Source organism: Phascolarctos cinereus, unplaced genomic scaffold (assembly GCF_003287225.1).
Source record: "Phascolarctos cinereus isolate Bilbo 61053 unplaced genomic scaffold, phaCin_HiC Scaffold_2;HRSCAF=192, whole genome shotgun sequence".
Taxonomy (NCBI): Eukaryota; Metazoa; Chordata; class Mammalia; order Diprotodontia; family Phascolarctidae; genus Phascolarctos; species Phascolarctos cinereus.
The window spans coordinates 384666833-384730742 of NW_027555625.1; the positions used below are offsets into that span (position 1 = coordinate 384666833).

Sequence of the window (63910 nt, forward strand, 5' to 3'; positions counted from 1 at the left end):
TGGCAGTACCCCTCCCTACAAATTATAACTTCATTCCTCAAGTCTTCAGGAGTCCCCTATTAATTGCAAATATCCCTAGGAAGAAGTAGGAGTCAGGAAATCCGTACTGTCGTCCCAGGTCTGACACTAATTCGATACGTGGCACCGGGCAAGTCACTTTCTTTTTCAGGGCCTCAGTTTATTTATCTGTGTAACGAAAAGGTTGGATTGTGTGCTTTCTAAGGTCTTTTGCACAGCTCCGACAGTTTGTGATTCAACTATTGTCAGGGGTCAGGGCAGGAATGGGGCTCTGTCTGTGGCTTGGATTAAAGGTTCATTCTGAGACGGGAGTCAGGGCTCAGTCTAGGACCAGGGCTTAGGGTCTCTCTATGGCTAGGGTTAGGGCTTGATGTGCTCCTGTGGGGCAGAGTGGTTCCCCACCTGAAGCTAACTAATAAGGCCCTCTGGGAAGACATCATTTTCACTCCTTCTCACTCCTGTCCAATCAGCTACAAGTCTTGCTGTTCCTGCCTATGCAGCCCTTACACCCTCTCCCTTCTCTTCACATGGCCACCGAGGTCCTTGTCAGCTCAACTGGACGATCAGAACCCGTTCAAGTTTCTTCCCTCTCCAATCCACCCTCCACACAGTGGCCAAAGGGATTTTCCTAAAGCATAGGTTTGACCACATCACTCTCCTGCTCAGTAAACTTCAGTGGTTCCCTTTTACATCTAGGATCAAATGAAAATTCCTCCAGCATCTAAAACCCTTCAGCATTCTGTCCCAATATACATTTATAGGCTTATTATACATGACCATCTCATTGCCTTTGTAGTGGCTGCTTCTCTCCTGCCAGGAATATACTCCTTCTTTACCTCTGCCTCTTAGATCCCTAATTTTCTTCAAAGCTCAGTTTAAGCATCACCTTCTATATAAGGCCCTTCCTTATTCCCTCAGCTACAAGTACTTTCTTCCCAAAAATTACCTTGTATTTATGTATTTATCTTGTATATACTTAAACAAGGTGACCTAAAAGTCTCAGTACCAAGAACACCTTGTTTATGTATGCGTTGTCTCCTCTGACAGAATGTCAGCCTCTTGAGGGCAGGGATGGTTTCTTTTTTTGTCTCTGCATCCCTAGCACTTAGCATAATGCCTGGCACATTGCTGTTCGTCCTTTGTTCTTGAAGAGGACCATGAAGTCAGGGAGGTGCACATAGTAGGTGCTTAATAAATATTGTCAGTTGAATCTGGTAGGCATGTGATTTGAATGGAATATTGCAGTGAGGACTCTCTGTCCAGTAAAATGAGTACTTAATATGTTTGTACTTAATGTCTTTTACTCTAGAACACAGACTATCAGACTTGGAAGGGCTCTTAGTATGTATAACATACATCCCAGGCTGGCCAGTCCTAGAAGGGACCTCAGGTGTTATCCATCTTCCTTACTAATGTGGGAATAGCTGTCTACGTCATTCCTTACAGTTCATATAGCTTGTTCGGTCACCTGTAGGAATTGGGGTGGAGGGGAGGGAGTTCATTACCTCTCAGGTGAATCCATTCCACTGTTAGATGGTTTTGTCAGGAAGTTCTCTAAAGCATAATAATCTGGGCCCTAGTCTTGCTCGACAAGGAGCAGAGCTGTCACTAATAAGGTGTGTGACCTTGGGCTGGTCACTCAACCTTTATGGGGGCCTCAGTTTCCTTGTCTATACAAGGAGGGAATTGAATTCACTGATCTCTGAGGTCCCTCCTTGCCCTGATCTTGAGTCTCTCCATGAGTCTGAGGTGTGTCTTCCTTAGGATGTCCACACTCACGTGCCTGCCTAAAACAAATGCACTGTGCTTTTAAAGCTACTCACTGAGACCCAGGCTCCAGGACTGTGGGAAGGAGGAGGGGAAACAAGAAGGGGCACATGGGACCAGAGAGGGTCTGAGCATTCTCAAATTACCCAGCCCTTCCCATGATGCAGCATCTTTATCCCTGCCAGCACTCACAAAGACCTCATTGTTCATGGGGCCACTCTGTCCATTGCTTTTAAAGGGGCAGGCGGCCAGCACCAAACTGAAGCAGGTAAGGTTTGACTCTGGTGCCTTTCTCTATAATAGCAGCTCACATTTCCATAGTGCTTGATGGTTAAAAAACATTTTACTTCCATTATCTTTTCTGATCCCTCAAAAGAACCCTTGGAAGCAGGCAGGGCAGGGATTGACGTCCTTAGGTTAAAGAGGAAGAAGCCGAAGCCAGAGACACAAAGTTCTCTGTGTAAAGTCACACAACTAGGAAGAAGTGGAATTCAAGTATCCCAAGTGTGATGCTTTTCCTACTACTACAGGAGAATGCCTCCCTGCCTCACCTCCCCCACACCTCTCAACAGCCTCTCCCTTGAGGGCTCAGGAGGTCTCCACCACCCAGAGGACCCCACTGGGGATGAGTCTCTTGTGCCTCGCTTCCATCAAGAGTTCACCCTCCTGTGCCCCACTCCCCCAGCCTGCCTTGCTCACCACTAAATCACTAATGAGGTCAGTGTGTAATCCCTTTGGGTGACACACTCGAACTTCCACAGGGACTTTCTAGAATGACTGCTATAGCAGGAATTCAGAGTGGCAGGGAGGGCCCCACCACTGCACATGAAGTCAGGGGGACCTTGCTGTCTTCTCCCTTGTTGACTTCTTTTAAATTTGGTATCTCCCCTAATTAGAATGTGAAATTCTTGAGACCAGGGACTGCTTTGCTTTCTCCTGTTTGTATTCCCAGTGTTTGGCACATAGGAACAGTCTAACGATTTTTCATTCATTCATTTAAGCCATTTTGCATAAGCCCGCAGATTCAGCCACATGAAGTATAAACCCAATCAAAGCTGGCCTCCCCAATATAGTTGGTCTTTAGCCAAAGATGAGTTTCTGGTCCCTGATACATTACTATCAGTGTGATCTTCCCTTCTCTTGGCCTCAGTTTCCCCATTTGTAAAATGGGAATAATACTCATCCTGCCTTACTCAAGCTGTTGTGAAGAACAAATGAATGCAGTAGAAAGGGCACTGGTCTGCATGTGAGGAGACACAGGATCAGGTTTTGGCTCTTTTACTGACGAGCCATGTGAACCGGGCAAAACCCACTCCGTGGACCTTATTTTCTTCCCCTGCCATAGAGGGAGGCCCCTCTCGGGCCCCTTCCAGCTCTGACAATCTATGATTCTAAGCTCTAAACACAGGGCTATGGATGCCTTTAGAACACTTCCCTCTCTACCAGACCTCCCTCATCTTGGCCTGGGTTGAACACACTCTGGGGTGGATTGGCTTTGCCTCCTCAATTATTGCAGCTGCTGTTTTTCATCCTATGACAGACACCAATTTTTTTTTCCTGAAACTCCTCACATCTGGAAATTTTTTTTTTAACTGAAGGGGAGTTGCGGAGGGAGAGAAACTTAAAACCTAGTCCTGACAACGTGGCAGCTCTTACGTGTTCCCTGATGTGGCCTGGAAGCCAAACATCTTTCCAGAGCATAGCAGCTGGGAGTTGGGTGATTACGGCCGCCACCACCACCACCATCAACGTGGCAGCCTCCACTGGTGACTCAGCAGGCACAGCATGGAAGGAAATTAGCAGCATTTGGAGGGGTCCTCTCTTTGGGGCTGGGGCCTGGTAGATGAACTACCTCTCTGAGTGGCCCTCAAAATGAAACAGACCAGCTTTTCCTTTCTCCCATCACCCTCTTTGTCTCCTTCCCCACCTCATTCTCCTGCTGGGAAAAGAAAACAGGCCTGTCTGAAACAGGACTGGCCCCTTGGAAGACTGAGAAAGGAAGAAAGATTCCCTTTGGTGCCCTCAAACTCCCATGTCAGGCTATCTCCTCTCTTTGTCATCTCTTTCTTTCTGAAACAGAGGCCTACAGTTTCCCATTCACAAAATGTAGAAAGTCAGAACTAAAAGGGACCTCTGAGCATGGAATGTCAGTACCACAAAAAACCTCAGAACACAGAAGGTTAAACCCACAAGGGGTCTTAGCCCAAAGATGCTAGTGAAAGGGTTTCAGAGATCACTGAGTTGGTCTCATTTAAATGAAGAGGAAGCATGGGCTCAGAGAGAAGTGACGTGCCCATAGTCAGTCACTATGAAATTGCAGTGGTCCAGGTGAGGGAGGAAGAGTGTTCTTTTCTTTGAAGTGGCCCATGAAAGGAGCCATCAGTTCATGAGGTGGGTGACAGATGTTGCTGGTAGGGAAGCCCTCAAATGGCGCAGGGGAAGAGGCTGGACAACTATCTGCATTTCTATACCCTGGGAAGCCCAGTAAACCACTGGACCAGGTCATGTGGTGGCATGAGCTATCAGTGAACCTGCCAGCCAGTGAACTTGATCCTTCAGTCTATTAGCACTGTGTGATGATTTGCAGCCAAAGTCCTGGGTTTGAGCTCCTCCTTTGACGACTCTCTTACTAGCTGCCTGACCATAGACAAGTGACTTCATCTAGATAAGCCAGACTCCCCATCTGCAGGTTGTTGTGAGGAAAATGCTGTATATTGGGGAAATAACAGCTATAGAACAGTTATTATTATTATCATTATTAGCAACTGAAGCCGTACTGCAGATTATGACAGCTAGTGGAAATGAAGGCCCAGTGGATAAAACACAGGATAGGACCAGAACTGGGGCCTGAAAGGGGAAGATGAGGGAGAAGGGTGCCAAAAATGAGCTTCACTGCTTTCACAGTCTTAGAGATCCCAGCCCTGCAGCTGGAATTCATCTGCTTTAGGAACCTCTCTGACCCACTGTTTCCCTGACCCACAGGGCAGTAAATCTCCATTTTCTAACTGCCCAGCTGGTGCAGGAGGGACCTGCTGTGATTACATACTCTTTTCTGGCCTCGGCGACATGCAGCAGACCAGTTAAGAACTTGTAGGCCTCCTCTTCCCTTCTTTTCTCTGATCTCCTTCCCTCTCTTCTGTTGCAGTCTCTCCTCTCTCCATTCTCCCTCTTCTCCCCTTGTAGCCTCCTCTTTCCCCCCACTCCCACCCTGACCCCCTCCTTTCCTTCTCTTTTTATTCTTCCTTGATCAACTCTGACCTTTTTTTTTTTTTAGATTGGGTCTCCTCATCTTGCCCAGGCTGGAAGTGCAGTGGTCACTCATCCCCCCTCTCACTATTGATTGGTCAGGGAGAGTTAACCTGCTCCCTTTTATGACTGGGTTGGCTGGCCCCTCCTTAGGTAGCCTGGTGACCCCCTACTCTTGGGGGAGTCACTATATTGATGCTGGACTTAGTGTGGATATCCAATAGCCTGCTGCAGAACTCCCTAGTTTAAGTGTTGCACCAGCCCCAGCCTCACTAGTAATAGGGACCACAAGCCTGGGCCACCACACCCTTTCACATTTCTTGGAGCAGCTGTTCAAAACCTCATCAATCATCCTACCCCACCCCCTTCTCCCTCCCTCTCAACAGAGAGCCTCACCTACTTTACCGAGAATATTTAGGCTATGACCTCCCCTTTCTCTCTTTCTCTATACCTCAAAACTCTTCTACAATGTTCTCTCCCCTCCACCCCCTTCCCTCTCCCTCTGCTCTAGTTTCCAGAAAGAATTGGCCTTTCTCCTAGTCAAGGCAACTCCTTTACTTGCGTCCTTGATCTCATTCTCTCAGAGATTTTAACTCTTTAATCATTTTCTTCTCTTCTCTCTCTCCCATACACACCACACACACACACACACACACACACACACACACACACTCTCTCTCTCTCTCTCTCTCTCTCTCTCTCTCTCTCTCTCTCTCTCTCTTATCCCTCTCTCATCTGTCTTTTTCTTATCTCTCATCCCTCTCTCATGTTTATCTCTCAGCTATTTCTGTTATTTCTCATCCCTCTCTCTTTTCTCTCTCATCTGTCTCTCTCTTATTTATTTTTCTGTTATCTTATCCTTCTCTCTCCCATGTCTGTTCATCTTTCTGTCTGGCATTTCTCCTACAAATATGCCCAGGTATCCCTGCTTCCTTAAATCTTCACTTGGTCCTGTCATGCCCAGAAATTACTGTATGATTCCAATACCTTCTCTTTTCCACAGCAAAACTCCTAGAAAAATATTGGCTACATTTGCTGACTCTATTTCTTCACCTTTCACTCAAATATTAATTCCTTACAATAACATGGCTTCCAACTCTACCATTCAAATGAAACTGCTTTCTCCAAGGTTACGAATAAATGCAGTGGCCTTTCTCGGCCTTCATCCTACTTGACCTCAGTGTAGCTTTTGACACTACTAACCACCTCCTTCTTTGGGGCACTCTCCTTAGCTTCTCTGACAATGCTCTCTCATGAATCTCATATCAGTTTGACCGCTCCTCGGTCATTTGTGCTGGAATATCATTGATGCCCTGCCTCCTAAATGTGGGAGTCCTTTGAGGCTGTGTCAGGGGTCTTGCTCTCTTTTCTTCTCTTATTCTTCTTTCTCAACTCTCTTCCTTGGTGATATCATCAACTCCTATGGGTTCAACCATCCGCTTGCAGATGAGTCCCAAATTACATATCTAATTTGAGTTTCTTTCCTAAATTCTAGTCCCCAGCTCTATCACCAGCTATTTGGTTGGACCTCTCAATTTAGATGTCCCACTGACACTGAATACTTGGCATGCCCAAGAGAAGATTCACAGGACCATTGGTTTAAGAGCTGAAAGGGACTTTGGAGGTCACTAGCCCAACCTCATCATTTCATAGATAAGAAACCTGCAACCCAGAGAGGCTATCACACAAGTAGTAAGTAAAAGAGCTGGGATGAGAAACTAGATCTTCTGACTATCAATTAGTCAAGCAATAAGCATTTGTCACTCATCATCTCCCTCCCCAAACAACCCCTTCTCCAAATGTCCTTGTTTCCACTGAGGACACCAGCATCCTTCCAGTTACCCAGGTATACGAAGAGTCATCCTCGACTGGCTCTTCCTTCTCTCTCACCTCTGACCTCAAATCAGTTGCTAAGTCTTGTGAACTTGACCCTTACAACATCTCTTACATTCATTCCCTTTTCTCCACTCACACATCTGCCACCCTAATTCAGACCCTCATCATCTCTCACCTGGACTACAGTAACAATCCCTTGACTGGTCCCTTCTGCGATCCACCTTCCGCACAGCTGCCAAAGTCAACTACCTATACCATGTCACTCCCTCATCAAAAATCTTCAGTGACTCCCTACTGCCTCTAGTCTGTAATATTAACTCCCCAGCCTGGCATTTAAAGCCCTACATAAGTAGACTCTCACCTACCTTTCCAGATGTATTTCCCATCATCCCCCTTCATCCTCTCAATGTTCCAGCCCAACTGAACAATTAGGTGTTGCCCAAACTCCACGTTCCATCTCCTGTCTCCAGGCCCTCCCAGAGTCTTTCCCTCATGCCTGAATTCATTACCTCTTCACATCTGCCTCACATTCTTCATCTTCTTTCAAGGCTCATCTGGGGTGCTACATGTACGGAAAGCCTTCCCCACTTGCTAGGACTCCTTCCCTCCTGAAGTCACCTCGCTATCTACTTGTTGCAGTAAAATGTAAGCTGCTTAACATCAGTGACTGTTTCGTTTTGTCCTGTCCCCTGCATCTAGCACAGTACATTCCACACAGTAGGTGCTTAATAAATGTTTGGCAAATTGAATTGAATTTTCTCTTTCTCCCTTTGCCCTTCCAGAAGGAACAAAGTGTTGGAGGAAGGCCTGTGACGGCAAGAGTGAGGAGGGCTGTGCTGTCTGAAGGGCTGGAAAGAGTGGGAGTGTCAGGGGAAGTTCTGTGTGAGGGTGGGCTAAGGAGGTCTATAAGCACACTGGTATGTCCTGGTGGAGCCAAGGGGAGCAAGGCTGCTGGATGTGCAAAAGCTGGGGGTGGATCTGTGAGCTGGTTGGTGAAGACAGACCAAGGAGGGGGCTGGCTTGATAGAAGACTGGCTCTGGGGTCAGAGGTACAAGGTTCTAATCCCACCTCTCTTAGCTATAGTCTAGGGCAAGTCACTCAAATTCCCCGGACTTCAGGTTACTCATCTGTAAAATGAGGCAGTTAGAGAAGAAGAGGTCCCTTCTGGCTTTGGACCTATAACCTACAAAGGGAGAAGGGGAAACAAATCCGTAGAAGGAATCTAAGTGATAGGGCTAAATGAGCCGTATGGGAACCTGGGGTTGTTTGAGGATCCGATGGATTAGGATTAAGGATGGTGGGTCTGCAAGAAACATAGAGGGGCTTGTTAACCATAGCCTATGGCAGGTGTGGCAAAATAAAGAAGGCACCCAGAGTGGCAGGAACAGTTGTGGCCTGGGAGTTAGGGCACATGGGTTATAATCCCAGCTGGGACACTGATTCACTTTGTGACCTTGGGCAAATCTCTTCCTCTCTCAAAGTCTTTCCTCCTCTAAAGTGGGAGGTGGGGAGGTGGGGAACTAAATAACCTCTGAAAGTCCATCCAGTAATATTCTCTGACTCTTTCTTCCTTTCATTCTTTTCACAGATAGTTTTGCTAGCTCTCTGAGAAGTTAGTCTCTGAGAAGAGACCACTGAAGCTGTTCCCCAACCCTACACTCCCACCTCTCTGAATTCCTTTTTTCAGCTGTTGAAAATCTGAGACCTCTCCTCCCTGCCTTCTGGATGAATCACTTTTGTCTTGAAGCCCAGAGCAGAGGTCCCCTCTTATTCAGACTCCCCTACCCTTCATTTTCCCTGGGATGGTTCAAGACAGCTGGGGCTCTCCTACCTCTGCCCCCTTTTCCCTTTCTTTCCCCCACCCCCTGACTCTCAGCTACTCAAATTGGCCACGTCTCAGCTCCATCTGAAGCAGTCTCATTTTCCTGAATCAGACATTTTTGTGGGATGAAATCACCCCCAGCTAAACCAGCTAAAGCTGGGATCTTGCTGCATCAGGCCCTCCCCCCATCCCTCCCTGCCTCTGCCACGTCTCCTACACCCCTGGTTCATCTCAGCTAAGCACTCCAGGTCTTTATGTGTTTTCTTATTTTTTTTCAAGTTTTAAAGACAAATCAAGATAGAAAAGTGGTAGAGGTGGTAAAGAAAGAGAGACGATGGAAAAACAGAGACAAAAACTGTGAAACATAATAAGACAGACAGGAGAAACTTGGGGGTGGGGCCAGGGGGAGTCTGATAGACTGACAAGCTGGAAAAGTCAGGAAAGACTCAGATGCCAGAGAAGGGAGGGAGAAGCTTCCTAAGGCCTCTTAGCCATGCCTGACATTTCTAAACCCTCTGTCCACATTCCACTGGGGGAGGCAGGCTTCTCCCTAGAGCCCATCAACTTGACTGACACTGGTGGCTTGGGAGACCTGGGATTTAGGGGTCCTCCTTGGCAGTGAACTTCTGGAAAGGCAATGTTTATCCCCTGAATTGTTTCCACTTGACCCTCCCAAGAACCAACAGGTACTAAAAGCAGAGAGGTCTTTAACCAGGGATCTGTGAACTTTTTTTTTTCCTGTGATAACTGTATTTCAACATAACTGGTTTCCTTAGTAGCCCTATGTATTCTATTTTGAGCATTTAAAAACAGTATTATTCTGAGAAGGGTTATAAAGGCTGTCCATGGCACAGAAAAGGTTAAGAATCCTTACTAAAGAGCCACCCCTTTCTCCACCAAGCACTGAGCAGATTCTGGCTCCAGCTAAATCTAGGACCCACAGTCTTGAAGCTACTCATGGAATCACAGAGGGTAGGGGCAGATAGGTGGCATAGTGGATAGAGAGCACCAGCCCTGGGGGCAGGAGAAACCTGAGTTCAAGTCTGGCCTCAGACACATAACACTCACTAGCTGTGTGACTCTGGGCAAAGTCACTCAACCCCAATTGCCTCACCAGGAAAAAAAAATCATTGAGGGTCTGACTTGGAATGGCATTTGGCATATAGAATAAAAATAGCTAATAGTCACTATAGCTAGCACTTGTATAACACTTTAAGGTTTGCAAAGAGCTTTACAAATATCTCATTTTATTGTAACATCAAACTTTGGAAATAAGTAGCATTATTATCTCCTTTTTACAGATGAGAAAACTGAGGTAGAGAGAGGTAAAATAACTTGCCTACAGCTTGTACACAGCTAGTAAGTGTCTGAGGCCAGACTTGAAGGCATGTCTTCTGAACTCCAAATCTAATGTTCTCTATACACTGGACTACCTAGTTGTCTCATAGAACATCAGAGTTTGGAGGGACCTCAGAGCTAGCTGGAAGAGACCTTTAGCATACTGTACATGACCTTGGAACAAAAGTACAAATGGGAAGGGAGAGGACAATATTAGATCGGGAAGAGACCTTGGTGATAATGTTGTTTAACAACTTCATTTTACGGAGGATGAAAATGAGACCAAGACAAGAAAAGGTGACTTTCCCAAGGTCACACAGTCATGGGTAAAGCCAAAACTAGAACCCTGGTCTCCTGATTTCTAGTGAAAGCCCTCTTTCTACTAAACCACACTTTTCCTCTCTAACATACTTATGTACTGTGTTTTCCGGTTTAAGAGCGAAAGGCATAATGTTTACAAGTTCTTAGGAAACAGTCTTCATTTCAACAGCTGCTTTGATCCAGCTGGTCTGGAGAAGATCAAGGAGAGGCCCATGTCTTGGCTAGGAGGCTGGTTTGGAGCTTCTTCCTAATTCAGCCAAGAAGCAAAGGATGAACAGGATTATTTATTTTCTCAAGCGGTCAGTGCTTATCCTTATCAAAGTATAGGATTAATCAACTCAATGTTTTCTTCCTCTATGCAAGACTCTGTGGGAGATACACAGATGAATGCATCTGTGAGGTAGGAAACACTAAATAACCACCTTCAAAAAAGTAGAAGGCTATCCCCTCACAACAACCCTGTGTGGTAGACAGTGTAATGATTAGTAGTATTACCCCCATTTTACAGATGAGGACACTGAGGTTCAGTAAGCGATTAAATGAGGTCCTCAAGGTCGCACAGCAAGTAAAAGTGCTGGAGCCAGGATATAAACCTGAGTTTTCTTCTCCTTGTCTAGTGGCCATTCTGCTACACCACTTGGGACTAAGACAGTTGCTGCCACCCTTAAGAAGCTAAGACTCTAGTCAATCAGGCAAGACTGAAATATAAATAAAACAATACAATACAGAGCAAAATGAGTGTCAGTGCTTTCCAGGGGGAGATTCCTGTGGGCTGGAGTGACTGGGAGGTAGAGGGATGGGGAGGCTTCCTGGAGCATGTGGGTTTAGAGTTGATTCTTGAACTATGCCTAAATCTGGCTAAGCAATCTGATTCTGCTTCCTTATTAGGACTCTCCTGCTCCACCCCACAGTGTGGACCATGTCTTTCACTTGCCTGTCATTTGGGTCTTAGCACCAAAGAGGGGGATGGGAAGGCGTCTGCACCTGTTCAGAAAACCACCAAAGGGACATAAGCAGCCTGGACTTCCTCAGTCTCGGAGAAAGAGATCCCTCCACAGAACCAGCCTCCCACATTCCTTAAAGCACAAACCAGGGTTATGGGGGTAGAGGTGCAGGACTGCAAAGGAGACCAGAGAAATGAACCCCTAAATAGCTATTTGTTGGTGGTGGCAGCAGCAGACCACAGGTCACAAGGTTAGAACTGCAATCCAGTTCTCTCCTTTTCCAGATTTCTCAGGAAACGGAGCCCTGAAGAAAGGAAGTTACTTGCTCAAGGTCAGTAAGAGAGACAGTTTTGAACCCGGGTCTTCTGACTCCAAATCCAGTGCTATGCCTACATTGTTCTACCTCCTCAATTCTAAATTCTCTTCCTGTTCCAATATTCTGTGCTAAGGCCATTTCCAACTCTAATGTTTTATGTCTTGTGTTCCAATGTTCCCTTTAGCTCCAACATTTTATGTTCTAAGACGCCTCTTTCCAGCTCTAAAGTTCTACGTAAGGGTTCATTCTGTGATCTGTGACCTCTACCTCTGGCTATCCACTGCACAGTTTCAGAAGGAAGGTTTCTATCCTGCCTAATTTACTTATTCCCAGGGGATGAGATCCACTGTTCAGATGCCTCTTTTCATCAGTCTCAGTCTTAGCTTGGCTGGCCTAAATTCAACCACGGGCTCTGACCATACAGAATCTGACCCCTGAATTGTTCTGGATGGAGACTGGTTAAGCAGAACACCCATGAGCTAACTAACCGGGGATATTAACTGCCTGAGAGGACCCAAAGTTTAGATCCTGAGGGCAGAGAGTTTGGAAAGAAACAAGCCTAAAGCTGCTCAAAGACCTACTCCATTCCCTCGTCAGATACACCCTGTCCTTTCCCCAAGGCAATGGCAGCGCCTTGTCCCAACCTGCCCCTCTCCTAGGCCTCATCTCTGAGTTAGAGGCGCAATCACAAAATCCTCCAACGTTACAGTTGGAAGGGGCCTTAGAAATCTAGTCCAATTATGGGTGTGGCGTTACACACACTGCCAGACTCTCTCCTGATGTGCTGGTTAGTTTTCTGAATTGCTTTTTTTCTTTCCTTTTTATTCTTTGTTTGAAAGAATGGCTTAGGGGGTGAGAGGTGGTAAGGAATAGGGGAGGGATATATTTGAGAGAGAAAGAAAGAAAGAAAGAAAGAAAGAAAGAAAGAAAGAAAGAAAGAAAGAAAGAAAGAAAGAAAGAAAGAAAGAAAGAAAGAAAGAGAAAGAAAAAGGAAAAGAGGAAAGACTGAAGGAAGGAGGGAGGAAAGAAGAAAGAGAAAGAAAAGAAAGAAGGGAGAGAAGGAAGGATGGAGGGAGAGAGGAAGGGAAGAAAGGAAAGATGGAAAAAGAAAAAACCAAGGTTCACCTTTACTGCTATTTACTACTTGTGTGACAACTGTAAAATGGAAATAACAATATTTATAGTAACTACTTTATAGGGTTGTTTATAAGGATCACACGACAGAAGGCAGATAAAGTGTTGGGTAAACTTTGTAGTCTGTGCTGCTGTCAGTTATGAAGGCATAGACTGATCGATCGACCTTTCAATCTAAAACATTCAGGGCAGCTAAGTGGCTCAGTGGATACAGCACTGGCCCTGGAGTCAGGAGGACCTTAGTCCAAATCTGGCCTTAGACACTCACTATATGTGTGACCCTGGGTAAGTCACCCACTGCCTCTAAATAAATAAATAAATCTTAAAACAAACTACGATTTCCTAGAGGTGCTTTTTAAACTTCAAAGTAACTAGCACAGGACATAGCCCAAATGCAGGCTCACTTACTGGAGGGCTCAGTTCTAACTTACCAACTTATATCTCCACTGTCCCCTGGGTTAAGGGAGCATCTCACTTATGAAGAAGCCAACCTTGACCACTGTAGCCTTCCTCTTTCTGAAGTCCTATGGCCCAAAAGGTCTGATCTACCCAATCTAAGGCTTGATTAAATAATTTTTAAAGTTATTCTTCAGTAGTACAGTGTGTGAGTTGATCTAGTCAACTAAATGGGCAGTTCCTTAGAAAAAAAGGCCTAGGGACTGTGTGGAAAGAGGCCTGGGAATATGGATCTGCCATTGATACATGTAACCTTGGGCAAAAGGAATAACCTGTCTGGGCCTTAATTTCCCCACCAGGAGAATGAAGGGGTCAACATATCACCTAGAAGATGATGCCACTGAAAGGAGTCAGTAAGCCTATAAACATTTATGAAGTGCTACTGTCCTCAGTGCCTGGGAAGCTCATGGTTTAATGGAGTAAAACAACCAAAGCCATGCTCCAGGTGGCAGCACATTGAGGCCTCATGAGCTACTCCCACAGTGCCCATCTAAGGTGGAAGTAAAACAGCTCTTCAGCAGCCCCACCAAGTTCTTTTACGTTTCAGGGAGATCATGATGGTGACGGATTATTGTGATATACCTTAAGTATTTTGTTAAGGCTCAACAATGAGTCTTTTTGTATTTTAAGCATTTTTCGTGGTGGAGGAAATATATAGTTGCCTTGTGAGGGGTGGTGGGGGAGAAGGGTTGGAACTAAATAATGTTTAAGGTCCTGTGTTTTAACAGTCTAGTTATAGGTTCCCTCACTGCTCTAACCATCTACAATTCCGTAGGGGTACATAGGTAACTCCCTGCGGAATGCCTGGGACAATCCCTGGAAATCAGCCCACCCTGAGCTACCTGGTGACATGTGAGTGCCAGGAGCCCATGTCCAGGGTCACTTTCCTCCCACAGAGGAGGCCCAAGACTTCTCCCCCCATGTGTAAGCCCAAGGAGGGCTTCTCCCCAGGGGCTTGGCATGACCTACAGGAGGGAGAATTGTGCTCATTGTGTCTCCTGAGTCAGCAAGGTCCCAGCCAAATTGCCTGAAAAGCTCTCTGTCCATCAGTTGTGTTTTCTCTTAGCCTAGGTTTTCCCTAGGGGAGTATAGATTGTCCAGTATTCCCAAACTCTCAGCAGGGGTGGCCATATTGAAATAATCCAAAGAGGAGGACAGGGTTAGGTCTAGAGACAGCCTGTCTCCCCCTAACTCCCCCCTCCTGGTGCAGGGAAACTATAATCAGCTGCCCCATTCCATGGGACCCTGGACACAGCTGCAGCTCACATTCTCACTGACCTGTCCCTTGGGCAAAAGGGCTGTGGAAACAAAGAGGCTGTTTGCCAGGAACATAAAGCTCTCCAGGGGAAAGACTACAAGTGGTTATTCTTGGGATGGAGCCTCAGGGTCAAGGTTGTTACTATTTTCCGGCTCTGTCTTCAGACAGCCTAATCCATGGGCTCATAAGGCCTATCTGGCACAATTTCAAATGATTTGAGTCAATTTCATATCAAAATGGACCTTCATTCCAGATCCCCTTATTTTCCATGTGGGAAAAATTGAGCTGCAGAGAGCAGAAATGTCTTACCTAATTGGGAGTCCCAAAGTCTTGACTTCTAGTTCCAAGTTCTTTCCATTGTACACACCCTCCTAAGATATCCTTTCCTTTAAGGGCTGTGCCTTACACATAAAGATACATTCCCATAGAAAAGATAACAGGAAAGACAGACACTACTCAGGCCTGTGATGTAGATGCCATGACGTAACAGAACAAGATACTCATCTTCATCATCATAATAGGTTTGAAATCTGGATTTGAATCTCAGCTCTTCTCCTTATCACCAGTGTGACCTTATCTATGACACAACCTCTCTCAACTTCCAGTTTCCTCCTTTCTTCAAATGAGTATATTGGGCTAGATATCTCTGAATTTTAAATTCTCTATGGAGCTGTAACTACAGTGGGGTGAACAAGGTTATAGCTTAGGGTTGTAAAACACTGAGAGGTATGTTTTATCTATTAACAGCATTTCTTCAGCCTTCTGTCTCCAAGCCTTAGTCATCTACCCACCCCTATATGGGTCACAACCCCCTTTCCCTGGCCTAGATCCCTTGGAGATTGAGGGAGGCCAATGTAGCTGGGTCTTCTTCTACTGGCACACCCTCTCTGCTTCCTCCTGGGGTTTCAAAAACCTATATTCATTGGTTGAGCCAAAGGGTACAGGCTAAGTTTTCCCTCTACAGTAAACTGCATCCAACTGGGAGAGGCCATGGACTGTCATGAAAGCTACTGGTGGCACAATGAAGGTGAAAGCTGAGGTGGGACCACGAAGCCTTCCCAGATTCCAAATGAGCTCCTCCTCTGTTCTAGCCCAACCTGTTTCCTCTTAGCTACAACCTCTCCAGCATCTGACTGAGCTGCCTTTCTTTTTGTGGTACTGATATATTCTTTACCTTATTTTCTAGGGCCTTGCTGTCAGATGAGTGGGATCACAGGATCACAGGTCATAAGATCACAGGGTCATGGTTTGAGAGACAAAAGGGACGTTAGAAGTCATCTCATCTAACCTTTCCATTTTACAGTTGAAGAACTGAGGCCCAGAGAGATTAAGTGACTTACTACCAATGGACAAATGGGCAGTAAATTGCAGAGTCCTCCAACCCCCAAATCCAGCATTCTTTATACTATACAACTCTTGAGAAGATAATAAGGTGCTGGTTTAAAAAGCTATTTACTAATACCTAAGGTACCCGCATTTTTTAATGGAAGGACTTTAGGCACCAGAAATGCTTTGAAGTCCCAACATAATGAAGTTCTAATTGTGAAATTTTAGGCAAGAGAGTATATGTATGTATGTATGTATGTATGTAAGTATATGTAATATGTGTATATGCATATATGTAATATTACATATAAAATATATCACATGTATCTTTTCTGTCAGCAGGTGGAGGATTGGGTTGATGTGAGGGAGGGAAGGGACAGATTTTTCTACAGAAATGTTTGAGCTACAAGGGACTTTAGGACAAAAAACATAAAAGGTTGGATCATTTTGTCCAATCCCCTCATTTAAAAAACCTGCTAAATAGGTACCAATGTCTCCCCAAAGATCAAAGGAGATTCACTGGGAGCCTGAATGAGATCTAAAGGTTACCTTAAACATGGAAGTGAATGAAAAAACCTGTGGGCTAACATTACAATAGGCAAGGATACCGAGAGCGACTCAGGGGAGGAGCAAGAAGTCAAGATTGGTTCTTGATTAAGGCCTAGCAAGAATCCCGTATTTATTTTATTAAACGCTATTCTTTCCTAAGTACTTTCATATTCATTGACTCATTTGATACTCACTGCGGAGCCAGGATAATTTTCTCTCTTGGATGAAGAAACTGGGGTTAAACAACCTGTTAAATGTCCACTGCTAGCGAGTGGCAGTTAAGCCTTAGAATCAAGCAAGTATTTATAAATTTAAATTTAATTTGGATTAATAATTAAAATTAAATTTAGATTAATAATTAAAAGTATTAATAAATATTAAGCAACTTCTGTGTTCTAGGCATTGCAGATACAAAGAAAGAGAAAAGCAAAATGGTCTCTACTGTCCATTACTTTGCAAGCCAGCCTCTCAGTTTCCTGCCTTCTAGTGCAGGGCTGGTTTCTACCTGTTCTACAGAACATCAATACCAAATGGTCCTTACGCTGTTTGAGCTTCTGTCCTTCAAAATAATGACTCCTGGGTCTTCCATTCATGTCTCAGATGTCCCATCTGTAAAATGGGCATATACTGTAGTACCTTGAGCCCATAGGAAGGCTCATTAAGTCAGAAATCCTATATGAGAAATGTCCCTTGGAGAAAGGAATTTAGATTGGTGTAACAATACTTAATATCTAGTGTAGTTGTGGTACTGTCTTACTATTTTGTGAGCCTCCACTTCCTCCTCTGTAAAACGAGAGAACTGGCTGCTCTCTAAGGCCTTTCCCAGCTCTAAAGTTCTGTGCTTCTTCGTTTTAAGGTCCCTTCCAGCTCTAATGGTCTATGTTTCTTTTTTGTAGAGTTATAACGAGAAATGAAAATTTATTTTGCATGAGTGAGGAAGAACGGGACGCTACCTTCAGCAAAAGGCCAACAAGCCTCTTTCTGCCTTAGGGGCTGAGAAAATTGGTGAGATTAATCTCCACAATGCCTCAGCTCCAAGTTTCCCACATGGCTGACCACTGAAAATGCCTCAAGCCACAGAAGAAGGAAAGAGAAGACAAGTAAGTGTAGTGGGCTGCTGCCTAGTTATAGGATTACTGGGATCATGAGAAGGCTCCTAAGCCCAAAACATCCTTAATATCCTCCCCACCCCTCTCCAAGTGGTGGCTGGAATGCCAATATTCCATTTCATCCACTTAGCTCAAAGCCTGGTACCTAAAATGGGGTTCTACCATACATCTGAATTTGAATGAATTTAGATGCTTCCTGAGGATACATCTGATAAGGATTATTATCATATTATTATAGCATTTATATGCTGTACTTTAAGATTTACAGAGCTCTTTACAAATATTATCTCATTTTATCCTCACAACCCTGGAAGGTGGGTGCTATTATTATCCTCATTTTACATATAAGGAAATGGGCAGAAGCCAGTAGTGCTTGGGCTAAGATTTGTACTCAGTCTTTCCATCTTCAGGTACAGCATTCTGTCCACAGAGCCACCAGTTGTCTTGGTAACTGAAAGTTATGGAAGGAAGAAGAAAGACAAAATTTGAGAGCTCTGAAGACCTGAGAAGCAGCCTAGTATGGCTGAAGAACAATGAAGAAACCTAGGTGAGTCTCCACTCTATAAAATGAATGCTGGGCCTTTAAATATCTGGTTCCAACTCTGACAGAACTGGAAGGGGTTTCAGGTGTCATTAAGTTCAACCCCTTCATTTTAAATATAGGGAAACTGAGGCCCAGAGAGTCACAAAAGGAGTTAGTGGACAGATAGTATCTTTCAGGGAGATCTGCATTTTAATGCAATCATGGAACCATAGGGTTTTTGAGTTGGAATGGATTTTAGAGATCATCTCAAGTGGTAACATTGGGCCTGCAAACTTCAAAAAAAATACACATTTTGATAACTGTATTGCTACAGAAGTTTTTTGTATCATCAGTCCCATGTATCTTACACATTATTCTGAGATGGCTTCACCAGCTTGCCAAACGGGTCCAAGAAATGGAAAAAAGAACCATGATCTAAACCAATGACTTTCATTATACTGATGAGGAAACTGAGGCTCAGAGAGGGCAAGAATCTTGCCAATCTAATAAATGACAGAGTGAGGATTCTAACCCAGATCTTTTGACTCCATGTCTAGTTTTCTTTCCTCATACTGCACTATCGCCTAATCCAGAGGACTAAGGTTCTGGTGATGGAGATTTCAGACAGAGAAGTGTGAGATTTCAGTCAAGCCTTTCCAGAGCCCCTCAAAACCATCCTGCCTGTGCAAGAGTCCAGCCACAGAGATGGGCACAAAGTAAGCACTCAATAAACTTGTTGACTGAGAGCCTAGTTGGCCAAGAAAACATGCAGCACAGGTCCTAGCCGGGGAAGGGAGATCTCAACTAGGCCCCAAAGGTTGGCAGTGAGTCTGCTGTGCAAAAGGCATTCAAGCCAGCCAGCGACCTCCTTGCATTTATTTGGAGTTGCTTTTCTTTCCTCCCCATCTGCTTTCAAAAAACAGCTGAATGGCTTCAGTCTTTAGACCTATTCCTGGCCGACACCTCCCCCACCCACACACCTCCCCCCTTCGCTCACACTGCAGCCAAACTGTGGAAAGACAGAGAATAGAGCCATGGGGACCAGCTGTGTTTCACTCCCTCTCTGGCCCCTGACTGTTCTGACCCTTCCCTCCAGTGATTCAAAAGGGGGAAGGGGGTGGCTGATTTGGGCCAACCGGGATTTAGACTCACCAATCTCCCCACTACCTACCCCAATCACACTAAAATATCAAATGGGTCCCAGCGTGGCAGGGTGAACAGAACACTGGCCTGGGAGTCAGAAGACTTAAGTTCTAGTTAGTTGGATACTAAGCCTCTATGTGACTTTGTGCAAATCACTTTCTACTTCTCAGTGTCCTCCTCTAGAAAATGAGGGAGGGCTACACTGATGGACTACGTGAGTGCTAACATTCTGTTCCATTTTCTAGGATCTAAGGCCTCTTCCTGCTCTGTTTTATGTTCCAAGGTTCCTTCTACCTGTAACATTCTACAGTAGCTCTATGTTCTAAGATCCTTTCCAGCTCCAACATTCTGTTTTAAGGTCTTTTCTAGCTCTGATAGTCTACAAATCTATGGTGGGGAAGAGAAAAGGGGTGTGTCTAAATCCTTGTGCCTAAAATGAAAACTGTTTTGCTCAACAGTTCTAGTTACATCAATGTTCAGAGCAATTGGACAGGTCAGAGATTGTTATCCTTACTTTAGATATGAGGTCAACATTAGAGGGTGTGACTTGCCCTAGGTGACAGCTACTAACTAAGAGTGAGAATCAGTTTTCACACCAAGGCTCCCTTAATTTCTCCCTTTCCTAATCATAGATCACAGCATTTATAGCTGGCAAGGGCATCAGAGACCATCTAGTCCAAGTTTTACAGAAGAAATCCTTTTACTAAGGGGATTTGTTCCGTGAAGTTGGGATTCGGTCAAAGGGCCACACCTGAGGACCTAAAGGGCCACATGTGGCCTCGAGATCGCAGGTTCCCCATCCCTGATCTAGACCAATCCCTTCATTTTATAGACAGACATGTCTGTCCTGAAAGGCTGAGGCTTGCCTAAAGGCAGAAAGCGGTAGATCTAAGACTCAAATCCAGGGCTCTTTCCACCACATAAGGCTGCATGGAGTGACAACCTTGCCGGGAAGAGGCCTGCACTGCTAAAGTGGTAGCCCCTCAGGGTGGACTTGAACGGTGATTCTCCCTATTCTCCCCCCACGGGCCTCTCAGTCCTACCACCTTCATTCTCAGTGCATTAATCCAGAATACTCTCATGAAATGGAAATACAGGAGGGTCTTAACTGCTGCCTTGTTCCCTACTCCAGTTTGCACCCCCCACCTAGTAATTAGAGGCCAGAAAAGCCACAGCCATGTAGACAACACATACCTCTGGCTACCTTTTTTTATCCATACTAAGCCTCCAGTATCAGAAACAGTCCAAGGTCACACTGCCTCCCATTTCCCACAAGTGGGTGGGGTACCTTTCATTGGTGAAACCATTTCAGACTCCAAAGGCAAGTGGCTGGGACAGGCAGCTCCAAATGGAATGACACTCCCCAGAAATTATAGGCCCAGCATGACAGGCAAGTAGTTCTAATTGGGAGAGTGGTGATGAGTGAGGGCTGAGATACAGAGAACAACCCCCTTTCTTTCTCTTTTCAAAACCACTCAAGCCCAAAGTTCGTCAGCAGACGGAGGAGGAAGGATGTGCCCCCATTAGTCCCCTTCACACTGTTCTCTGGAACACAGAGTAATGAAGATGGTTTCCTCTTTTCTCTATCCAGGGCAATGCTGGCACACAGAGGGTCAGTCTCTGGCCAAACAGTGGCTGAACACAACACAGCTGATGGCAGAGCTGGCAAAAGATTCACCACGTCACACAAGAGTGTGATTCTACACAAGATCCATGAGATTACTGGCCACAACTGTGTATGACTCAGACTTTGTTCCAAGCTCCGAGACATCAGGAGCCCCCTCCCCTAGTGAGATCCAGATTCTTTCCGGACCAGAAATAATAGTGACCTGAAATCAACACAATCTAGACAAAAGGCATTTTTATGAAGCAGTTGCAAAGATCCCACACATTTCTCCAGGAGAAAAGGGTTAAAAGTAGCTAGGGCTGGTTGTTGTCAAATGGTCAAAGGGAAAGACTGGCAGTTTGGAGGGCTTTGCGTCACAAGGTATTGCCTAGAGGAGGCACTACAGAATGGTCCAGTTTATTATCGTATTCTGCAGAAGGTCCAGGACTCGCAGTAGGGAAGGCCTAGGTTCGGATTCTGCCTCTGATGCTGGTAGTGTCACTGCGAGCAAGGTGCTTTCACTTTTCTGAAACTCAACCTCCTCATCATTAAATGGTGCCAATTAATATCTGAAGTGCCTACCTCATAGGGTTGTTGGGAGCCTTAGATGAGATAATGTCAGTAAGTGCTTTGCAAGCTTGAAAATGCCATATAAATATCTGGTAGTATTATTATTATTACCCCTTTTAACTTCAGCCATATTAGTTTTGGCTCACTGTTCTAACCTGTACAGACACATTTGGATCTTGACTCATCTATCCTTTTGAACTATCCATCCCAACTTTGTCATCTGCAGACTAAGTGGGCCACCTGTTTTCATCCAAGGAATTACCAAAAATATTGACTAGAACAGAGCCCACGCCAGTCCCTGAGGTGCACCACTAGAGACTCCTCTCCAAGTTAACATCTATTCACCACTGAGTACATAAGTCATTAACTGTGGTCATCTACTACTTCTTAATCCACCTGACTGTATTTTAATCATACAATCCATCTTGATCTCAAGGATGTATGGAGAGACTTTGTCAAATGCTTAGCTGAAATCTAGGTGTTCCCCAACCTGCCAGTAGAAAAAACCCTGTCAAAAATGATTGTTCATTCACTAAGCAATAGGTGGTCATGAACAAACTGCAGCAGAGGAGTGGAAGGGAACTCGAAACCATGCCAAAAGAGCTGAAAAAACCAGCAATGCTAGCCTGGAGAAGAGGAAACAAGAGAAACTTCACAGAGTTGGATTCAAAGTACTGTAAGAGCTATCATGTGGAAGAAGCACGAGACTCGTTCTGCCTGGCCCCAGAAGATGGAATGGATGGAACAGGACAAACAGGTGAACGTTGCAGGAGATTTTAGCTTAATGTAAGGGGGAAAAAAAAAGGTTTGAGAATTAAAGTTACCTAAAGTGGAATGCACTGCTTCAGCACAGTGAGCTCACTGGAAGTTTTCAAGTACAGACTGACTACCTTTTGTCAAGGACACTACAGAGAGGATTCTTGCTCACACACTTACTGGTCTTTGAGTTTCCTTCTAACTCTAAGGTTCTGTGCAATCTTTTTTCCTGCTACATGTGAGGTTGGGGAGTAGAACCCAGGGCTGTTTAGAGTTGGATGAATAAATTACAAAAGATAAAACCGATCATTGGGATGACATGAAACTGAAAAGCTTCTGCACAAACAAAATTAATACATCTGGGATAAGAATGAATGTGGCCAAGGGCAAAAAAAAAAGTTAGTATCAAATTTCTTAAGATAATATTTTGGTATCTAAGGTAATATTAAATAACTAACAGATACACATGGTGTGCCAAAAGTCTTAGTGTAGTTTCCTGAAACCGCATTAAGATTTTTGGAAGGTGCCACGTTAAAGACCAAAAGCCATTTCCCAATGCATATGTGGTCAAAGGATGGGAACAAATAGTTCTTAAAAGACTCACCAGCTCTTAAGAGTCACGTGAAAGAAGGCTGTGAAACATTAATAATAAAATAAATGCAAATCAAACAACCCTTGATTTGACTTCATATCCAGTCAATTGGCAAAGATGACAAAAGACGGGAATAGTCAATGCTGGAGAGGTTGTGGGAAGATAAGCACACTAGTGCATTTAGTACAACCATTGTGGAAAGTATTTTGGAATTATACAAATAAAGTGACTAAAATGTCCACTCTCTTTGACCCAGAGATTTTCCTATACCAAGGAGGTCACAGATAAAAAGAAAATTTCAGTATACACTAACATATTTATAGCAGCACTTTCTGTGATTGCACAGGACTGGAAACAAAGCAGATGTCCGATGAATGGGGAACAGTTAAATAAATGATAGTACATGAATTAATGGAATATGTCTACCTCGTAAGAAATTGAGTATGATGAATAAAATAAAGCATGGAAAGACTTAATCGAACTGATACGGAATGAAATCAGCAGAGGCAAGAAAACAATGTATACGATGACTATAACACCACAAATGGAAAGAAGAATCACAAAACAATTGAAAGCGATTATTTTAAAATTACAAAGAACAAGAATGGCCCCAAATTAGAGATATGAGAACTCCTACTCCTCTGAAGAAGTGGGAGGTCTGTGGGTATGGAACATCGCATATAATTTCTGATTTTTTTAAACACATTGATCAGTTTTGCTGATTTTTTTCATTCCTCTTTTTAAAAATGTACTTTGTTATACAGAATAGCTTTATTATGAGAAGGAAGAGATGGGGAAAATTTAAGCAAAATCAACAAAAACTGATTTTTTTTTAAACTAGATGAATAAATTCCTAAGCTACATCACCTGGAGGGATGTCTGACACAGGCATGCTGATTCCCTGGGATAAGGAAGCTACAAAAGGAACCACACAAGTTCTTCTAGTTAAATGCATCATTAAACACTTATCAAGGGATGGACCTAAAACAGTCACTTCTAACTGATCAGTGTTTGGCTGCTTTACTTTACTAGGCCTTAGTTTTTCTACCCGACTAGAGATGCTGCTCATAATAGGCAGAACCATGAGGGAAAAAAGACCCTGGCTCTGGAGTCAGAGGACCTAGGTTCAAATCCCACCTTTGACATTTATTATCTGTGCTATCTTGAGCAAGATACTTCAACTTCCTGGGCCCTAGGCTTTCTCTTCATCTGTAACATGTAGGATTGAACTAGATGGCCTCCCAGCTCCCTCCTAACTCTTGATGCTATGAAAATGAGGGGGTTGGAGAAGATAAGATGAGGGTGGATTTAGGGTAAGGGACCTATATACTAAGAGGAAAAGGATTGGATTAGGTCTCCAGAATCCCTTCCAGCTCTATTTTCTCCCTCCAGCTGAGAGCTTAGATAACCAAGCTTATGCTAGTTACAGAAATGACCATGACCCACCCAGGACCTGGGGAAGCAGAGCCAAGGGATTGTGGTAGGAAACCAGACCCTTCATGAAGGGACAGATGGAGCAGAGGGGCTGAGGACAACAGATCAAGTGAAGATCTCGAATGACCACCAGCTGGGGAAGCCAAGGTCAGTGTCTCCTCCGTCCCAGGATGCCTCCCGAATGAGCCAGGTACCCTAGTCAGCAAAGTGGAAAAATACCACTAGCCATGTGGATAATTCCCCCAAACAACTGTTCTGCAGGACCTCTGGAAACTTCTCTAGTGCTAAGCTGAAGGAGCCTGCCCCCTGGTGACCAAGAGAGGGACTGCTATATGGAAGAAAGGTCTGGCTTGCTCCACTTGGTCCCAAAAGGGCACTGCCTAATGGTGGGGAAGGTATTTGAGAAGACAGATTTCAGCTCCATGTAAGGAGAATTTCCTAACAATCTGAACCGTCCAACAACGGAATGAGTTCCCTCAGGAGATAGTGAGCTCAAGCAGAGGATGGGACGAGGAAGGAATTCTGCTTAGTTACAGGTTACAATAGATCCCCTTCCAACTCTCGAATCTATGAACCTAAGGGCCGAGGGCTTAAGGTTCTTAAAAATAAGGCAGGAATCAGGAACGAACTATAACTGTCTTTCAAGGCCCAGCTTAAATCTGCCCCTGACATAAAGCATCCCCTGACGACTCCAGCCTGTAACGTACAACGCTCAGTAGGTACTTATGGTTTTGAACATTTACCTTACCGGCTTGACCATATACCTCCTTTTGCCTCAAATTTGACTCACACAAACTCATGTGTGATTGTTAATCAGTAAATAACCGTATTATTCATCTTTCCAAGAGTCTAGTGTGGTAGATATATTCTGTCTCTATAAGCTCCTTGAGGGCAGGCTTCGTAATGTCTCCTTCTGTTTCTCCTCCTTACCTCGAGTGCTGAGCACAGCACACAGACGGTGCTTAATGCCACTTGCCCTACTTGCTTTCAAAGGATGGCTGTATCATGGAGCTCCATGTGTCGGTAGGAACCTCTCCTCCCCTGCTGCCTCTCATACCTGTGATATTAAAAGGGATATATTCCCTCACACTGGGGTTATCTCATCAGGGACATGAGAAGGCTCCTACAGCCCAGTAGGAGACTGCCATCCAAATGAAGCTTGTGGAAAGGCCTAGGCAGTTCCTTAGATTGGGTGGGCCCACTGGGCATGAGGGACATTTCGGAGCTATCAGAAGCCCAATCTGTGGGGCCAAATTCAGGCAGCCACTAACTACTTTCCATATGACTTCGACCAGCTACTCAAACTCAGGTTTACAAATGTCCCAGCTACTACAAGAACCCAGCGCTCTGCCCCACTGTGCATCCATTTATGATATTCTCTGTGGTTTTTGGTTTGAGAAGCAGTTCTACCATTGGGTCTGTACAATCCAACCCAAGGGAACCACTCATCACCTAGCGGCAGCTACCGGGACTACTGCTGGCATATTACTGAGAAAGATGGGGGCAGCTAGGTGGGGCAGTAGATAGAGCACCAGCCCCGGAGCCCAGAGAAACTGTGTTCAAATTTGCCCTTAGATACTTACTAGCTATGTAAGTCCTCTCTTCCCCCACCACCTACCCCACAAAAAAAAAAAAAGAGAAAGAAAGAAAAATGATTTGTCTCTTATTGGCTGCTGGTTGCAATGAAGCCCTTCACACAATAGCAAAAATCACCATCTCCACGTTTCCCCAAAAACTCCTTGCTAACTCCTTGCTCCCATTGCAGAGGAAGCGGCTGCCTTGCAGCAGAGGCCATACGGTGGGGTTTTGGAATCCTGGGACAGAGGAGACATTGACCTTGAATTCTCTCTTCTCTCTCTTTCTGTTTCCTTCCTCCCTCCCCCAGTCCTCTCCCCACTGCTTGTGGAATGATTGGACAGGATTGCAGTGGCAGAGGGCCTGAAATCCCATCGTTTCTGTCGCTGGGGACAGCCTAGGGGAACCAAAGATGCAGAGAAGAACTCTTTTCCAGCAAAAACCAGCTCCATTTTATTAAAGGGTGGCAAAGAAAGAGAGACAGTGAGCCGAAGGGCTCTCCCGGAACACTGCGGGCTCCCAGTCACTGATGCGCTCTTTCCTCTCTTTCCTTTCCACTCCCAGGTCTCCCCTCCTTCCCATTTCTGGCCAGAATGGGAGCGGACGGATCCTGGGGAGCCTGTCATTCGGGCTCCTGCAAGCAGAGGAAGGAGAGGGAAAGTTAGGCAGGACAGGGGCTCCCCCTGCTGTGGGCAAAGCAACATTACAGGACAGCAGACTTGGCTAGTCTCCCCTCCACCTCCCACCAAGAGGACGGCTGTGGACAGTGGTCCACTCTCATCTGGATTTCTTACACAAGCACTTACTCATTAGTTCAACCAACAAATACTTACTGAGGGCCTCTGTGTACAGCACTCTTCTGGGCACCGGGGAGATAAGAAGGGTAGCGTACAGCCTACACCCCCAGGGGGACAAAGCAGTAGAACCCTAGACCTGGGAACCTGACACCTGTGTCTACAAACACTATATATACTATCTGCAAAACACAAGACAGTACTGCATACAGCTATGCTTCGTTCTGTAAGTAAGCAGAAATCTAATCCAGCCACTTCACCTTATACTTTTTACAAGCTTATGAGGCAGCTACGTGGTGGCCCAGTGGATAAAGTACAGGATCTGGAATCAGAAAGACTTGAGTTCCCATCACAGACGCTAGCCGTGTGAAGTCACTTAATCTTTTCCGTGCCTCAGTTTTCCTTCTCTGTAAAATGGAGATAATAATAGCTACCTGCCTCCAAGGGTTGTTATAAGATCAAGTGAGATACTCTGCAACACATTTTGCAATTTTAAAGTGCTACGTAAATGTTGCTGATGACGATGATAATGATGATGATGGTGGAACTCTCCATAATCCACAGGTATTCATCCCACCATCTTCACAGAGGGTAACATTAAACTCAGCAGAAGATATAATCTCCAGGATGGATTTTCGTCTCTTTTTCAGGACGTTGGTGGCTAGTATGGAAATATGTTTTGCACGATTTCATGCGTATAATCTATATCAAATTGCTTGCCTTCTCAAGGCAGGGAGAGAGAAAATTTGGAACTCAAAATAAAAAAAAAATGATAAAAAAAATCTTCACCTAATTGAGAAAACAAAAAGGGGTGAAGAGAAAGAAGCATGGATCGGGGCACACCTAACACTCATCTCGAAGGAGAAAGACAAAAGTCCACACTGGAGATTCTATTTTGTGCTCAGTTCAATGTTACCATCTGTGAAGATAGTGGGATGAATACCTGTGGGTCACGAAAGTTCTGAAGTCAGGAGACCAGGCTAAATCCACGCTCTTCTAGTCACTAGCTTTGTGACCTAGGGGTAAGTCACTTGTATCTCCTAAGCCTCAGTTTTCATCATCTATAAAATGGTAATAATAACCCATGGCCCACTAACCCCATAGGACCACTGTGAGGAAAATATTTTCTAAACCATGAAGCATCAACTGTTATAACTAGTACTGTAAGCCAAAAGAAGGTGGCGAAAGAGGCAGAAAGGGTCAACTTGCCTTCTAGCTCTCAACCTCTAGACCACTGACAGGGCTTGGGGCAAGTCCTCCCTTCTGCTGGGGAGCAATGCGGGTGGGCTGTTCCCAGAGCCCAGCGCCTGACTGACCTGTCCCCTCTGCATCCTGCTGCTGGCCAGAGGGTGGAGCTTCCTGCTACTTGGTCCCAAGGTAGGTGGTGGCCTTCCCCGTTTTCTTCAGTGTCTCCAGCAGCGTTTCCACACTATGCTCTGAATCGATGCGCACTTTCTTGTTGGGCAGGTCGATGTCAAACTGGACCCCTGCCGAGGGGTGGGAGGGAAGAACAATAATCAGAGCTCCCCTTCCTAGAGTGCTGCACAACTCACACGGTACATGCTCTTGACAAATACCCCATGAGATAGGTAAGGATAATTTTATTCTCACTTATAGGTAAGAAAACTGAGGCTCAGAGAGGGAAGTGACTTGCCCAAGGTCACACATATTATACACAAAGGCAGCCTATGACAGTGAAAAAGCACTGGACTGGGAGTCAGGAGACCTGGGCACTAGGACCAACTCTGATAACTTACTGTGTTATTGTGGGTATGTCATTTCCCCTCTTTGGGACCTGTTTTTCTTTCTTTTTTTTTCTTTTTTTTTGGTGAGGCAAATGGGGTTAAGTGACTTGCCCAGAGTCACTCAGCTAGTGAGTGTTATGTGTCTGAGGCTGGATTTGAACTCAGGTCCTCCTGACTCCAGGGCCAGTGTTCTATCCACTGTGCCACCTAGCTGCCCATTTTTCTTTCTTTATAAAATGAAGGAGTTGGAAACTGATCATCTCTAATGTCTATTCCAGGTTTAATCGTCTATCATAACTCCAGGACCCTCTAAGTCTCCCAATCCAGTGCTCTCTTATTCCATTCTTCTTGTGAGAAACGCCACTAAAGGAGGGCTTCCACTATCTTTCTCTGGCACCTTTTAAGCCAACATTTTGCTCTCCTCTCAAGGCTGACATTCCGTGATTCCCCTCTTCTGTTTGTTTTTCCCCCCACCCACCACGGTCTACTATTGTGCTCCCACATCATCCCTACTGACTGAGGGCTGCCAACACTGCCCACTGGCAGTTAGCTGGTGCAGTGGTTAGAATATGGGAGTGGGAGTAAAGAAGACCTAAGTTTGAACTGCGTCTCAGACACTTACTAGCAAGGTGACATGTGCAAGTCAACCAAATGTTCTCTACCTCCGTTTCTCATCTACACAACAGGGCTAAAAACAGCACCAATCTCTCAGGGCTGCTGTGAGGACAAATGACAAAACACAGGTAAAGCAATGTGCAGACTCTGGAGTACTACATAAATGTTAGCTAGTGTGCTTGTTTCTCCGTTCCTCTCACCTGGCAGATTGGGATCTGCTGACTCAAACTTGCCCCGGCTATCTATTGGCCTTGGGTTGCTGATTCAAGTATGGAATTCAATTCAACAAGAATTAAGAACCCGGGTGAAAGGCACTGTAGGAATTACTGGGGCAAAAACAAAACTGGCCCTTCCCTCAAGAAGTCTACATTCTCCCAGGTGGAGAATACAATATATACACAAAGAAGTAAATTCAAAGTAATTCAAAATAATTTTAGGAGGGAGAGAGAGCTTAAAACCAGGGCAGATCAGGAAAGGCCTCATGTAGGAAGGGGCTACCTTAGCTGTGCTCTGAATAAAGAAAGGGATTCTAAGAGGCAGAGGTTAGGAGGAAGTGCATTCCAGATGTAAGGGACCACCTGTACAAAGGCACTTAGGTGAAGATGAAATGTCACGTATAGGGAATAGTTAGAAGCTCTATATTAAATAAGACTTGAAAAGCAGATGGGACTCATAGCTTTAAATGCTAGGATGAATATTTCGTATTTTATTTTAGAGACAAAAGAGATCCATTGAAGATTTTTTTTTAAGTAAAGGAAGTCACAAAGGTCATATGCATGGTTCAAGAGCATCAAGCATAGACTGTAGAGAAGAGAACCAGGCAAGGACGTGAGGATGTGGACCTGAACTAGGCCAAAGGCTGTGTGAGTGGAGAAAACGGGAGATATGCAAAAGAAGTGGAACTGATGAAACTGACAGAGCACGGAGGGAGGGAAGGAGGGAGGGAAGAATTGAGAATGATTCCGAGGCCATGAACCCAAGGGACTAGAAGGACAGTGAGAAAAGAATTCAAGAGATTTCTCTTGATTCTGAGAAAACAGAGGAAGTCTGGAGACAGGATAGAGGGAACGAAAATAGGTTCCATTTGGAATATACCGAGTTTGAAATGCTGGTGGCATATTCTGGAAATGTCAAACAGGCCATGGATAATTTGAAACTACATTTCAGAAGAGAGGGTAGAGCAGAATACAGACATCTGGGAGTCATATTTGTATGTGTGTGTGTGTGTATGTGTACGTACAACTCTCCCCAGGACTTTTCAGCAGGACACAAACAGCAAAAGAGAAACTGGATGGTGGGGGTTACCTAAAGCTGCAAAGCCTGACTAGCAAAAAGGATAAGAGGACAAAGGTCAGGACACTGGGTCAAAGCATGTGAAAGGACAGAAATGAGACCAGAACAGGGATGATAGATGAATGAAGAAAACAAGGAGATGGGGAGGGACTGGAGGTTACAGTGCAGATGAAGTATCGGTTTAGGAGGAGTGAGGCAGAGGGAGAGATGGAAAAGAGTTTGGAGTTCTGGATCAAGGAAGCTGAATAGTTGCGTCAGAGCACGGGGCCGCGTGGAGCAGAGGCGGGAGGCCAGGGACTTGAGGGGACATCGCCATGTCCACCGAAGTCCCCAAATATGAGCACAGGGTTTAGAGTACTGTGATCCAGGGATGGAAAAGGCTTGAGAATGACCAGGAGACTGGTAGTTGACTGCCAAGGAATTCTGATATCCCAGCAGCAGAGGAAAAATAAGATGGCCATTAGATCCTTGTGGGCAGGGCTGAACTTACCCACTTGGTGCTGCCCTCTCCAAAGTGCTCCACATGATGCAGGCACCCAGTTCCCAAACTCTGAGATCCTGAAAGCAGATAACCTCTGCGCTTTGCTTCTTCTCTCTCCCTGCCAGCAGCGCCCCTGGGACTCTCCATGGTCTGAGGATCAGGATTTGCCACAGCTTAGCCTCCCCTCTGGAGGTGCCTGGATGCTGAGGTGCACCAGAGGAAGCACCCCACTTCCTCTGACTTCCAGAGGCCAGGACCTCTTATAAAATGCTGTTATTCAGTCGTCTCAGTTGTGTCCACCTCTTTGTGGCCCCATTTGGGGTTTTCTTGGCAAAGGTACTAAAGAAGTTTGCCATTTCCTTCTCTAGCTCATTTTATAGATGAGGAAACTGAGGCAAACAGGGTTAAGTGACTTGCCCAGGGTCACACAGCTAAGTAAACGTCTGAGGCTGGATATGAACTCAGGAAGATGAACCTTCCTAACTCCAGGCCCAGCACTCTACCCACTACACCACCTAGCTGTCCTCTTATAGTATAGAAAACAGGACACACCTGAGAAACTGTTAAGGCAGCATCTGTTAACAAAACAGACAAATGAGATTATTTTCAAGAGACCTCAGAGAAGTGCTCAAACTAGAAACGGTGAGATCCAGGCCCCAACTAGGAAGTACACATTTCAGGGCCAGTCACAAACTCTTAGAGCTGGAAGAAATCATTTGGTTTAACTCGCTTAATTTTCAGAGGAAGAAACTGAGGCCTACAAAGAAATAGATTTGCCTAAAATCATGCACAGAATTAGTTGGCAGAGCTAAAAATAGAGGCTGGCTCCTACTGTGTGAGCAGACTGGGACACTTTCTCTCGGGCAGTCTCCTCGGCCCCCTGCCGAAGAAAAAAAATCAAACATGTGGCTAGCTCCCTCTACCCAACAGGTCCAAGATCTGGGGTAATATGTAAAGTGCCAGGTCTAAGACACCTCTTCTTCTCCCCAAAATTCCTTTATGGAGAAGAGGGAAGGAAGCTTTCAGAGGCTCAGATTTCTAAGCAGAGACCCTTTGGGGAAAGCAAATCCCAACTGGCTGAAGGGAATGGCACCAGCTTCAAGACTAGGGAGTAATGTTTTTATATCACAGATCCCTTTGGGCAGTCTGGTGAAGCCTGTGGATTCCTTTCCAGAATGCTGCTTTTAAATGCATATAATAAAAAAATATAGAATTACAATGGAAACCAATTATACTGAAATAGTTAGACACACCAAGCTCATAGACCCCAGGTTAAGAACCCCTACTCTAGAAGTAATTCAGCTTGGCTGTTCAGAGAGCTGCCCTCAGGGGTTAGCAAGCTCTTTCATCCTGAGGGTATGGTGGAGAGAGAGGAAATTCTGAGGGAAATTGGACCTCAAGTACCAGCAAGAGAGAGGATTAAGTAAAAGTGAGAAAGAGAGTCAGAGACAGGAGAGATAATCATCGAGAAAAAGCAAGCTAGACATTGAGGAAAAGTAGGCAAAACACAGACACAGGTGGCCCTTCCTTGTGTATAGAATGTGTGCTTGGACAGGCTTTTCTGTAAGAGGGAGTAAGAACACTCAGCTATCCATATATTCTCTCACCCATACATAATGAGGTAGCTGGCTGGACTGAGAGGTAGCTAGTGCCTGTGAAGATGGAACCCATACCTCTGGCCTTATCATTAACCCCATGCTTGAACCTGATCTGGCAAGTGTCCTACCCTCTCTGGGTGTTTTCATCCCTGCCTACTGCAGGACGTGGGAGTTTTCCCAAATGTCAGTTGCTGCTCTACTTCACAAGCGGCAGGGTGGAAACCACTAGTATGTTTGTAGACACTGATACATACATAGACCATCCTTGTTTTCAAAAGAACTTTTCAAATGCAAAGTAAATCCTCTCCTACAAGTTGACATTCTGAGGTTAAAATTCAAGAAGATGGAATTCAGCTCTAACAAAGAGGGATACAGACTGACCCTCCTTCCCTCTACAGTCATATGCAGGGCTCCATTCTGTTCCCTGAATGCTAGCTGCTAGCAGAACCTATAGCCTCAGCCCCGTGCCCAGCCAGCTAGCATCAAAATTCAAGCCTTTATGAAAGCGTCTAGGAAAAAGGAGAGCTCTATTTTTATGTCTGTATCCCCAGTGCCCAGACTAGTACCTTACATACAGCACATACTTAATAACTTCTTGATGAACTGAAATGAAAAACTGCTTAATAAACGAATCAATGAATCATTCAGGATCACCTATCTCCCCTATCAGAGATACAACTCAAAGTATTTGTCACTCTGACAATGGATTAATACTGTCATCTTTGTATATGATAGAGGCAGCCTGGTGTGGTGTCAAGGGCACTAAATGAAGCCTTAGGAGTTCTGGGTTCTAATCCTTTCTCTGCCATTGTCTCCTTATGTGACCTCAGACAAGTCACTTTTCTCTAGACCTCAATTTCCTAATCTGTAAAATTGGATGAGCTGATACTGAAGGCCTACTCCATCTCATAGAGTCTATGATTCCATAAATAGTCCAGTATATGAGAAGAGAGGGTACTCAGCTCATAGCTAAGTAGAAGAGCATGCAGAGGATGACCTACTTGAAAGCGGCCTCAGCTATACCTTTATTCCCCAACCTACCCCCATTCATACTGTCCAGCCTCCTCAGTTCCACTTACCACCCAGCTTGTTGAGGACTCGGGTGACTGCATTAGAACAGCCCTCACAGGTCATGTCCACAGAGAACTCATGTTTCTGAAATCAACAAAGGAGAAAAAGGTTAACACAAAAAGGTCCCTAGGGAAGACACCTTTCACGTGACCAGGGAGCACGCAGGAGTCAGGAAACAGCCTGGACTGGGGAGCAAGAAATGTTGCTTTCTATTTAAAAACAGTCAGTTGACAAGCATTTATTAAGTACCTACTATGAGCCAGGCACTGCGCTAAATGCCAGAGAGACAAAGAAAGGCAAAAGCAGTCCCCACCTTCTGGAAGTTCCTAATCCAATGAGGAGACAACATGAAAACTAACATGTACAATCAAGATAGATACAGGATAAATTGGAAATAATCAATTAAGGATTAAGCAGGATAAAGAAAGTCTTCTTATACAAGGTGGGATTTTAGCTAGGAATTAAAAGAAGCCAGGAGATGGAGATGAGAAGGGAAAGTACTCTAGGCATGAGAAAAAAACAGTGCCAATGTCCAAAGTCAGGAGATGGACTGTATTGTGCAGGAACAGTGAAGAGGAATGACACTGAAGAGCTGGTGGGACAGGATGTAAGGTGTAAGAACACCGGAGAGGTAGGATGGGGCCCAGACTGTAAATGACAAATATCAAACAGAGCATTTTATATTTGATCCTAGAGGTGACAGGGAACCACTAATGAGTGTGTTATGTGGGGGTCATATCTGTGCTTTAAGATCACTTTGACAGCTGAGTGGAAGATGGACGGGAGTATGGAGAGAAATGAGGAAGGCAGACCCACCAGTAGTCTACTGCAGTAATAAAGGTGTGAGTGATGAGGGCCTGCAGTAGGGTGGAGGTAGAGGAGAGAACAGGGCATATGCTAAGAGATGAAATCAAGGGACTTGGCAACAGATCACATGGGGGGGTGAGAGAGAGACTGAGAAGTTGAAGATGACACCTAGGTTGAGAGCCTAGGTGACTGGAAGGATGCTCATGGGGGCAGGGACTATCTTTTACCTTTTTTTATATCTCCAGAGCTGAGCACTAGTGCATGGCACATAGGAGCTTAATAAATGCTTACTGCCTGACTGGTGTCGTTGACAGTAATAAGGAAGTTCTGAAGGGGGGAGGGTTTTTGGGGAAAGATAATGAGTTTGGAAGTCTTTCAAACTTGTTTGTCTTTATAATATTGCTGTTATTACATAAATTGTTCTCCTGGTTCTGCTCATTTCATACAATTCTTCTCATATTTCTCTGAAACCAGCCCTTTCATTATTTCTTACAGCACAGAAGTATTCCATCACTTTCATATACCACAATTTGTTCAGCCATTCCCCAACCGGTGGGCACCCCCTCAGTTTTCAATTCTTTACCACCACAAAGGAACTAATGACATATTATCAAGCTGTATGAAACAATGAATACGAGGAATTCAGAGAAGCATGGAAAGACTTGAAGAACTGATGCAAGTAATCAGAGTAAGGAAAATGATAGACATGACTACAATAATATAAACAAAACAACCACAAAGTGAAGATAAGCACTGTTACATGAGCAAATGCACTATGTATAAATACCACACACACACACACACACACAAGATCAAGAGCCATTACAGGTTAAACGGACAAGGCGTATGGAAAGTTTTCAGAAGGCTGCAAACGATAGACAGTTATCTTTTCCTTCTGAAGAGGTAGGAGACTATAGTTGCATAATATCACATATTTAATCACATGGAATTGTTGTGTCAACTGGTTTTAACTGTTTTTCTTTGTTACAAAGGTTGGTTTAGGTGGTCTCTGATGTCCCCTTCAGCTTCATTATCTAAAATTCGGCGATCTTAAAGGAAGGTGAGATTCTGGGCACTGAGTATATCTAGCAATGACTGGGATAAAGGGGTAAAAAAAAAAGTAGCCATTAACAAAATATTTTGAAAATTCTTATAAATTTAGTAACCATCAAAAAACACTCAAGAAAAACATAAAACAAGAAGTAAAATCTTAAATAAAACTCTCAGAATAGGGATTCCTAACCTGAGGCATATATACCCCCTAGAGGGTACAAGAAGCTTTTTAAGGAGGGATGGAGACCATTTGGTAAACAGCTATATTACCCTACAGAAATACTACAAAAGAAACAAAAATGTGGATTGTGTATCTGGGGTGAGGAGGCATAGATGGGGTAGGAAATGGTGGGAGTACTATAATGCATCTGAAAAATCTGAAAGAGACAGTTGAAGGAATAATTTATGCTGGTGACAACCAAATAAATGAGATTTTAATATGGAACCCTTTTTATATTGAGCTAGAAAAAAATCTGTAACAACTGCCCACTGAAAGATGAACAAACTGAATTCCAAAAGAACCAGAGACTCTGAATTGATTTACAAACAATGAAGTTACAAGCCTTTTGGTGTGCCCTTGGAGAAGCCTATCTCATTATTACCCAATGTGCTCACAAGGTCTGAATCACATTGATAACAACTCATCTCTGTGAATCAGGATTTTCAGTCCTGTTCTCAATCAAATCCAATGCAAGTTACAAACTGGAGGCTGAACATGATATTGGGTGTCTCTTTCAAAAACTATACTAAGAATAAAACTATCTGTTGACAGGAAAGAAGATCAAGAATCTTACCGATTAATTGGATTCTGTTCTGATAAATATTAAACAACTTTATGATACTGATAATGTGTACTGAATAAAATTTTCTTTATGAAAAATTAATCTATTTTATTTCTTATTCCATAAGTATGGTAAACTCTAGAACTCATTTTCTTTCACAATGAATAGGGAATGCAGGGGGCAAGCAGGCAGAAAGGTGACAAGCACTATAAAGCACTTACTACATGCCACGATTGTGCTATGTGCTGGGGATAAAAACGCAAGATAAAAACACAACCCCTTCTTTCAAACTTACATTCTAATGGGGAAGAGAATACATAAATGAGAGATGAAAAGGGGATGAAGAAGGTGGGAAGAAAGGCACCCATGGAATTATGGTGGTGAAATCAGAGAGTAGAAGCAAGACTGGAGGGGAATGAAGGCCTGGGCTTATCCCCAAAATGAAGACCCCAGAAGGAACTCATCAATGGGAAACAGGGGTCTAGCAGGGTGGAGGGACATTCCAGAGTGAGAAAAAAGGTGTGAAAACCAAGATATGCGGGGACTTAAAAAGACTTTGGCCTTGCCCAAATGAATCACCAAATTATAATCAGTCACCAAGTTACAGGACTGGTTCTGCTGATTTTCTTATGCATTAATATAGGTCTTATTTCTTTATTTGCTTCATCTTCACTTTAAACTATCACGGATACTTCAGCCACTCACCAATTACTGGCCATTTCGGTTGTCTCCTTTTTCCTTTTGGACTTACATCTAGGTCAGCTATGATTATTTCTATACAGGTAGCTTTTTATTTTTTATGATTTTGAGGAGACAAAATCCCAATTCCTTTTTGGAATATGCAATGGAATCAAAGTGTCCAAAGGCACAATGTGGGGATTTTCAAAACTGTCCGGTCTGCAAGAAAAACCACTGAGGCAGAGCTCTGAGCCAATGTCCCCTCTAAGGAAGCGACCCCACATCTTCACGGTCTGAGACGCCCCTTTTGTCTGGGCTTTAGTTTTATAGTGCTCAATACTCAGACAATACAGGTGCAGCAGGCCAAAAATACAGTCTGATTGGTGGACAGATCTGGCCCATGATCCTCCAGAAGGGTCTACACAAAATATAGAATCCCACTAGTTGACAAATGGTCTTGTGAACAGACCTTAAAAAAAAAGAAAAAGACCTATCATCACCTTCAAGGAGGCCCTACCAAACCGATAAGCAGGCTTACGGGGTTGTACTGATGAGTGGATGTCAAAATACTTATATGAGCCAATGGGCCAGTAGAAAGGCAGCCTGAAGTCCAGCAACCAGGGCCACTAATTAGCTCTGTGCTCACGGTCGTCTCCCCACGCTGAGCAACAGAGATGACAAGGGACAAAGGAACAACAAAAATGGCTGGAGGACTTTCCATGGAATTGAGTTAACCTCTGTCATAATGGGCTTGGACACCATAACAAGAGAAAAACAAGGGTAGAGGTCCTCTAGTTAGCTTTCCATGATTAAGCAAGTGAACTTACCAGCTGTAATTCACAGCTCTGAGGCCTACTATCAGAACTTGCCATCACTCTCCTTATGGAATCATATCAAACTGATTAATACCAATTGGAATAAAATAAGGGTCCAATAAATCATCTATCACATTAGGTATGATCCACTGTGTGCTTCTTATCATATGTGGCACTACTGCTCTCCAAAACATCTACAGCAGTTGACAAGTGGAGCCACTAGTGGAATGTAGGTACTATTTTCTCTTGATGAGCTTTCTAAAGCCTTCCCACTACAGAGTAGGCCTCTTGTCCTGCCTGAACTCAGCAGATGACATCCACTGATTTCAGCACCAGCCCTCCAAAGTGATAAGAAGCAGGGGAGAGGGAGAAAAGAGCTATTGTGAGACTAAAAAAGTTCCTCCTGAGTGTCTGCCACAGGGTGCCACCCACCAATCATTCAATAATGAACAAGGCACTGAGCACCTACTATGTGCCATGGACTGTGCCAGGCACTGGGGACACAAGTCCGAAGAATGAAACAATCCTAACTCTCGAAGGGTGAATCTAATGGGGCGACAACTAGTACATATAAAAACATACACAGCACCAATATAAAGCTAATAAATACACACACACACACACACACACACACACACACACAGTAGTTAACTACAAGGCAGTATGCAAGGGAGGTCGCTATCAGCTGTTCATGGAGGTGAGTGAGCTGTATCTTAAAATGGAAGAGAGGGCTTCTATGAGGTAGCAGTAAAGAGAGAATGCGTTTCCAGGCAGGTTTCAGGGCCAGAGCAGAGGCATGTGGACATGGGATGGAGTGTTGTGAGTGAGAAATACAGAAGACAGTTTTGGCTGGGTTGAGTGAGTGAGGGGCAGTAACGTCTAAAAAGGCTGGAAAGGTAGGATGGGACTTACCTTAAAAGTTAAACAGAGAAGTTTATATTTTATCCTACAGGCAACAGGAAGCTACTGGAGTTGGCTAAGTAAGGGAGTCACATGGTCAAATTGGTGATCCAGGAAAATTGCTCTGGGAAATGTGTAGGATGGAGTAGAGTGGTGAGAGAGACTGGAGGCAGGGAGACCAATTAGGAAGCTATAGTAATAATCTAGGTGAGAAGTGATAATGGCCTAAACGAAGGTGGTAGCTGTGTAAGTAGAGGAAAAAAGAGATCAGATATGACAGATGTTGTAAAGGTAGAAACGGAAAGATCTGGAAACTGACTGGGGTATTGTGGGGTGAGGGACAATGAGGAATTAAGAATAATGCTGAGATACTGGAAAATGAAGGACAAACAACAACAGAAATAGGGAAATTTGGGGCTGGGATTTTAAGCCGGTGTCCTTGAACTCATTTTTTTAAAAAATTCTGATAACTATTTTTAAGTGGTTTACTTTGCAGTCCTATGTATTATTTTATGCATTCAAAAATGTTCTGTGAAGGAGTACATTTTTTTTAAATCAAACTACCAAAGGATTCTGTGACAAAAAAGGTGAAGAATTCCTGATATAGGACGAAAGTTCATGAGTTCAGTTTTAGACAGGTTGAACTTAAGATGTCTATGGTACATACTGTTTGAAATGTCCAATAGTCACCTGGTCACCTAGGGCTGAAGCCTGGGAGACAGACTACATTAGGGTATATAGACCTGGGAGGCATCTATGTTGAGATAATAGTTAAACTCATGGGACCCAATGAGGGTCCAAGAGAATGAGCGTAGAGGGAGAAGAAAAAGGGGTCCAGGTTAGAATTTTTGGGAAAAAACCCCACATTCAGGGAGTGTGATGAACCAGCAAAGGAAACTTAGAAGAGGTCAGATGGGTAGGAAATTAACCAGGAGAGAGCAGTCAGGAAAACTCAGAGAGGAAAGAGTATCAAGGAAGTGAGAGAGTGGTCAACAGTGTCAAATTCAGCACCTCAGCTGAAAAGGATTAGGATGGAAAAAAGACCACCAGATATGGCAATTAAGCCTTTCTAGGTAGTTTGGGATAGAGCAGGACCAGTTGGGTGATGAGGTCAAAAGCCAAATTTCAAACGGATGAGGAGTGAGTAAAAGAAGAGCCAGTAAAGGTACAACAGGCAGGTAGAGACCAACTAAGACATACGTACTTTGCGGGCACTAGATGGGGCAGTGGATCGAGTACTGGCCTTGAAGTCAGGAGGACCTGAGCTCAAATTTGGCCTCAGATACTTGACACTTACTAGTTGTGTGACCCTCGGCAAGTCACTTAACCCCACTGCTTAGCCAACAACAAAAAAACTAAAACACAAAGAAACTCAATAAGACATACACACTTCATTTCATTGTGCCTCACAGATACTGACTTTTTAAAAAAACAAACCGAAGGTCTGAGACAACTCTGTATCAAGCAAGTCTATTGGTGCCATTCTCCCCACAGCATGTGCTGACATTGTGCCCTTGTGTCACATTTTGGTGAATCTCATAATATTGCAGACTTTGTCATTATTATATCTGCTATGGTGATCTGCGATCACTGAGCTTTGTTGTTGTTAATGTAATTCTTTTGGGGAGCCATGAACGTCATCCGTATAAGACAGTGAGCTTAATTGATAAATGTTGTATGTGTGCTGATTGCTCTACTGAATTCCAGTCTCTCTCCCTCTCCTCAGCCCTCCCTATTCCCTGAGATGCAACAACACTGACATGAGACCAATTAACAACCCTAAAATGGCCTCTAAGTGTTCATGTAAGAGTCGACTGGTGAAGCAAACGCCACCGTTGTCTTATTTTAAGAAATCGCCATGACTCCCACATTCCATGCACCAGTGGCAAACGGAATCACCTTTTCAAAAGTTTTTGCACATTTTTTTGTGTTTACTGCAGAGTAGGAGACCTGCCTCCTGTGGTCAGCACACCAGGGTTAGGTTGGGTGAAGCGAATTTTTAGGGCACCTTTTCTAGCCTCTTCCTCAAGCCAGGAGGTGAGCTGTGCAGCCCTTTAAAAATGCTGCTCAGATACCCAGGGGGCTGCTGAATCCCACTGCTGCTTCAGTCCAGAGAGAAAACAACCCTATGGTCTGCGCTGTCTGTGTGCAAGGTTGTGACTAGAGCTCCCAGGTATCCACAGCTTCATCACCTGTCAGTTGCCACAAGACTTTAAAGGTAGGTTAAAATGGTAAAACAGTATGGGTGATATCTTTTGACTTGCACACAAACTAGAGGCAGAGTTGTGCAAAGTCATCAGCCTCCCTCTCTCTTCCAGAGTCATCAAAGTCCAGTGGCAGGACAAAAGTCAAGATGATTGGTGATGGCCCAGGGTGCAGGAAGATTGGCATCTTCCACGTCTAACCAAGCTCTAAGCACTCCACAGTGCCTGCTTTTAGCTGCCTTCGTGGTCTTTGGAACAAACTGTTCTCATCCACTCATTTAACTGGGGGAAGTCTTCATATGTTTGGGGTAGACACCCTCCTAACTCACCGATGGGTCTGAGGCCCCTTGATTAGCCAGTCTGCCAAAATAGTTTGCCAAGGTGTGGCTGCTATGCTTCTTGGATCCACAGGTGAGAGATGGGTGACCGGCTGGATACCAAAAGTGGAAAGCGGCCCTGAAAACGGCTTGGCAGCTCTCATACCAGAGGTACTAGCATTCCCTTTAACATGCATATACCCCACAAGCCACCCTAACCTTCAACAACTACTACTGTGATCAGGCAGCAGCCATCAACATGGAGGCAAGACCCCTTCAGCAGCAAAAAGAGTACTCCTCCTGAGGCACATTCAAGCCGAAGACCTAAGCTCTTTTTAACCTCTTTTCCCTACTGCCACATGTTGGGGCCCATACTAGCAGCAAAACAGTTGCTTATTCTAATTCCTTCATTCAACGAACTTTTATTTGGTATCTACTATGTATGCTGGGGATTTAAAGACGAACAAAAGCTTTTCTATTCTAAAACAGTTTGTAATTGGTATAATGTGGAGTATGAACAGGAGATTAAAAACATGTACAAAGATAAAAAAGACCATAAGCTATGATGATATAAGGGTAGAGGGAACTCCAACAGGAGGCATCAATTAATCAACAAGCATCTATCGGAAGAGGTGAGGAGGGAGTGTATTTCAGCCATTAGGGACAGCCCAGAGATGGGAGAGGGAAGGGAAAGGAATAAGCTTTTATATAGTGTCTACTCTATGCCAGGCATTGTGCTAAGCATTTTACAAATATTATCTCACTTGATCTTCACAACAACCTGGGGAGGTAGGCGCTGTTACTTATTATTCCCACTTTTTTTTTTTTGGCAAGGCAATTGGGGTTAAGTGACTTGCCCAGGGTCACACAGCCGTAAGTGTCAAGTGTCTGGTCTGAGACTGGACTTGAACTCAGGTGCTCCTCATTCCAGGGTTGGTGCTCTATCAGCTCCGCTACCTAGCTGCCCCTATTATTCCCACTTTAGAGATGAGGAAACTGATGTAGACAGAGGTTATGTGACTTTCCCAGCGTCACACAGAATAAATTTGGGTCTAAGTTGAAAAAGCTTTAAACATCAAGCTGAGGAGTTTGACAAAACTCTTACATACAAATTTTGCATATCTGAAACTAGCAAAAATGTAAAATCATTTCAGCCTCTCTCTCTCAATCACCTTAATTCCTCCCTTTCACTCATCTCACAGGTGGAATTAGTCTCTGAATTTTATAGCTTTTATCTCTTTAATCTCTTCCCTTCGATTCACACAGTCACCACCCTCATTCGGGTTCTTCTTATTGATAACCTGGGCTATTTTATTAGCCTCCTAACTGGTAAAATACAATAAAACATAGATAACATTAACACACAGTTCTCTAAGTCAATATGCTCTCACAGGGATCCTTACATATAATGGTCCTGTTTTATTTGTGTTTAACATCCCTGATCTACATAATACTCCTAAGAATCAGTCTTTCCTCTCATCAATTTTTTAGTAAATATTTAATGAATAGTCACTATAGTTATTGTCCAGAACTTCCCCCTAAGTATTCTTTCTTTAGAAAGGGTTTGGAGTGAGAGCTGTATACCAATTACAAGACACACTGAGCAAATGCTTTATTCAGTTTACATGGAATCTTAGAACTAGAAAGTCCTTCCTCATATGTTACTTATAATAACAGAAACATAACATTTGGAAGCACCATTAAAGTAGAAGAAAATCTATGTTCAAATAAAAGTGCACTCACACCATAATCTACCCTCCACAGACTTAGAAGTCACAGGAAGGCAGATCTTGACTCAATATAAGGAAAAAGCTAACAATCAGACAGAGCCTGATGGCAGATGAGGTTGTTTCCATAAGGAATGAGTCCCCCATTGCTGGAAAAGTTAAAGCAGAAGCAAAGGGATCATTTTTCAGGGAAGTTGTAGTTGGAAGAATGGATTCAAATATTAGATGATCTCTAAGATTCTTTCCAGCTCTGAGATTTTATGTTTTCTGGGACAGAAAAAACCAGAAGCACTACAAACCCACACCATGCTTATTCCAGGGATGAAAGTTAACTGTCTATGGTGAAGTGGGTATCATCCCTACCTCACAAGATGGTTATGAGGCTCAAGAGAACAATAGTCATAGCTAACATTTATACAGTGCTTACTTACTATATGCCAGGCACTGTGCTAAGCACTGTACAATTATCATCATTATCATCACCATGTTATCTAACATTTATATATATATATATATATATATATATATATATATATATATATATATGCCAAGCACTGTGCTAAGTGCTGAACAAGCATTATCTTGTTATTAAAAAAACTAAGAATAGCTAACATTTATATAGCACTTATTATATGCCAGACACTGTGCTCAGTGCTTTACAATTATTATCTTATTAATAATAATAAAAACCTAGCTTTATATATCGCTTACTACGTGCCAGACACTGTGTTAAGCACTTTATAATTATTATCTTCTTATTAATAATAATAGCTAACATTTATATAGGACTTGCTATATGCCACGCACTGTGCTAAGTGCTTCACTATCTTCTTATTATTACTAATAATAATGGCTAACATTTATATAACACTTACTTTGTCTATGTGCCAGGCAATGTGCTAAGTGCTTTATAATTATTATCTCATTCAAGCCTCACAACAACTCTGGGAAGTAGGTATTATTATCCCCAATATATAGATTGGGAAACTGGGGCAAACAGAGGTTAAGTAACTTGCCCAGGGTCACAGCCAGTAAGAGTCTGAGGCCATTTTTGAACTCTGGTCTTCCCGGCTCCAGGCCTAGCATTCTGTCCATGGTGCCACCTAACTGCCCACTTTGCAAACTTTAAGCTACTTAAGCTTATCATATCTACTTTAAGCATATCAGCTATGACTACTGTTATTGATCATGAATGGTTTCTTCTAAGCTGACATGTACCTTTAAACTTTCCCCACCCCCTTCCCTCTTTCCTGGAATTGTACACAGGCAAAAACTACCAGAGTTGTGTGAAAGGAAGAGCAATGAACTAGGAGTCAGGTGACCTCTGCTCTAAGTCCTGGTTCTGCCACGGATTCACTGGAAAAATCACATCCCTTCTCGGGGCTTCAGTTTCCTCCTCTGCAAAGTGAAGAGGTTGGGTGAGATGACCTCTCCGTCTTTCAGTGCTGTTGTTCTACGTTCTAATTTCCTTTCCAGCTTTGTCTCGTAGAATCCATCTTTTATACAATAATAACAGCTTGCATTTATAGAGTGCTTTAGATTTACAAAAAGCTCTATCTACATTAACTCATTCAGTAAATGACACATGACAATTCTTTTAGATATTTGAAGACCGTAATCATGCCCACCCCTCACAGTCCTGTTTCTAGGCTAATACAACTTCAGTGCCTTCAAAGGATCCTTACTCAACATAGTGGTGAGTTATTTCACCATCCTGGTCGCCCAGCTCGGGTCAATGTCCCCTCCCAAAGAAGGCTGTCCAGAAGCTGACCCAACACACACCAAGACCAAGGACCAGCTGCCTACAGAAGATAAGTACCCAGAAAAGGAAGGAGCCAATTCTAGGCTCTTCCACCGGGCCCCACATCGGTAGGTCTACAGGATTCTGGTCCCAGGGAGATTAACCCCACTAGGAACAGGAATACAATGTCCTACGCTTTCTTTGGCTCCGGGGGCCTAATCGGGGTGAGGAGGAAATGGTTTTCCTTTCACAATATACAATGAGACTTTCTGGGGATGGGGGAGCTGATCCGTCCAGTTCTTGGTCTCTTTTGTTTGTGGTTTCTCTCTCAAGCCCTACTTAATGAGCCTGGTTCTAAGAGATAAACACCTGGGACAAAGCCTGGAATTCTTCCAGGTTACCCAATAACTCTCCAAAGACAGGCTGCTAGGATACAGAAAGCCTCAGGAACACCACCTGGCACAGATTACCCACCGTGGGCAGAACACTGTCTCAGGCACTTTCAGGAGGAACCAGATATAAAATCATAATGATGAGAACTAATAGTTATGTAATATTTTAATATACATTTATCTCATTTCCTCCTCAGAAACACCCTGTGAATAAGTACTGCAAATATTTTTTTTGGATGGAATTTGTGATTTCATTGAGGTGAAATTCTTTTTACTAACATGGGTCGGTGCCTGATCTACAATTTACAGTCTTGTTTAATGGCTCAGGGAAGGAAACACAGCAAGTATATGTGTTAGAGGCATCTCTTGAACCCAGGTCTTCATGACTCTAAGGATGTCTTTCTTAGCCACTTGTTCAAGGCTAACTTAAGCGCAAGTATTGTTAATGCTTTCTGATAAATGATGAAATAGAGGATCTTCAAGGTCACACACCTAAGTAAGTGTAGAAGACAGGGCTCAAACTTAGGTCTTTTGACTACCAATAGTCTGTCCCCTAAAATCCAAAGCCATCTCTGGGGACCCCAACTAACTGTATCCTTTAAATTAACTCTTGTGGTTATTTTTTTCTGGGCCTTCTATTTAAACAAGGGCATCCTTTGGTATGTTTGAGGTTACTAGAATGAGGCTTGCGAGTCAAGAGATCTGTGTTCTAGTCCACCCTCTGCCACTAAGAAACATAAATAAATGTTCATTTATCACCACTCTGAGCCTCACTTTCCTCATTTAGAAACATGAGAAAAAGCAAAGAAAATATATTTGAAAAAAAGTTAAAGCTTTATTACAGATGCATGGTATTAACAGCCCTAGTCTTTGTCTCAGAGTTGTCTCCTAATCTAGGAAATTTTACTAGACTCTAGTAATGAGGAGAAAATCGACAACCTCCTATAAGGTGGAAGAAAAGCTGTATAAGGAAGCCTCTAGGCTAATAATGGAGGAGCCCAACCTCCTCAAAAAAGAAAAAAAAATGATAAGCCAGAGATAACACAGACCTCATACCTCAGGTCTTGGTCAGGCTCCGTGCATTCCTAAATCAAATAAGGTAATATTTGCAAAGCCTTTAGCACAGTGCCTGGGTACATAGTAGCATTAATAAATGCTGGTTCTCCTCCTCCCCAACCACCTCCACCAGGCTCCTTTCATAGCCTCTGCATATTTTCTGAAGGGTTCAGGGATCCCCAGGGGGCCAAAGGGTAGGGATAACATACGGGCGCCAGGGTCTGAGAGTTCTGAACTGGAAGAAACCAGAGGGCTGCAGGCCCAAGATTTAGAGGGGCCCAAAGGCTTGGCTGGGATCTGGGGGGCTCCTCTCGAATTCTGCCCTAGGTGGTCAGGGTGTGGCAGGACTAGAGGACGTAGGAACCTCGGGAAGAAGGACCGAGCTCTTTCACATCCCCTCTTCCCGGAGCCGGCCCTTTGAATCCCGGGCTCTTGAAACCTCAGCCCCCGGGCAGGTGCGCGGTGGGGCAGGGGGCAGCGCAAGCATCGGGGAAGAAGGGGATGTTTGGGCAGCGCCAGGCGCCGGCGCCGGGCTAAGCGAAGGGCCCGGGGCCGCGACGGGTCCCTCGGGCCCAGCGGATCCTGAACAAAGAAAAGCGGCGCGGGCTGAGCGACTCACCGGCATGACGGCTGCGGGAGGCTGCAGACTGGTGACTGGAGACCGGAGGCTCCCGAGGCGGGGACTGCGGAGTCCCGGGCGCTTCCGGACGCGCGGCTACGCGGGGCCCCAAGCCCGGCCCCGGCCCCCGCCCCCGCCCGGGGCTGGGCCGCGGCCCGGCCCGGCCTTCCCTGGTGCAGGGCGCGGGGCGGGGCTGCTGCGGGAGGGGGCGGGGCTGCTGCTGGAGGGCGGGGCTGCCTCGGTGGGCGGAGCGGGCGGCGCCGGGCTTCAGGAGCTAAGGGCTGTGATGCCACAGATGGGGAAACTGAGGGAGGGAAGCGTCTGCATCCTGGACAAATACAGAGATGCCCAGAGATACGAGGGCGGGCAGAGAGACCGAGGCGAAATGGAGCAGCAGAGGCAGGCGCAGGTACCCAGAGGCGGAGACCCCCTCCTTCAGCTTCGCAGCCCCTCCCCGCCGCTGACACCGAAGATGCCTCCCCTGCACCCCCTCGTCTGTCTGCCTCCATGAAGAGAGGAGTCCCCTACTGAGCACAACGCGAGTCATACTGTAAGAGCTTAACGAACGTTTGTTAACTGACTGGCACGATGCCTGTAGCTCCCCTATTGTGAACGAGTGCTGACTTTAGGCTTGGTCCAGCCAGGTTTCCGAGGCCACATGTGGCCCTCTAGGTCCTCAAGTGCTGCCCTTTGACTGAATCCAAACTTCACAGTACAAATCACCTTAATAAAAGGATTTGTTCTGTAAAACTTGCGCTCAGTCAAAAGGCTGCACCCGAGGACCTAGAAGGCCACATGTGACCTGAAGGCCGCAGGTTCCCCCCCTTCAAGAAATGGATTTGACACACAAATCAAGTCAGATCTAAATAATTGGAAAAATATCAGTTGCTCATGGGTAGGCTGAGCTAATATAATAAAAATGACCATTCTATCTAAATTAATTTACTTATTCACCATACCAATCAAACTACCAAAAAATATTTTATAGAGCTAGAAAAAACAAAAAAGTCCAGAATATCAAGAGAACTAATGAAAAGAAATGCAAGGGAAGGTGGCCTAGCTGTACCAGATCTTAAATTGTATTATAAAGCAGCAATCATCAAAACTGCTTGGTACTGGCTAAGAAACAGAGTGGTGGATCAGTGGAATAGGTTAGGTATGCAAGACCCAACAGTCAATGACTATACTAATCTACTATTTGATAAATCCAAAGGCTCGAGTTTCTGGGATAAGATCACTATTTAACAAAAACTGCTGGGAAAACTAGAAAAATGTATGTAAGAAACTGGACATAGACCAACATCTTACACCCTATGTTAAGATAAAGTCAAAATAGGGACAGGATTTAGATATAAAGACTGATACTATAAGCAAACTAGAAGAGCAAGGAATAATTTATCTTTCAGATCCATGGAGAAGGGAAGCATTTATGACCAAACAAGAGATAAAGAACATTATGAAATGTGAAATAGATAATTTTGATTACATTAAACAGAAAAGTTTTTGCACAAACAAAACCAATGCATCCAAGATTAGGAGGAAAGCAGAAAACTGGGAAAGAATTTTTACAACCAGTGTCTCCAATAAAGGCCTCATTTCCAAAATATGTAGAGAACTAAGTCAAATTTGTAAGAATATAAGTCATTCCCTAATTAATAAATGGTCAAAAGACATGAACAGGCAGTTTTGAGAGGAAGAAATTAAAGCTATCTGTAGTCATAGGAAGAAATGTTCTAAATCCCTATTGATTAGAGAAGTGCAAATCAAAATGACTCTGAGGTACCACATCACACCTATAAGATTGGCTAACATGACAAAACAAGACAATGATAAATGTTGGAGAAGACATGGAAAAAAGTGGAACACTAAGGGGCAGCTAAGGGGTACAGTGGACAGATCTCTGGCCTTGGAGTCAGGAGGACCTGAGTTCAAATTCGACCTCAGACACTTGACATTTTCTAGCTGTGTGACCCTGGGCAAGCCACTTAACCTCGATTGCCTCACCAATAAAAAGAGCAAAGTGGAACACTAATGCATTGTTGGTGGAGTTGTGAACTGATCCAACCATTTTGGAGAGCAATTTGGAACTATGCCCAAAGGGCTATAAAATTGTGCATACCCTTTGACCCAGCAATACCACTTTTAGGTCTGTATCCCAAAAGAGTTCATAAAAAAAGGAAAAGGACCCACATGTACAAAAATATTTATAGCAGCTCCTTTTGTGGTGGCAAAGAATTAGAAACTGAAGGGATGCCCATCAAATGGGGATGGCTGAACAAGTTGTGGTATATGAATGTAATGGAATACTATTCTACTATAAGAAATGATGAGCAAGCAGACTTCAAAAAAACCTGGAAAGACTTACATGAGCTGATGCAGAGTAAAATGAGCAGAACCAGGAGAACACTGTACACAGTAACAGCCACATTGTGTGATGACTGATTTTGATAGACTTTGGCTCTTCACAGCAATGCAAGAATCTAAGACAACCCCTAAGCCTCATGACGGAAATTGCTATCCACGTCCAGAGAAAGAACTATGGAGTCTGAATGCAGATGGAAGCATACTGTTTGCTCTTTTTTTCCTTTGTTGTTTTGTTTTATTGCTTCATTCTCGCCGGTTCCTCCCATTAGTTCTAACTGTTCTTTACATCATGACTAATGGGAAAATATGCTTAATATGAATATGTAAGTAGTATATAAGCACCGTCTTGGAGGGAGGGAGAGAAGTGAGAGTGGGAGAAAATTTAAAACTCAAAATCTTATGGAAGTGAATGTTGAAAACTAAAAATAAATAAATTTTTAAAAAGGAAAGGGAATTTTGAGAGGGAAAAAAAATAAAATCCCACCCTCAAAAAAAAAAAGAAAAAGAAAAAGAAATTGATCTGAACACCTTCGTGCCCCAGAATCTACTGCTGACTGGGAAGAAATATCTATTCTAATTTGGAACATCCCAAATGCCTTAGTCCTGCATTACTGTCAAGTGCCTAATAATGTCATTTATTTCCATTCTTCCATTTAGTGAACGTGGATGCGTTTATTAGTTGACTACTAAATACTAGGTACAGCCAGCAGGGAGAGGGGTTTCCATAGGTAAGAATGAAACAGTCCCTGTTCTCAAGGAGCTTATATTATATTGCCAGAAGTAACATAAATATTAATACAAAAAAATGTGCAAAGTAATTGTGGGGAATACTGGCAAGTGAGGCAATGGCTGGGGGAAACTAGAGGTTCTTCAAGGCAGAGGGAAGGTGGAAGTGGGGGGACAGGTTCTGTGAAGGCTCAGATACTGGACATGGAATGTTGTGCACAAGGAACAGCAAGCAGGCCCATCTGGCTGGCAGGTGCAAGAATAAGGCTGGCTGGAGCTAGATCGTGAAGGGTTTTGTATGGGAAGGGAATCAGCATTTATGCAGCTCCTACTATGTGCCAGGCACTGTACTAAACAGAATACGCCCATTTTATAGTTGAGGAAACTGAGACAGACAGATGTTAAATGATTTGCACGGAGTCACACATCTAGTATCTGAGGACAAATTTGAATTCAGATCTTGCTGACTCCAGGCCCAGCCCTCTATCCAGTGCACCACATAACAGCTTCTGCTGTAGGCAGGTTGAAAAGTTTGTACTTTAGCCAAAAGGAAATCGGAAGCTTCTTGAGCAGAGCATGACATGGTCAGACCTGTGCTTTTTCAAGTATCAACTTAGCTGCAGTGTGGAGGATGGAATGGGGAGAAGAGAGACTGGAAGCAGGTGGGACAATTATTAGGCTTTTTTAGTAGTCGGGGAAAAAAGTGAAGAGGGTCTGAACAAGGTGAGGTCAACCTGGGAACAAAGACAAAGGGATAGATGTGAGAGAGATTATGGAAGTAGAATAGACATGCTTGTTGAGTGGGTAGATATGGGTTATAAAGAAGAGTGGAGTCTCCTAGACTGTGAACCTGGGTTACTAGAAGTATCACCAAATCACAGAATTCTAGAGTTTGAAGAAACTTCAGCAGCCCTCTAGTTCAATCCATACCTGGAAAGGAACCCCCCACTATAACACACCCAACTAGTGGCCTTTCAGCCTCTACTTGAAGACTTCCAATGGGGGGAAGCCATCCACTCCCCCACCCCACCCCCTACAAGCAAGTCTCTTCTGCTTCTGGATAGCTCTGATTGCCAAATTCTTTTCTGATATCAAACCTAAATCTGATTCTTTGTAGCTTCTACCGTGGTTCCTGGTTCTGCCCTCTGGGGCTAAACAAAATAAGTCAAATGCTTCTTTCATGTGACATTTCTTCAAATACCTATCATGGAATCTTTTCTTCTCTAGGCTAAACATCCCCAGTTACTTCAACCAATACTCATATAATAGAACTTAAGGTCCTCCACCCAATCACATGCCCTTCTTTGGATCCTCTCCAGCATATCTAGGTTCTTTCTAAACTGCAGTTCCCAGAATCGAACACAACTTCCCAGATATGCTCTGACCTATGCAGAATGTAGAGGGACTATCGCTGAAAGCCATGACTCTCTGGATCCCAAGGTATTTTTAGTTCTTTTTGGCTGTTATATAACACTGCTAACACATGTTGAACTTTTGGGACAGTGAAATCACCAGATCTTTTTGAGATAAACTGCTGTCTAGTCATGCCTACTGCCATCTTGTACTCATGAAGATTTTTATTTTGAACCCAAGCATAAGATTTTGTTTATCACTATTGAATATCATCTCATTACATTCAGCCCAAAGCTCTGGTCTGTCAAGATCTTTTTGGATCCTTACTCTGCCATCCAGTGTGTTTGTGATCACTCCTTTGTGTTATTTGCAGATTGTGTTCTCTTTATCCAAGTCATTAATAAAAATGTTAAGAAGCGCAGAGCTAAGCATAGGTCCCTATGGCACAACACCCTAGAGTTTCTTCCTGACTGACATAAAAATATTAACTACTTCTCTTAGAGTTCTACTGTTCAACCAGTTCTTTATCTAATCATTTAGTCCACATCTCTCTTACTTTTCCAAAAGGATAGTATGAGATCCCTTCTCTCTACTCACCTAGTTAACTACTTTAGTTCAGGCCCTAATCTCTTCTCCCCTGCCTCAAGTCTCTACCTGCTATAATCCATCCTACACACTGCTGCCAAAGTAATTTTCCTTAAGCATAGATCTGACCATGTTACTCCCTTAATCAATTTCATGGCTTCCTAGTGCCTCTAGAATACATATATACATATGTGTGTGTGTGTGTGTGTGTGTGTATACACACATCTATATATAATTCACACAACACCTTTCAAGTGAAACCTCACACGATCCTCTCAACTGCTATTGTACTTCGTCTTAAACTATGCTGTATTTAAACACTTTGTATTTATATTGATTTTATAATACTTAGGTATGTTCTTATTGTCTCCTCCACTGTAATGTTGAATTTTCTTTCAAGTAGGTATTGTGTCATTGATTGTATCTTCACAGTGGCTGGCACACAGAATGTGTTCAATAAATTCTTGTGGACTAAGTGCTTGTTTGATTACTGATGCCCTTTTCCAGGACACTCTTCATAGATGTGTAGATGATTCTCATAAAAATTTTGCATAGCTTGGAAAGTACCCATGTATACAGTACTGGTTGTTGATGATACTAAAGGCAAGTGTTGTTGTTCAGTCGTTTCAGTCATGTCCGACTCCTGTGATCCCATTTAGAATTTTCTTGGCAAAGATACTGGAGTGGTTTGCCATTTCCTTGTCCAGCTCATTTTACAGATGAAGAACTGAAGTAAACAGGGGTGAAACTGGCCCAGGGTCACACAGCAAGCAAGTGTCTGAGGCCAGATTTGAACTCCAGGCCCAGTACTCTATTCACTGTACCACCTAGCTGTCCTGAAGAGCAAGTAACAGAGATAAATATTAGAGCGTGGCACAATCCTATACAAATTAGAAATTGTGTCAAGAACAATAAAGCACAGAATGAGCTGAGGCTGTCAAGGAAAGCTTAGGTTAATAAAAAGAATCTCACAGCAATAACCAGTCATTTCCTGCCTATTAAAATATAATCGGGGCAGCTAGGTGGTACAGTGGGTGGAGCACCGGCCCTGAAGTCAGGAGGACCTGAGTTCAAATGTATCCTCAGACCAAACACTTGACCCTTACTAGCTGTGTGATCCTGGGCAAGTCACTTAACCTCAATTGCCTAAAAATAAAATACAATCAGCTTTTTTTTTTTTGGTGATGGTATTCAGTGATCACCATGTTTAGCACCTACCAACTTTTTCTTGAAGAAAGTATTCAAGATATATAGACTGCTGTGTAGTCTATAATTCTTTAACCTCTGTCATCCTTTTTCTTACTGATCCATGTTTTCCAGTCTCCTTCTTGTCATCCTCAACCAGTCCCACCTTTAAACTGAACTTACCAGGTATTAAAGCATATGTTGATTTAATTTGAAGGGTCTTCAGTTTTTCATGGAATTTCTCTACCTCTTAATTCTCTGCAACAGATGTTGGCTCACATGGTACAATTATTTTCATGACAGTCTTTTTGAAAGTAATTATCATGGGTATGACAATATAAAATAACCACATATCCCATGAAATAATGTTTTCTGTTGCCTTTGGGTGTTTGATGAAAAACAACTTTGCAAATTCCTCTATTTGCCTCTTGAAGGAAAAACTATGATCCATCCTTTTATTTGGCTGTAACTTCTTTCTTTCATTTAATTTTGTTTATGGAAATCAAGTGGTATGATTCAGTTCTTTCAGTAAAATGTCTACTTACAGGTAGCTGGTGGTGCAGTGTGTAGAGCACAGGAAGACTTAGTTCAAATCTGATCTCAGACATTTACCAGCTATGTGACCCTAGGCAAGTCATTAACCTCTGTTTGCTTTAGTTTCCTCAACTGTAAAATGGGGAAGATAACAGCACCTACCTCACAGGGCTGTTATAGGACTCAAATGAGATAATATTTGTAAAAGTTCCTGGTGTATAGCAGACATTATAAAAATGCTCATTCCCCTTCCCTACTCCTTGGTGATTGGACAAGGATTTTTCAGAGTACTAATAGTCACATTAAAATATATAGATGGCCTATAAATTGTATGATTCTAAGTATTATCCACTTCCTTTTCTGCTACTGTGCCACCATCACTGTAGAAACAGAAAGGGGATCACAGAGGACTTAGTGTTATTTTATATTTTTCTTTGTTTCATAAGTTGTTATGGCCAAAGACTCCATCACCAGGTGGCCAGTCTGCTAATGATCAAGTTTTTCATACTATCTAAGCCAGTCTTCAAAAAGTATTCTGTTGTTGGGACTGTATTTGAAGCCTTTTCAGTGTAATGGTGGGACCAGCCAATGAGGACCCAGTCCTTGATGAACCTACTTCCAGAAGTACAAAATGGAGAGGCCCTTTCCCTCCCTTATTCAGAGTGTATGCAGATATCCAAGACCCTTTTTTATCAGCTTGCTATATGGTGATGAAAAACCTTTTAAATGGCTGCTGAATTGGAAATGAGTATGCTTACAAAAGGTCAAATGGATGGAAGAACTCTCTTTTCTAGTGTTTTTCAAGGAAGAAGAAATGCTGTCAGTCTGTAGAGGAGGGTAGAGGTAGAAACCTAGATACCAGTAACCAGCTGCCAACCCTCCCCATCTGACCGTTGTCATGAAGACCTGGTGCCATCTGTTTCTTTTTTTATTTATTTAAATTTTTTAAAAAATGATTTTTTTTAGTTTTCAACATTAGCTTTTACAAGATTTTGAGTTCCAAATTTCCCCCCTCTACTCCCCCTCTTCCCAGGATGGTATACAATCTGATATAGGCTATACATGTATGATCATAGTAAACATATTTCCACATTAGTCATGTTGTGAAAGAAGAATCAGAACAAAAGGGAAAAACCGTGAGAAAGAAAACACACACACACACAAAAAAACCCCCAAAAAGTGAAAATAGTATGCTTCGATCTGCATTCAGACTCCATAGCTCTTTCTCTGGATGTGTATAACATTTTCCATCATGAGTCTTTTGGAATTGTCATGGATCATTTCATTGCTTAGAAGAACTAACTCTAACGAAGTCAGTCATTGTACAATGTTGCTGTTACTATGTACAGTGTTCTGATTCTGTTCACTTCACTCAGCATCAGTTCATGCAAGTCTTGCCAAGTTTTTCTGAAGTCTTCCTGCTCACCATTTCTTATGGAACAATAGTATTCCATTACATTCATATACCACAACTTGTTTAGTCATTCCTCAATTGATGGGCATCCCCTCAATTTCTAGTTCTTTGCCACCACAAAAAGAGCTGCTATAAATATTTTTGTACATGTGGGTCCTTCTCCCTTTTTTATGATCTCTTTGGGATACAGAACTAATAGTGGTATTGCTGGATCAAAGGGTACATGCGCAGTTTTATAGCTCTTTGGGCATAGTTCCAAATTGCTCTCCAGAATGATTGGATTAGTTCACAACTGCACCAACAATGCATTAGTGTTCCACTTTTCCCACATCTTCTCTAACATTTATCCTTTTCCTGTTTTGTTATATTTGTCTGATAGCCACCTCTGTTTCTATTTCCATTGGGTTTATTCTCCAAAACATCTCTCACATCTGTACCCTTATTTCTATCCATACAACCACATGCCTATTTCAGACTCTCATCACCTCTTCACTGGACAATGACAACAGTTTCCTAATTGGACCCCCGCCTCAATGCTCTCCCCATTCCAATTCTTCCTCTAAATAGTTGCCAAATTAAATTTTTTTTGGCAAGGCAATCAAGGTCAGGTGACTGGCTCTGGGTCACACAACTAGTAAGTGTCAAGTGTCTGATGCTGTATTTGAACTCAGGTCCTCCTGACTCGAGGGCCGGTGCTCTACCCACTATACTACCTAGCTGCCTCCCCCCTCAAATTGATTTTCTTAACACACAGTTCTGTCCATATCAGTCAATTAACCAGTCAACAAACATTTACTAGGCACTTACTATGTTCTAGACATTGTGCCAAGCACTAGGGATACAAAAAAAGACAAAAATATTGTTCCTATACTTAAGGAACTCATATTCTAATTGTGAAGACAACATGCAAATAACCGTATGCATGCAAGATATATAAACTGTAAATGGAAGTGGTGGTGGAAAGGGCATGGAAAGGCTTCCTGTGGAAGGTGGGATTTGAGCTGTCTTGAAAGAAGCCAGGGAAGCTAGGAGGTGGAGGCAAGGAGGATACTCAACGTGCATGGCCCTTTCTCAATAAATTCTCAATTTTCTAGTGGCTCACCATATTCTCTAGGATCAAGTATAAATTCCTATGTTAGCATTTAAAACCATTCACAATTTGTTCCCAACCTACCCTTCTGGCTTTATTGCACATTACTCTTCTTCTCATACTCTATAATCCAGTCAAAATAGCCCTCATGTTGCTCATATATTGTGTTTCATTTCCCATCTCTGTGCTTTTGGATTGGCTAGAACCAGTCCCTCTGAACCTTTGCCTCTTATCATCTCTGGTCTCCTTCAAAATTTAGCTTAAATACCACATTCTACAGGAGGCCTTTACTACTCCATCTAGCTACCACTGCCCTTCTCAATGACCTCATATCTATTTTGTATATACCTATATATGTACGTTCTGTCTCCACAATAGAATGTCAGTTGCTTGAAGGCAAGCTCTGTTTTACTTGTATCTCTGTATCCCCATTGCCTTGTATTAGCTCACCAGTGTGAATGATGTGAGCTGGGGACACGAGTTCATTTACCACCTCCATGCGAGAATGATTTTGCTACGGCCACCTGGTTTTCAGCAGAAGGGAGAGAAATAAAAGAAACAGTGTCAAAGAAGCCAAGGGAGATGGAAATATCCAGAAAGAGAGGGGTTAGCAAGTGTCATGAGATGCAGAGATGTCAAGTATGATAAAGTATGATGAAGACTGAGAAAAGATCATTGGATTTATCAATTAATAGATCTTTGGTAACCTTGGAAAGAATAATTTCAGTTGCGTGGTAAGGAAGATAGATTGCAATGGGTTGAGATATGGGAGGAAAAGGTGATAAGATACAAGCTATTGAGAAGATAGCTTTTTCTAGAAGTTTGACTATGAAAGGGACATATCTTGAAGATATCAGGATCAAGGAAAGGTTTTTTTGAGGATGGGAAAGATTTGGACACGTTTAGACCTGAGGGGACAAATGGATAGGTAAGGACAGATTAAAGACAGGAAGCAGAAGACAGTGATTAAAAGGACAAGATAAGTGAGAAGATGAGATAATTCAACTTTCTATTTCTTGCTTAAGGAGTGATTAACTCAACATTACTTTTGCTATTGGGAAGGTTATATCACTGTAATTCAGAGTCATAGCTGCTAGGTAAAAATCTTCCTTCTCTGGCTACTGTACCCTGCTCTCTCATACTCATCTATCTCAACCTACTCCTTCTTTGTTCCTATTCCACTAAATCTCCACCCCTGCCTCCCTACCCCCACCATTCCCTTCCAGAGCTCACATTCTTTGTCAACAAACTACCTCTTCTCTTCATACTCCTTCCTATCTTATTTCAACCACAGAATCCTAACTTCCCCTATAAGGCACTGCATTCCTGGTTACCCTCTCCAATGCTGGATATGCCTTTTTTCATGCACACCAACACTCTGGGCCAGGAGGAGGAGCAAGCATGCTTATTCCTCTTCATTGCCACTTCCAGACCCTCTCTCTATCACTGTCACTAAGTAACCTTTCTTCCTTTGAGGCATACTCCGTCCAGATTTATGACCCTCTGAAGTTCCTAGTGGCTGTCATCTACTAGCTCCCTGGTCATTTTCTCATTTTTTCCTAGCTGTCCCTGCCTACCTTTCAAACAACTTTTAAAAGCACATCAAATGGAATTTTGAGTGTGTCAACCAACAAAAAGTCACAAAAAGTCATTTTTTCCAGCCTGAAGACATTGGGGTGGGGGCTGGATGGGAGAACAGCATCGAGGAAGTGGCACTGGGTATGGGCCTTGAAGGAGGCAGCAGCAGAGGCAGAGGCGGCAGCACTGGGAGCACCTAGCACACAAAGAGGGTGAGGGGACTGAACAACTGGTCAGAAAGAGATTCTAGGGAGACCGCTGTGCAGCACCAGGCATAGGACCAGGCAGCTCCATCCCCTATTGCCCAATTCCACTTACAGTTCCAGGGCAGTTGTGGTTGTGAGGGAACAGGGGCCACACCTGGATAAGAACCGGAGCACAGACCAGGAGGGCAGTGTCTAGACCTCTCCCCAGACCACACCGCCTTGGAAACACTGAACAGTTACAGGTCCGTAAGACCTGGCTATGAAAGCCTGAGGACGTAAAAGTCAGAAGAACAGGCAGACATCCTCCCCATCACCAAAGGTGAGCAGAGCCCAACTCTAACATCAAGCCCCACAGCAAAAATTGGTCTGAGCGAACAGCAAGAAAGGAATCTGACCATCAAAGTCTATTATGGTGACAGGGAAGGGGAGGACCCAAAGTCGGAAGAAAACCATGACTTGCATTCCCTGATGGATGAATGGTCAGAGGATATGAACAGGCAGTTCTCTGAGGAAGAAATCAAAGCCATCTATAGTCATATGAAAAAATGCTCTAAGTCGTTATTGATGAGAGAAATGCAAATGAAAACAACTCTGAGGTACCACATCACACTTATCAGATTGGCTAAAATGACAAAAAAAAAAGAGGAAAATGATACATGCTGGAAAAGATGTAAGAAAATTGGAACAGTAATGCATTGTTGGTAGAGTTGTGAACTGATCCAACTGGTCTGGAGAGCAATTTGGAACTATGCCCAAAGGGTTCTAAAACTGTGCATACCCTTTGATCCAGCAATACCACTACTAGGGCTGTATCCCAAAGAAATCATAAAAAATGGACAAGGACCCACATGTACAAAAATATTTATAGCAACTCTTCTTGTGGTGGCCAAGAATTGGAAATTGAGGAGAAGCCCATCAATTAGGGGAATGGCTGAATAAGTTGTGGTATATGAATGTAATGTAGTGGAATGCTATTGATCTATAAGAAATGATGAGCAGGCAGATTTCAGAAAAACTTGGAACGACTTACATGAACTGATGCTGAATGCAGTGAGCAGAACCAGGAGAACATTGTACACAGTAACAGCAACATTGTGTGATGATCTACTATGATAGACTTAGCTCTTCTCAGCAATGAAATGATCCAAGACAATTCTTTTTTTTAGGTTATATGTGTACAATCATGTTAAACACATTACCACATTAATCATGTTGTGACAGAAGAATCAGAACAAAGGAGAAAACCGTGAGAAAGAAAATACAAAAAACAAAAGTGAAAATAGTATGCTTTGATCTGCATTCAGACTCCACAGTTCTTTCTCTGGATGTGGTTAGCATCTTCCATCACAAGTTTTTTGAAATTGTTTTGGATCATTGTATTGCTGAAAACAGCTAAGTCTATTATAGTTAATCATTGCACAATGTTGCTGTTACTGTGTACAATGTTCTCCTGGTTCTGCTCACTTCACTCAGCATCAGTTCATGTAAGTCGTTCCAAGTTTTTCTGAAATCTGCCTGCTCATCATTTCTTATAGATCAATTGTATTCCACTACATTACATTCATATACCACAACTTGTTCAGCCATTCCCCCAATTGATGGGCTTCTCCTCAATTTCCAAGTCTGGGCCACCACAAGAAGAGTTGCTATAAACATTTTTGTACCTGTGGGTCCTTTTCCATTTTTTATGATTTCTTTGGGATACAGCCCTAGTAGTGGTATTGCTGGATCAAAGGGTATGCACAGTTTTAGAACCCTTTGGGCATAGTTCCAAATTGCTCTCCAGACCAGTTGGATCAGTTCACAACTCTACCAACAATGCATTACTGTTCCAATTTTCTTACATCTTTTCCAGCATGTATCATTTTCCTCTTTTTTTTTTGTCATTTTAGCCAGTCTGATAAGTGTGATGTGGTACCTCAGAGTTGTTTTCATTTGCATTTCTCTGATTAACAGTGATTTAGTGCATTTTTTATATGACTGTAGATAGCTTTAATTTCTTCCTCAGAAAACTGCCTGTTCATATCCTTTGACCATTTATCAACTGGGGAATGACTTATATTCTTATAAATTTGCTGTAGTTCTTTGTGTATTTTAGAAATGAAGCCTTTATCAGAAACACTGGCTATAAAAATTGTTCCCCAGCCTTCTGCTTTCCTTCTAAACTTGGTTGCATTGGCTTTGTTTGTGCAAGACCTTTTTAATTTAATATAATCAAAATTATCCATTTTGCATTTCATAGTGTTCTCTACCTCTTATTTGGTCATAAATTTTTCCCTTCTGGGGGCAGCTACGTGGTGCAGTGGATAGAGCACTGGCCCTAGAATCAGGAGGACCTGAGTTCAAATCCTGCCTCGACACTTGTACCTTGTGTATGACCCTGGGCAAGTCACTTAACCCCATTGCCCAACACCACCCCCCACTTAAATTCTTCCCTCTCCATAGATCTGACAGGCAAACTATTCTTTGTTCTCCTAATTTGCTTATGGTATCATCCCTTGTGTCTAAATCATGTATCCCTTTTGACCTTATCTTGGTATAGGTCTAGGTTGGTCTGTGCCTAGTTTCTGCCATACTATTTTCCAGTTTGCCCAGCAGTTTTTGTCAAATAGTGAATTCTTATCCCAGAAGCTAGAGTCTTTGGGTTTACCAAACAGTAGATTACTATAGTCATTTACTACTGTTATCTTCTGCGCCTAACCTATTCTACTAATCTTAGCCGGTACCAAATAGTTTTGATGATTGCCACTTTATGATATAGTTTTAGATCTGGTGTGGCTAGGCCACCTTCCTTTGTATTTTTTTTTTCATTAATTCCATTGATTTTCTTGACCTTTTGTTTTTCCAGATGAATTTTGTTATTATTTTTTCTAGCTCTATAAAATAATTTTTGGTAGTTTGGTATAGCACTGAATAAGTAAATTAATTTAGTAGAATTGTCATTTTTATCATATTAGCTTGACCTGCCCATGAGTAATTGATATTTTTCCAATTGTTTAGACCTGACTTTATTTGTATGAGAAGTGTTTTGTAATTGTGTTCATATAGTTCCTGGATTTGTTTTGACAGGTAGAGTCCCTAATTTTTTATATTGTCTACAGTTATTTTAAGTGGAATTTTTCTTTCTATCTCTTATTACTGGGATTTGTTGGTAAGATATAGAAAAGCTGATGATTTATGTGGATTTACTTAATATCCTGCAACTCTGCTAAATTTGTTAATTGTTTCAAATAGTTTTTTAGTTGATTCTCTAGGATTTTCGAAGTATACCATCATAGCATCTGCAAAGAGTGATGGTTTTGTTTCCTCATTGCCTATTCTAATTTCTTCAATTTCTTTTTCTTCTCTTATTGCTAATGCTAACATTTCTAGTACAATATTGAATAATAGCGATGATAATGGGCATCCTTGTTTCACCCCTGATCTTATTGGAAATGCTTCTAGCTTATCCCCATTACAAATAATACTTGCTGATGGTTTTTAGATAGATACTGCTTATCATTTTAAGGAAAACCCTATTTAGGGGCAGCTGGGTGGTGCATGGATAGAGCACCAGCCCTGAAGTCAGGAGGACCTGAGTTCAAATCTGGTCTCAGACCAAATACTTGACACTTACTAGCTGTATGATCTTGGGCAAGTCACTTAACCCCAATTGCCTAAAAAAACCAAAACAAAACATTTATTCCTATGCTCTCTAGTGTTTTTAATAGGAATGGGTGCTGTTTTTTGTCAAAAGCTTTTTCTGCGTCTATTGAGATAATCATGTGATTTCTGTCAGTTTTGTTATCAATATCGTCAATTATGCTGATAGTTTTCCTAATATTGAACCAGTCCCGCATTTCTGGTATAAATCCTACCTGGTCATAGTGTATTATATTAATGATAAATTTCTATAATCTCTTTGCTAATATTTTATTTAAAATTTTTGCACCCATATTCATTAGGGAAATTGGTTTATAATTTTCTTTCTCTGTTTTGGCTCTTTCCAGTTTAGGTATTAGCACCATATTTGTGTCATAAAAGGAATTTGGTAGGACTCCTTCTTTGCCTATTTTTCTAAATAATTTATATGGTATTGGAATTAATTGTTCTTTAAATGTTTGGTAGAATTCACTTATAAATCCATCTGCCCCTGGAGATTTTTTCTTAGGGAGTTCACTGATGGCTTGTTCAATTTCTTTTTCTAAAATGGGGTTAAGTATTTTATTTCTTCTTCTGTTAATCTGGACAATTTATATTTTTGTAAATATTCATCCATTTAACTTAGATTGTCAGATTTATTGGCATGCAGTTGGGCAAAATAACTCCTAATTATGGCTTTAATTTCCTCTTCATTGGTGGTGAAGTCACCCTTTTCATTTTTGATACTGGTAATTTGGTTTTCTTCTTTCTTTTTTCATCAAATTGACCAAAGGTTTATCTATTTTATTGTTTTCCCACTATAAAACCAGCTCTTAGTTTCATTTATTAGTTTGATAGCTTTCTTAATTTCAATTTTATTAATCTCTCTTTTGATTTTCAAAATTTCTAATTTGGTATTAAATTGGGGGTTTTTAATTTGTTATTTTTTTAGCTTTTTTAGTTGCATGCCCAATTCATTGATCTCTTCTTTCTCTATTTTATTCATGTAAGCATTTAGAGATACAAAATTTCTCCCAAGAATTGCTTTGGCTGAATCCCATAAGTTCTGGCATGTGGCCTCATTATTGTCATTCTCTTTGATGGAATTATTGATCGTTTCTCTTTGTTGTTTCACCCACTCATTCTTTAGGATTAGATTATTCAATTTTCAATTAATTTTTAATATATCCATGGCCCTTTGTTACATGTAATTTTTATTGCATTATGATCTAAAAAGGTTGCATTTAATATTTCTGCCTTTCTGCATTTGATTGTGAGAATGTTATGCCATAATAATGGACAATTTTTGTGTACATGCCAGGTACCACTGAGAAAAAGGTATATTCCTTTCTATCCTCATTCAATTTTCTCCAGAGCTCTACCATATCTAACTTTCTAAAATTCTACTTACCTCCTTAACTTCTTTCTTGTTTATTTTGTGGTTAGATTTATCTAGCTGTGAGAGGGTGAGGTTGAGGTTCCCTACTAGTATAGTTTTGCTCTCTATTTCTTCCTGTAACTTACTCATCTTTTCTCTAAGAATTTGGACACTATACCACTTAGTGCATTTATGTCTAGTATTGATATTACTTCATTGTCTATGATACCTTTTAGCAAGATGTCATTTCCTTCCTTATCTCTTTTAATGAGATCTATTTTTGCTTTCGCTTTGAGACCAGGATTGCTATCCCTGTTTTTTTCTTTTTAACTTCAGCTGAAGCATAATATATTCTACTCCAGCCTTTTATCTTTACTCTGTGTGTATCTCTTTGCTTCAAATGTGTTTTTTGTAAACAACACATTGTAGGATTATGTTTCTTAATCCACTCTGCTATCTGCTTCCATTTTGTGAGTTCATCCCATTCACATTCACAGTTATAATTACTATGTATTTCCCTCTATCCTATCCCCCCCATTTATGCTTTTCTCTCTCCTTTCACTCTGTCCCTCCTCACCAGAGTTTTGCTTCTGACTACCACCTCCCTCAGTCTGCCCTCCCTTCTATCAGTCCCCCTTTGTCTTTCTCTTTCCCCTCCTACTTCTGCCCTCCCTTCTATCAGCCCTTCTTTTCCCTTTTCTTTCCCCTTTTCCCTCCTACTTCCCTCTAGGGTAAGATAAATTTCTAAACCCAACTGAATGTGTATATTATTCTTCCTTTGAGCCAAATCTAATGGGAGTAAGGTTCGAACAACTTTCATCCTCTCTTTCTTTCCTTCTACTGTAATACATTTTTTGTTCCTCTTCATGTGACATAATTTACCTTATTCTGCCTCTCCCTTTCCTCTTCTCCCCGTATAATCCTTTTTTTCCACCCAAAGTCAATTTATACCCATACCCTCTGTCTAGGTATACTTCTTCTAACTGCCATAATAGAGTTATAGTTACTAAGAGTTGCAAGTATCATCTTCCCATGAAGGGAAAACAGTTTAAAGCTTATTGAATAACGTGTTTTTTTTTTCCTTTCCTGTTTACCTTTTCATGCTTCTCTTGAGTCTTGTATTTGAACACTGAATTTTCTGTTCAGTTCTGGTCTTTTCATCAGAAAAGTTTGAAAGTTCCCTATTTCATTGAATATCCATCTTTTCCCCTGAAATATTATGCTCAATTTTGTTGGGTAATTGATTCTTGGTTGTAATCCAAGCTCCTTTGCTTTCTAGGATATCACATTCCAGGCTCTCCGATTCTTTAATGTAGAAGCTGCTAAATCCTGTGTAATCCTGGCCATGGCTCTTTGATATTTAAGTTGTTTCCTTCTGGCTGCCTGCAATCTTTTCTCTTTGACCTAATAATTCTGTAATTTGGCTACAATATTCCTTCCAGTTTTCATTTTGGGATATTTTTCAGGAGGTGATCAGTGGATTCTTTCAATGACTATTTTATCCTCTGGTTCTATGATATCAGGGCAGTTTTCCTTGATAATTTCTTG

The 63910-nt window shown here is 42.8% G+C and overlaps 1 protein-coding gene and 1 long non-coding RNA gene across 4 annotated transcripts; one reads left to right on the top strand and one right to left on the bottom strand.

Moving 5' to 3' along the window:
- Positions 1-15117: 15117 nt before the first annotated feature.
- Positions 15118-23256, top strand: LOC110192834 (uncharacterized). The gene is made up of 4 exons (XR_002320270.2): positions 15118-15183; positions 17229-17432; positions 17872-17988; positions 20699-23256. It is a non-coding gene; the product is annotated as an uncharacterized LOC110192834 (long non-coding RNA).
- A 2812-nt stretch (positions 23257-26068) lies between these two features.
- Positions 26069-46481, bottom strand: ATOX1 (antioxidant 1 copper chaperone). Of its 3 annotated transcripts, XR_002320294.2 has the most exons (6): positions 46329-46481; positions 33246-33321; positions 30578-30718; positions 27751-27921; positions 26695-26841; positions 26069-26274 (listed from the first exon to the last, which is right to left on the bottom strand). XR_002320294.2 is itself a non-coding variant. In XM_020964288.2 (5 exons), the coding sequence occupies exons 1-4, from the start codon at positions 46332-46334 to the stop codon at positions 27797-27799; spliced, it is 348 nt and encodes a 115-aa protein (XP_020819947.1). In that variant the 5' UTR covers positions 46335-46478; the 3' UTR covers positions 26069-26274; positions 27751-27796. The 3 variants fall into 3 exon arrangements, 2 of the variants coding, with proteins under 2 accessions (XP_020819947.1, XP_020819948.1); XM_020964288.2 differs by lacking the exon at positions 26695-26841 and having other exon boundaries at positions 46329-46478; XM_020964289.2 differs by lacking the exons at positions 26695-26841; positions 30578-30718 and having other exon boundaries at positions 46329-46459.
- Positions 46482-63910: the final 17429 nt, after the last annotated feature.

Coding starts and splice junctions, on each gene's coding strand:
- ATOX1 (XM_020964288.2), bottom strand. Junction 30,719..33,245: donor AGTCCTCAACAAGCTGGGTG/GTAAGTGGAACT, acceptor CCTGATCCTCAG/ACCATGGAGAGTCCCAGGGG. Junction 27,922..30,577: donor GAGAGGGCAGCACCAAGTGG/GTAAGTTCAGCC, acceptor ACCCCTCGGCAG/GGGTCCAGTTTGACATCGAC.